The 60948-nt window shown below is 37.1% G+C and overlaps 2 protein-coding genes across 5 annotated transcripts; one reads left to right on the top strand and one right to left on the bottom strand.

Annotated features, from left to right (window-relative positions):
* The first annotated feature begins 9470 nt into the window (after window positions 1-9470).
* LIMD1_1 (LIM domains containing 1) lies at window positions 9471-17565 on the top strand. Its single transcript, XM_051216648.1, has 6 exons — window positions 9471-10073; window positions 10114-10469; window positions 12261-12425; window positions 13817-13904; window positions 15816-15930; window positions 17332-17565. The coding sequence occupies exons 1-6, from the start codon at window positions 9941-9943 to the stop codon at window positions 17528-17530; spliced, it is 1056 nt and encodes a 351-aa protein (XP_051065237.1). The 5' UTR covers window positions 9471-9940; the 3' UTR covers window positions 17531-17565.
* On the bottom strand, window positions 13694-28396 carry MS3_00008282 (uncharacterized protein). 4 transcript variants are annotated; one of them, XM_051216646.1, is made up of 6 exons: window positions 28312-28396; window positions 25908-26149; window positions 25709-25843; window positions 23483-24141; window positions 22471-22667; window positions 13694-13820 (listed from the first exon to the last, which is right to left on the bottom strand). In XM_051216646.1, the coding sequence occupies exons 3-6, from the start codon at window positions 25746-25748 to the stop codon at window positions 13811-13813; spliced, it is 906 nt and encodes a 301-aa protein (XP_051065234.1). In that variant the 5' UTR covers window positions 25749-25843; window positions 25908-26149; window positions 28312-28396; the 3' UTR covers window positions 13694-13810. The 4 variants fall into 4 exon arrangements, with proteins under 4 accessions (XP_051065234.1, XP_051065235.1, XP_051065236.1 ...); XM_051216647.1 differs by having other exon boundaries at window positions 25709-25859; window positions 28312-28393; XM_051216645.1 differs by lacking the exon at window positions 13694-13820 and adding an exon at window positions 18363-18977 and having other exon boundaries at window positions 25709-25859; window positions 28312-28389.
* Between the last annotated feature and the right edge of the window lie 32552 nt (window positions 28397-60948).

Below are 60948 nucleotides of genomic sequence, written 5' to 3'. Positions count from 1 at the left end.
CCCAGCAGAGGCACTGAAAGCAGACGTAGCAGCAACTGCAAGGATACTCCACATTCTCTTCAGCAAAATTTGGGATGAGGAACAAGTACCAACAGACTGGAAAGAAGGACTTCTGATCAAAATACCGAAGAAAGGCGACCTCAGCAAGTGTGATAACTACAGGGGCATCACTCTTCTCTCAATACCGGGAAAAGTCTTCAACAGGGTATTGTTAAACAGGATGAAGGACTGCGTAGACGTCCAACTTCGTGACCAACAGGCAGGATTCCGTAAGGATAGATCGTGTACAGACCAAATCGCAACTCTACGGATTATTGTGGAACAATCAACTGAATGGAATTCATCACTCTACATCAACTTCATTGACTACGAAAAGGCATTTGATAGCGTGGACAGAACAACACTATGGAAACTTCTTCGACACTACGGCGTGCCTCAGAAGATAGTCAATATCATACAGAATTCATATGGTGGATTACACTGCAAAATCGTCATCATTTGAAGGGAAGCGCGGGATACAGTGGACATCTAGGATGCAGTTAGACGATCCAGAATTCGCAGATGATCTGGCCCTCCTATCGCACTCACAATAACAAATGCAGGAGAAGACGACCAGTGTAGCAGCAGCCTCAGCAGCCGTAGGTCTCAGCATACACAAAGGGAAAAGCAAGATTCTCCGATACAACACAGAATGCACCAATCCAGCCACACTTGACGGAGAAGATTTGGGAGGTGTAAATCCTTTACGTATTTGGGCAGCGTAATTGATGAACATGAAGGATCTGATGCAGACGTGAAAGCACGGATCGGCAAAGCAAGAGCAGTATATTTACAAATGAAGAACATCTGGAGCTCAAAGCAACTCTCAACCAACATCAAGGTCAGAATTTTCAATACAAATGTCAAGACAGTTCTACTGTATGGGGCAGAAACCTGGAGAACTACAAAAGCCATCATCCAGAAAACACAGGTTTTATTAACAGTTGTCAACGCAAAATACTTCGTATCCGTTGATCGGACACTATTAGCAACAACCTACTGTTGGAGAGAACAAACCAGATCCCAGCGGAGGAAGAAATCAGGAAGAAGCGCTGGAAGTCGATAGGACACACATTGAGGAAAGCACCCAACTGCGTCACAAGACAAACCCTCACATGGAATCCTGAAGGCTAAAGGAAAAGAGGAAGACCAAAGAACACATTACGCCGGGAAATGGAGATAGACATGAGAAAAATGAACAAGAATTGGATGGAATTCGAAAAGAAGGCCCAGGACAGAGTGGGTTGGAGAATTCTGGTCGGCGGCCTATGCTCCATTGGGAGTAACAGGCGTAAGTAAGTAAGTAAGTAAGTAACTCGTCTTTACTCATAGTAACTAGATTATGTCCCTTAGAAATGAAAGGCATTTTTAGACCGATTATCTACACCTGTCATCAAGCCAAATTCTGATTGACCCACTGTTTCAGTTACAGTTACAAAATGGATGGTTTGGTTGTGTAACTGAACGACCATGGACCAGGCTCATATGTGCATCGGTCAATTCGCCACACCTCATCGGCACAAAAAGATGAACAACGAATTTTTAAAAGCAGTTACTTCAATGGTAGAAATATATAAAAGAAACACTGCATATATGAACATGATAATGGGAGAAAGAATTGATTCTTAGAAATGAACGTACAAAGTAATTTCAATCTCATGATTTAAGAGGAAACAAAGAGCGTATACACAGACGCCATTCTGATCAATTCGGAGTCATGTCACCCAGAGACTCCAACCATGAGTCTCTATAGCCACGCAGACCCCAATCAGGTAGTCTGAATCTACAAACACGGCTAGGGCCATACGCTAGTGACTTCAAGGGCTGATGCCACGCTTTGATTTGGCCGCCTCCAAATTTCAACCAACCGTCCCCAACACTTACTTGGATGGGCAAGCGCTATGAACCCATAGCGGAATGAGAGCGTAATTTTCTTATTGAGTTTTAACCATGTCAATGGTCGTCTGTGGTTTTACCCCAGCTTCCTGTTTTGCATATCAAGGCTGATTTTATTGTAGCATAACCTTTTGTCTTACCAATTCTTAATGTATTGTTATTGTTTTGTGGTGGTAAACGTTTGCTAGGGTCTTTCAAACTACTCACATGTAACCGAGGTCACGAAGAATTCAGGCAAGTGATATGATCCTGTTTTGTAAACACTTGCAGCACACTGTGTGGCAAACGCAAAGGTGGATTTCACAAATGCACAAATCTTACAGTAAATCCAATTATCAGACCACAGGTGGGTATTTTGCTTATGCCAACTGAACGCTGAGGATCTGCTGAGCAACATCGTCATTGTCTTGACAGGCCTGAGAAAAATGTTACTGCAAACTTGAAAAAAGCAGTATCTAAGCGGATAAACAAACAAAGACTGGCAGTGTAGTATTAGTATCGATAGAACATGCAACGACACCAGTGGGGATGAGCTGCAGCTCAGTAACATCATCAAATAGACGGTACTAAACTCTTCCAGCGAACTTATTTCCCCCAGCACAGGTCCTACGAAAATTCTATAGGCAACTTGGCCTCGATAATAAAGTTAAGGAAAACCGAGTGTCACCTCCAAAAACGTAGAAGAACACAGATCTTGTAGATAGATCAGTCAGTGAATTAGCTGTGCAATATACGCATTAAATTTGTCCAGCCAGTCAGAAAAGAGCACGGGGATTTGAAGCATATTTCAACTTTCGAATAAAAACTGCTCCAAACACAAAATACCCGAATACTAACGTTTTGCGATGATTCTCGAATAATCATGAAACTTGAAGATAGTTTTGACCTTCCTATCAGTCTGAAAGACAAATTTGGCCTGATCTACTGGAGACAGTTGAACAGGGAGCTGAAAATTCCCTACATTTTGCCATTAACAGTTGCACGGTTTACACATGAGAAGGATAAAAGGCACCAAAATCATCCAAGACTTCTTTGAGTGACAATCACTAACACTATTGATGTAGATGTTCTGCTGGCCAGTTATATGCTGAGATCAAAAAAGTATGTATGAATGCTGCTCGATATACCATATTCTGAGTTTGATCTCTCCGGAAACAACACTAAAGAATCTCGTAAGAATTTATTTCACGAAGAAGTAAGATTGTGCAAGGTGTCCCAGAGAGCACGGTCTCCGTCAGTGCAGCCTATGATATTCTACAGTGGAAATTCTAAAAAAAGTCCTTGAAATTCAAGGAAATATTGACCTAACAAGCGACATGAATGACCAAGAATGGTGGGTATCCCGCACACCGCGAACTTTGAAAGTGGTAACATTTTTTCACGTGGTTTAGGAATTCTTCGACTTGCTCTTTTGTAGGGTGTATTATACAGTGATTATCATTCTATCCTGTACACCGGGTACATCTTACCCCGAAAAATAAGGAAAAAACTTGTTTTTATTCGACGGATAATTACCAGTTCGTATTGTACCTATTGCGGACTTAAGTCGTAAATAGATCTGCAATTCATTATATACTCACAGTCTCTAATCCTAGTATTAACCAGGTTAATGCTTAATAACAACTAATACTCAGATATTACATTTAATTTAACGAGCACTGTGCTCACTTATTTTCATATCATGTCCAATAACTCCAGTAAAAGAGGAATTTCACCAACTTCTAAGCCAAATAAAAGGTCCAAATCTGTAACCCCTACAACTGACGACTTAGTGCTTGACAATGTCGAACCTTTAACTACTGAACTGCATGTGTATTGTACACAAATGTCTCTATCATCATCCAGTTCTCCATGTCGCAGCCCCTCTATCTCTACGTGCAATATGCCAACGGTAAGACTGGTTGACATACAAGACACTATACCTACGTGCATAGAAAAGCCAGCATAGTCTACTAGACAGTATGTGCTACCAAGGCCTAAATCTAAAATTTCAAAAACTAAAGAGTCCAATGGTCCATCTCATACACACCAAAATACTGATAGATATAGTAATGACATCCGACAGCCACAAAACTCTCTATCCGAAATTAACGGCAAACTTGAGCAATTGGCACCCCTCACAGACAGAAATCCTGAGCTACTCACTAAAGCTGAGTGTATTTTGGAGTTTGTGGCTGAAGAAGTGACGAAGAGAGTGATGTCCTCCTTCAATGCAGTTGTGCATAACCTCCATGACCGCACACACCCATCTAAGTTAAGGGATATTTGCCTTAGAGCATGCGGTATGCCGAACGTTAACTGCAAAGTCATCCGCCTTAGAAAAAAGTCGGACAGATCGACTTGCCCCCTTTTGTTTATATTTGGCTGTTGTAACGATGCTAAGCAGTTTATTAATTTGAGCAAAAATATTAGCTCACTAATTCCATACAAGAATATAAAAGTCACTCCAGACCTTACGCCCTGTCAACGTCGTGTAAGAAGACGCGAAGCGATAGAATTGAATGGGAGTGTTACAGTTAATAATCAGCCAGAGACAGTTTGCAACACAGCAAATAGTTTAAAACACACGAACAATAAGCATGACACCACTCCACATACGGCTGATCACTCTGTTGATCTAGATGAGTCTACAGATCAGAAACCTTTGGATAAGATACGGACCCCAACTGACACCAAAAACCATAACGAGATGACTAATCCCAGCTGTTCGTTCAGTAATGTACTAAAATGTGAGTCATGTAACAACACACATCCAACTAAACCTATACACTTGAAAATTTGTCCTCCTAAAGATATTCCACAAGTAGACTTGAATGAACGTAAGTTCATCTCACAGAGACAACGAAAGACTCCAGCTCTGAAAATAAAGGGTGGGAAGACAAAACTCATGATACTGAATAGGGAAACACGTAAGATTGAACCCAACTGCTCTATAGGTATCCCAAGAACAGTGAACAGGTTCTCCCCGCTGCTATCGTATAACTTGCCTTCAACACCTCCAAGTTGCAAAAAGGGTGGTGGGCTTCAACGCAGCAAGCCTTCTGTTGAAGCATATAGCCCAGGTTATTTCAAACCACATGCAAGTCATAAATTTGTTTCCTCCGTACAGTTTCCATCACAGAGTACTCCCACCCTTTCCTCCTGGGTAAACTCCCCAATCAACTTCATTAGTTCATTTGATACATCTCCCAATAAGTCTAGGTATCAAAATACCGAGCTAATGAAGAACGTCCAATCCCTCACATCAAACTCATCTCATACGCGCGAGGGTTACGACGATTTTATCCGAGATACCCTCACCCATTTTAACTTAGTAAGCCACCTGCTTAATATATGTCTTATCAACGCTCGATCGATCTGCGACAAAAAGACGGATTTAGCCCTGTTTGTATCCATATATCAACCATCAGTTATTATGATATCTGAAGCATGGACCAACAGTAATATTTCCGACCGAAGTATATCTCTTGATAACTATTCCCTATATAGAAGCGATAGATTGAATGGACGAGGCGGAGGATGCCTTATTTGAATGTAGAGTCCAAACATTCGAACCAGTACACGATTTAGAAATTAATTACACAGGAAGCCTGAACTTTGAAGAACATGCCTCCTCTATTATTTCTAAATCTAGACGGCTAATTGGTTTTATAATGAAAAACTTTTTCACAACAGAGGGTAAACTTACTCTCTACAAAATATGTGTACGACCCTCCCTTGAATACTGCTCTTTTGTCTTCTCTAATATGAATATCGCAGACAAGATAAGAGTAGATGTTCAAAGACGTTTCACACGTCAACTACTAGGATGTAACTCGAATCTCGATTACACAGAAAGATGTAAGCATCTATCTTTAGAACCGTTATGGCACCGTAGGCTAAAGAACAATTTAATATTTCTCTACAAAGCGATATATGGGCTCTCCTTTCTAACCTCCTGCCCGACTATCACCCACGACCCAGCCTATAGACTTAGAAACAACGCATATACACTACTTACCGTAAAACACCAAAAACAAATGCGTTGTAAGTTTTTTACAGTACGGTATAGTTTATTGTGGAACAGGATGCCAATGCCTATCCGTAACTGTGATACGTTTACCAGATTCAAAAAGCTAATAACCCTATTTCTAGACTCCAAAGAGCTTCAACATTTCCTTGAACTCCCGCCCACCAATGAGGCAATTTATTACGGACCGCCTAGTATCTAGAAAGAACAAGATTATAACAAGTTCGACTGTTACTAATATGAATATAACCGAATCACAGAATATATGGCTTATCCTTTCCTATTATTCATTGTTTATTAATCATGACTTCATGCTCCTAACCCTAGCTTTCAGTCCCCAAATCTCTACAGGTTAAATGTACATTATTCTTCCTAAAAGTCATGCTTTTTTTTCTACTACAAGTAGACAGATAGCTCAACCTTATGGATGCTGATCTACTAAGGCCGATCATACAAAAGTCAAAATTTGGCCACAAAGTCTTGTGAGTTTCTCAATGTTTTATTTGTCTTACCCTGAAATCTTTTTTTCTTTCTTTCTTTCATTCTTTCTACAATTTTATACCCTCTCATATCTTTTGATTTGCTATTAGTCCTTACTTCTTTAAACCATTAGTTATTTTCATAGCAGTGTGATATACTATATGGACATCTAACCCAAAAAAAGACTTTTCAACTATCTGATTTGCCTGTAACATGGACCTAGTAGAGACAGTGTATTCCAACTATGGGCTTTGATTAAAACAGTATTCATACTTACCACAAACGTAAGAGAGCCTAACATCACAAAAGGAGGGAGGGTGGCGTTACTGACCAGCAAACATGAAGGTGGGGAGATAACTTCAATCCACCCATGTCTGTAGGGCAGAACATTTTGTTTAATTACGGCTCCTTATGTTTTAGTGGGATGTCACGAACTTATGGTATTGATGCTGATTTATCACGCAAAATACCTCTTTAAATCGTGTTACGAACGTTGAATCGGTTTCACTTCCTACCCAGAAATCCTATTACAAGCAAACTAGACAATTCGCTAATATACGAAGCCTACTCAAGACCCTATAATACCTGGAAAAAAATAATAATACAAAAACAAACGAAAGGGGCTCTAATAGCTTCGATAATAAAAGGAAGACACCCACTTGTATATCACAATACTGTTTCTAGCACTATATTTTATTTTATAATCACACATAATCCCATACTCTCAGCTCCTTTCCGAGTCGCCTCCATTTGTCAGTTGTATGTCCACTCACACCTTGTTAACACTTATTATCTTTAACCTATTAAAATGCTCTTTCTTAACAAATACCTTAATAAAACAAAATTAGACTGAGTAATCATACCTTAAGCATTCCTTCAAGAATATTGGCTACTCTGCCTCTCGTGTTTTCTTTTACTTGCTCCCTCTTTCAGCCCCCTTGAGATATGGAACGGGTGACTTCATCCTGTACCATCCTTAAAGCCTTGGATATTCCAAAGGGACATAAGGTTGCGATTTCTAGAAGCTCATACCTTCAATGGACCTATCCCTGACCATCAGTCGCACATTCGCAACGCAACTTTCATGAAGCGCGCTAACTGTAGAACTGCTTAAAACCATCTACATTCATATCTCATAAATTATCAACCCAGCTATGTAATTTACTACAGTGGATATTGTATCATTTGTATGAATTTGATCCTGCCTGTAAACTGGCATGCCTCATGTAACAAACTGTTATTTGAGAATAAATTATTATTATTATTATTAAAGAACAAACTCCCAATCCCTCTCCCGGCTAGCGGCTGCCACATCAAGTATACACCTAAGAGTTTATCAATCCTTATGAATCTGTACGGTGTTCAGTACGATTGTCTACCACCACGAGTAGTCTAGTTGGAGTAATCCACAGAAAGCCCACTGTTGACATCGAGTACGAAAGTCGTATTCCGGAAGGCGTATCCTGTGTTATCTATCTCCAATGCACTCGTATTCTGATTTTAGGGGAATTAGAAATTCCTAAAGTCGACTTCGCTGAACTTACGTACATTGAATGTTAAATTCTAGTGTAGCTCAGCTCTTCTAATTCATCGGAGATCTGGGCTTATTCGAAGATATCAAATGGGAAAATAGTCACACGTCATCACGATTAAACTGCCTAATTACAAACGAAGAATTCCTAATTAAAAAACCCTCAATCTTGGCAGGCCTGAGTAAAATTGGTCATAGCCTCCCGTCAACAACAAGCGTTAGAATTTAAAACGGTTGGTTGTGTTGGCTTTACAGGACAACCCACAGCAGATGGGCTGGGAAGACCAATTTCGGCTTGATGAGAAAGTTCATCGGGATTTCTTGGTGCTACAAAGCAGTCTCTTTCGCACACGTTCCCGAAAAACAAGAAGCAACTTACAGTCATCGAGATTCGCAGTCTTCGTTTGATAGGTGACAAAAGGCATCATTAGGTAGAATACAAACGACGTGGTGATAACAGTGAGTAGAGACAATTCAAATAAGCAAACAGCCAATGCATAAAAACAATATGAGAATACACGCTTCAGTACTAGATAAGGCTAATCGATAAATTTGTCTTTAATCAGAAAAACGTATTTCGTCATAAGGCCTCTCTTCGACAAGCCGAAACCGGATTTTTTCAACTACTAGATCCTAATAGCCCGGCCGGCAACGACAATAACGCCACCGACCTTTCACCAGAACAGTACGTTCGAATATTTCAAACGGTAGCACCTAAACAAATACAATTCACGTGCCCATTTGTTGTTCATTCTCTCATACTAAGGCAAATAGCTCGAATATTGCCAAAACTACATAGCATGATGTTTTAACATTTACCAAGCTGATACATAAAACATCAATTTTCAAATCAAGTTGACTAGTGAACCTTCAAGCTACCGAGGGCTGGCATTTCGTTGCACACCCTCAAACGTTACGAAGTCCTTGAGACGTGACGGTTTACATGACTATTATTTCCCATAAACTTCTCTTCACCCTAACACCACGCTTTCAGAAGGAGTCACCTCTGACTGCGATGACTCGATGGACAACCATCCCGGGTCGCAAGGGAAAGGTTGACGTCACCAGGGTACACGCACCTTGGAGGTAACCTAACGGATTACGGTATTTCAAACAGTTCTGGATATCCCCCTTCATAGCTACTTAGGCTTCGTCTGAACACAAACCTTAGAGGTTACACCTGGAAACTGGAGACACAATACAGCAGAACGGAGGGCAGAAACATCTTTGACTTCTTATGAGTAGTCAAATCTTAAAATAAGCTGTCGACCAGGCTAGTCCAAGAGTTCTATCGGGAGTTTTTTGAGAGTAAAACATGACATGTTCTCAAAGACTAATTTCAGTACTTATCTATAATTTACTCATTCGTTTTCTTCTTTCATTAATATATCCATGTTCTTACTTGGAGGCATCGATTGTACACTGCTAACAGATATACAAACCCGCTGAGCAAAATCCTCCTCAATTCCTTTCACAACTACTTGAAACAACTAAAAAAGATTCTTGATCAGTCGCTTAAAATCGGGATGACTGAGATTTTTCACAATCCTGAAGTGGGGCGAATGAAGTGACAATTGAGTTCGAAGACCTACGGAACTATTTATTTCAATGATACATCAACTGCGACAACTTGAAATGTTCATCACCATCCAAACGTCATATCATATATTTTTGTTTCTCAAGTTCAGTACATGAACTATACTTATGAAGATTTTAGAAATCCACAACACTTCAGATGCAGATCTAAAAGAACGCTCACTTTATCGTTCCTGTTGAAAAATTTCTTTTGATTGTAGTGATATTCGATTACTGGTGTCACTTAAACTTCAGTGTTGGGTCTACTTATGAAATGTTTCAAACTTTGTGATGTCAATTAACTAAATTATGCAAATTTTGAAAGTGCTTGCTAACGAAGTGACGTACTTTTTTTCTAATTTGTTTTGGTCAATAACCAAGCAGTCGCTAACCACTCGCTCAAGAGCGCGATGACTGAAATTTTTCACTATCCAGAAGAAAAGGTTTTCAAGGCATTTGTATGGTCGAAGACATTTGTTTTCCATGTAATCACCGTGGTCTTTCTCTTCCTTGCACCAATTATAATCCTTTGTAACCTGAAATGTGAGAAGTTTGATAAATATTTCCAAACCTTGTTGTGTAGATATTTGGATAGATTTCAAATATATTCCTGTCAATATGGGTCCATGTTTCCCTGAAATAAGTCAGTCATTTGTTTGGCTTTATACTGCTGATGATCAAAATCAAATCAACTCCAATTTCTGGTCTGGAATGGATGTAACTTGGAGCACTTTTGGAAATGAATTTATTAGTATTGAAGACCACTTCCTATCTGGATCAATAGAGTACTTTAGCTATGAAGATCCTGTTCCATGGCCATCAAAAGATGTCGGGAAACTAGACTATAAGGCAACTGAGATTTCGATCGATATATTTAATGTTACCAGTCTCAAAATAATCGGGAAGCGTCTTTTTATCCCGATAACCTGTGGTTTACGAGTAAGTTATTCATATTATCAATTTTTCTCTTTTACTTGAGAACCAAGAGGGGCTTCATGTGTATCGGTGTTTTAGTAGTCGTTTAAAATATACTGGCAGAATCTTGTGAAATTCTGACGTTTTTGATTTTGAACCTGAAACCTATTATTTTCAAGCCAAGTGCTCTAACAACTTTGTCATCGATTCATATGTCGAATCAAAAATTGGTGGGCTAACGAAAAGTTGCTTTATGAACTGACCCGTCCTTCTTACATGAGACTCTACTTTTCACCTGGCAGTTTCACATCCAGATGGTGTTTGTATTATACTCGGTTACGAATAATTACACTTTGTATGTCCTACATTTTTACCACTCACGTTTCATAGCTGTAAAGTATAACATTGTGGATGGATTAGCGACAGATTTTTATTCGAATAAGCTTTCAGGTTCTCACCTTCAGAATAATTAATGAGTGTCTCCCATTTATACATGCTCCTTATGTTGGCTAAGGAACCTTGCGAGCCAAATGAAATGATAATCGGTATTACTTTAAGTTGGCGAAACGGCATCGACACGAAACGTACTGTGGTAGCTATGGGCGAAACCGAATGCATTTAATGTTAAGGAATAAGACAAATTGCGCAAAGCTTTAGTAAATTTATACAAACATTATACTAACACATCAGCAGACCCCATGTAACTTTTCAAATAGATGAATTGATCTCCACTTCGAGTAACTTCATTCATTATTGATTTGAAACACTATCCTAAAATTGGAAAATTCAAGCCAGCTGTTCACTTTCATATAATCGTTTCTGTACAGTTTATATGTTGTTAGTGTTTTCATTAGGTATTGAAGATGCCACAGGTATTGGGAGTTTGACAACGCTTTAACCGGTAACACCTTCTACTATGAATCGTACCCACCAAGTGAAATCGAAAGTCAGAAGCGAGGTACGAAGATAATATTTGATAAGCTATCAATATATCGAGGATAGACTGATCTAGACTGGCTAGCGATTGCACGGGATGTTGAACACCGTATTCTCACTCATGATCTGGGGTGGATGCATAACCGAGTGCCTTCAGCTAAGCGAGTACATTAAAACCAATGTGGCCAGCATCCAATTGTCGAAGACTTACGGAGTAATTTATTTTGGGGATTTATTTACCGCTACAATATGGATGCACCACACATGGACGGTCAATTAATTAGATTCCTGGTTTTATTAAAGTTATGAATGTCAACTCATACGGTTGGAAAACACAAATCGATAAAGTATCTAATGCTTGTTTAGTGCATTCAAGAACTATGTCGAATTTTTTGGAAGGATCACGTTTTTCCACCTGAGGATTAACTTACAAAAACACGTTTAGTCAGTGTTATATGCAATAACCAATTGATGTTAGCGTCTTTCGATCTAAATTATAAAGAGTTTCAAGTGGTTTTTCTTCACTAAAAACGCACTATATGTTACTCAGCCACCAGTCTTGATGTTGAACGTAATGAATAACCTAGAAAAATCAAACGGAAAGCTAGATCGAAATGTCGTTGTGTGCCAGTAAAAGATGATACATGCAAACCTGTCAAACAAAATAATATTTGACGCGTCACACTTTTTCTGTTATACTACTATTCATGTATCCTGTTGATGTCCTTCGGGAATTTGTGTATACAAGATTCGTAAAGAAGAAATGTTTAAAAGATTTTAGTATGAGGCTGAAAGCATTTCAACTATGACGTATTATTAGACCTTCCTCTGGAAAATTTTATCATTCTTTCGTTTTTTCAAAAACAAAACATTTATTAGCAAAACAATAATGAGTTCTCACTGAACGTGACTGGATTAATATGGAGTGAATTGATTTCCCAAACGTCAATGACTGATTTGTTTATTCAAAGTGAATTAACTATAAAGCAAACACAATCGATTAAATTGCACGGAATGGATCCAATAGAAAAGAAGTACTACATGGTAAGTGAATGACGCATAAAAACTAGAGTTAGAGATAAGTGACCAAGAGTAAACTGCAGATTGTCGATGCTTTGAATTTCGTTGTCTAGAAACACACTGAAAGCTGCATGACTAAATCATCTGACTCACAGAACACAAAATCCCTAACTGATAGCACAACGAAAACCACTGCGAGTCATCAACCAACTGATTGAAAATGTTAAGGGATTGAAACCCCATTTAGTTATGGAAAATAGTCAAAGTAGTATAGCTTATCAGAATAAGAAGAGACAGGAACACAAGATGATTACTTCATCTATATGTGTTACATCACATTAGATCTTAATACACCCACTCCTAACGTATGGCTTCCTGGTTTCTACAGCAAACGAAACTGTGAATGGAATATCAAACGTGATGGATTACCTTTTATTTTAGTTAAAGATAATATCGATAACTGTGAGAATTGTGTGGTCGGTTGTCACTTCCCGGTTGCCCACACAATGGAAGGACATTTCTTGAGAGACCTCAGAAGTAAATTGGGTTAGGGGTGGTTATGAAGACCTGGGAGCATGACTGAAGAACCTCAGAAACAACTGTTAATAAATCTGTAAGGAGCAACTGCCTAAAGCCGGTCACAACCATTTTGTGCGAAGCTTTTTATGTGTTAGCTGCGTACTTTAAAAGCTCTTACAGTTAGAGATGAAAATCTGTGAGGTTAAGGTACGGCATGATACTTTTCGAAGCGACCTTTACTAATCTCCCTCCTTCAGTTGTGGTAAGGTAGCGTCGCTACGAATCTTGGTTATTTTAGGAAAACACTTTACCGTTTACATGTCTCCTTGCTATTTTTCCCTCTGACCTTAAACTGGCTTTTAGTCTTACTGTCTTCTAGTTGAGCTTTCTGGGCTGGTAGGGCTCAAAATAACAAGTATTCCAGCCAATATAGCACGACAAAGTCGACCACCACATCAAGGTAGGAGTTATCATCGAATTTTTTTGAGTTAACTCTATGAGAAACATGATGAAACAGTAATCGATAATATATACAATTTTTAGTACATTAAGATAGTGAAATATATGTACCAACTTATACTCCATACGCCCGACCTTGAGAGAGCGAACGAGATTAGACACGTAACATGTTCATACCCACTCAGCCTATCAGTCAGAACTATGGATGGACTACTGGATTTTAATTCAGCTCAAAGGTGTTATTCTCATGTCGAGACCTAAAGGCTTTGGATACACATAGTAGTGGGAAGAGTTTTAAGACAAAACAACAACCGTGATTTTCAAGTGTTTTTTAGTTGTTGAACATTTTTGAATAAGGCTTGGAAGTATTACATAGTTTATATTTGTCATTTTATCACTAATGCACATATATAATGGATTTTCTTTTCAATTTATAGAGACCTGTAATGAATATGAATACTGTACGTTATAATTCAATAATTTCAAACATAAACAATGCAATTTATGATATGATAGATAGAAATTGTAAGTTTTTCTTCTACAAAATAAAGTATAAGACAGTTTATACATAAAACTTGTTATCAGTATAATACTGTTGAATTGAATCACATTTGACCTGATAAATATTGAGGAATGTTTATTGTAAGAGGCTTTGAATAGTTTTATTTCAATCTCAGTTTGACTTAGCAAAAGTTAGTTGATAAATAGGTTCTAGAAAACACACAAGTTATGCTATTTATAGTATGGCTTCATAGAGATGAGTAGGACTTCAGCTAAACCAATTACCGACATCACTACAAATGTGAAGAAATTTGTTAGTCACATTAAGCTAATGAATAGCAGTGATCGTTATTTCACCCATTAAATGAACTGGAACAGATCATAAATTAATGTTTCATTTGGATAATTCTACTTTACTGAGAAAGGATATATTCCATCTAAATATCATGGATTGGTTCAATGTGTTGTCACTTGTCTGAATGACTTGACAACAGGTGCACTATGTTTGCAAGCTAGATGATTGGCAGTAGTCGGCAGGAAATGGAGAGCTCAGTTTTCATGCTAGTCAACATTCCTCATCACGTTTTGCTGGTTATATCGGCAGAACTGACGTTTCCCGTATCTGCAATCGCAAAGAAACAGACGCTTTCTATGGGGAACGAGTGTCCGTCAATTTATGTCCAAGTTGAGAGCGCTATTATTGGAACATTTACACCGCGCCTGGGCACGACTGAGATGTCAACCAGTTATTTAGTCAGAGAAGAGTAATCAATAACACATGCCTGTTAGTCGAATGAGGTCGAACAAGTTACGACGTGGACCCTGATTTAAATCACCAAATAGCGTGCAGTTTTGATACACCTAGCTGACAAGTCCCAACTAATATAAAGCCTTAGTTCATCAATCCCTGTTGACTACTTCCAGTTACAGGGCACTCATCAAAATGTCTCGTGATGCCAATCCAATTAAACTAGAGACCGCGCATTAAAACTCGATCGATGGAATCTTTTGAGTGCTAAGGATTAGAGCGACATAAGACTAGGATTTATTACTCGGTGACATCAGCAAAATGTACTCCAAGTGAAAAACTTCAGTTTAACGAACTCTATTAGGCATATGCTTACATTCACAATAAATATGCCACATCTGAGTACAGCTGTGCAACGGTTGTACATGAAACGTTTTCACATGAACAACGCAAAATTAAGAGATCGAGTAAAATCAAGAAAATTTTCATGTGAAAATCAATACATAGTTGAAAGAAAAAACCATACACTACTTCAAATGATAACATGGGCTGATGTCCTATGTGGGTTAAGTCATTCATACGTCTTGTCTCCAGCACAGGTCTAGGTAGATAGTAAATTTGGCTTACATACCCCATCTTTAACTCGAATGTAGGCTTAACTACATAAGAGAACAGATTGCGAATGCTAGTGATGCCACTCGGTTACCCAGGATGAAGTAGGGTTTTAAATCTGGATTTATTGAAAGAAAGCTGAACGGACTCCTTAATTATCAAGACACTAGAGTGGCATACAGACCGAAATCTTTCCAGTCTACCATCGAGTCAACAAAACTTTCACATATTTCAACTTTCAGTTACCATATGCTGAACAAAATCAGCATTGACATTCAGTATTATCCATGCTAAAGTTTTGTGAACAACCCGAGCAGAACAATCAAACTAAAAGCATCAACTAAGTATCACTGTACATAGGATGTTGATTAAATAATGTACCCCTTCATCATATACTTCGATATGAGCTGTACTCTAAGTGTCAAGGCTAATGATATCAATCGGTTACTCAGGTTGAAGTAGGGTTACAACTCGGGATTTAGTGAAAGAACGCCGAACGAACACCTCAACTATTAAGACACTACTCCACATAATTCAGCATACCTAGTTTATTTCCTTCTCATGCTTATTTGTAGTGACCCTTCATCTCGGAAAAACACAATATTATATGTCAACTAGCGAAACAGACGCCCAACCATCAGAATCATTTCATATTACATTGGTAATAAATCTTCCAGAGCAAGAACTATTGTATCCTTTTAATGTTTTAATCATATATATATATATATATATATATTCATTTATTATTATCATCATGTAGAAGGTATTCAAAACAAGTGATGGAATGAGTTCACAAAACAATCTTAACTAATGATCATAACTGTATAACGAGATGAAGAATTCATAGTTAGCCAGCCATAATTTGTAACTGAAGACCCTAGATGACAGTTCAATATGATGCAGATGTATGGTTTCCGAGTAAGTGATGCTGACGTGAGACGCAGGATACCAGGCAGGAATAATAAGTAGAGTGATAAGATTGTGAAATTTCGTCCAATGAGGTGACTGCAACATATGGTACACATCCTCAATAACCCCTCAACGTAGAATATTGGTCGTCGTAAGAGTGAGTTGGAGAGAAACTAGTGGCAGATGAACTAAAAAGAGACATCAATTTCCTAAACCAATAACTGGTGGTCTGAGCTATATAAGTAGATCCAGGCAATCTGACTAGTGTCCAACCGATTGTAGTGATCAATAGCTGAAGTTGTTAGGTGACACGCAACAGAACGAGTCCAGACGAACTACCTCCTTTCTTCCTGTAGCTTTAAGAAATATGTCATTTTAAAGTCATTAATTATTACTTGAAACCATATATACAGATTCCTTTGTTAGGCATCTCGATGCAATACTTACAAATGGAGGTTGAAAACATTGAATGAAATATAACAAATTGTTAGTGTTCAGTATTGTCTGACTACAAATAAAGCTCGACTACCAAGAGATTCAAACTCAAGATCTTGTTTCCGACTTTTTATAAATGTACAGCGGTGCATCAAATATCAGATTGGACCTGTGTGTGTGCGCACTGCAACGACTATCAATTTATTTAATTCACACAGAATCTAACACGAACGGGCACCGAAACCAGGCATGTGCCACACAAATAATAATGGTCTGTGCTAAGATACTGGCCGAGTACCCGAACCGGTGGTTTTCTTAAAAGATAACTGTCAAAGCCCTTGAACAGAAGTCCCTATCCACAACGCAGTGAGGCAAAGTCAGGGGATGGCGTCTCATAGTAGTCAGTGTCCAAAGTAGGTTGGATCCTTGAGCCCTACCTGGATAAACATTGTTTTCCGGATTCGCCAACTACCCTAGGTGAACTCTCCGCCTCCACCAACTTGGTTATTGTTGGAAGTTCACGCTTTGTCTTCTTATTTCCGCAAACGAGACCTCGGAAGCGGAAAAGTAGTGAGGAGGACTTCTTTAGTATGGGCAATAACGCAACGCCGAACGAGAGTGGACTTTCCTCATTCTCGACCGAACCACAGTATTTGGCATGGCGCATCACAAATACATGTTTTAAATAACAGTCTATCAGTATGTTTCCTTAATTATGTCTTTCCTCCAAAACCTATGCGAAATCAGGTTTGAAACACCATTTATTCATAGATTGAAATGGGCATATATCTTTTACATTGGTATATGGATTATATTTTATTGGCCAATTCAATGGTTACAACGTTGGGTATTTGAAAAACGTCGATTGATGATCTGTGATAATTTAGTTGAATTTAAACAACCGTCAGAGAATGTTTACTTAAGTCAATTGAAGAATGAATGGTGATGATGAATCGACAACTTTTTATGATACAAGTTCCCAATTTCGATAGATGTGAAACCTGTGTTCTATCCATCTCGAACTCATCGAAATACATTAATCATATACAATAGAATATACAATATCTGAAGAATATGACCACATTGTTCTATGTATGTGTACATAAATATTTATTAATCTATAGCTTTTTTATAAAGAAAACTATTTGACCAATTGACTTTGTTTTATATATTCACGGTAACCTGTCACTCAAGTGCGAATTGGAACCTGACACATATGTGCACCAATCCAAGTTGTCATATCACACCGGTACATCAGTACAACAATACATACTCACTTATTACATAATGAAATAATGTATGCATTCGATGGAGTTTTGTTCTCTGAGCTGGATGGTTTGATCGTGGAGCTCTCATCGTTCTTCTAAACGACATCATCAGCACGAACTTCGGATAGAAGGGAAGTGTTCGAATTTCTCCATATGCGTTTCATAGCTTGTTCTGTACACCTCGACGTTGACTGTTTCGAACACTTCACTTCTATCTGAAGTTTGTGCTGATGATGTCGTTCAGAAGAACGATGAAAGCTCCACGATCAAACCATCCAGCTCAGAGAACAAAACCCCATCAAAATCATCCACCTGAGCTACAAATCTTCTACACCATCTCAGTGTATGACTTCTTTGCAGATTAGTGGGTGTGCATTGCTGTGCAGCCTCATACTAAGAAAGAAACGGCCACCTAGTGCTTCCAAATTTCCAATGATTGTCTAACTCTGATCGGTTCGCGAATTTAATGAAATTCAACAATCTCCACAACCCTATAGTGACAGTAAACGATTTCAGTGACATATCTTACTTTATTTACAGTATTACTCTTATTGTTGAATTATACACAGTCACTAAATACACTCAGTTATAACAAGATACTAAACATTGTCAGTTTACTGAGTTCATAGAAAGGTTCATTCAGCGTAAATCTGTTCATTTATTGTATCTGTTCTATTCATTATTGTGATGATGATGATAATAATAATAAGAAGAATAAGAATAATAAAGTTATCAGTTACTGTGTTTTTACATATCCTCTTTCAATCTTTTCAGCTTTTTTATCTAGTTCGTTTTAAGTATTATTTGTATGGCTATTAACTTTTCTTTGTTTGATTGTACAATACGCTTTTATTAGACATTCTGTATTGTTTAGATGTTGAAGATCGTTGTGTAATACAAGTTGGTCGTTTCTGCTTCCTGTTCGTTGTTGTTGTTGTTGTTGCTTTTGTAGTCGTCTTTGTGGTAGAGGTCTTTTTTTCTGTATGATTCAATAAATGTGATAGACCAGCTGAACGTATCCCCTGTAATAATTGTTCACGTGCAAATTTTAACTCGGCTGATAAATGTTCTATTTCAGGTGCATTTAATAAAGCTGGAATCAGTGTAGATCGAAGCCAACGTGGACTGTTGTCCCCCATCCCCAACAACAAAGCAATAAATCAATAAAATAGTTAACTTCTGTATTAAGTGGTCACTTTATAATGTTATGGTTGTTTAGTCTTTAGTTTGGATAAAACTCTACTGATTTAGTTGAAATATGGTCAACAGACTAGTTATTGAACAATGCCGAATATCTAACATGATGGTTGACAGTTGGAGGTATTCGATGAGAAGCACTGGTTATTCAAATACAACGAGTCTTTCAAAACCTCAGGATATTACTACTTTTTTGAGGGGTTTGGACCGCATCATTTATAGACGTTACAGTTTCACCGTTTGACCCGCGAGTAAACCGCACGACCACAGCTGGTCACTGTGACACTGTAACTAACTTCGAGTCATGTTACCTAAAGTTTATAACCAACAATTATGGAAATCTCAAGCACTCAAACTGGAAAGTCTGTATCTCGTAAAACGACTATGACCAAAATTTAACAATTTGATAAATTTATAGGATTTCTTGAATTAGCTACCCCTTATTTTTGTTTAAGCAATCTATTACATTCGAACGAAGGATGAGTGAATGGAAACTGCTATGGATTATTTATGGACTATTATTACATATATTCTTACTGGACAATTATTAAGTAAATAGATTATATGTACATTCATATTCCTTTTGTTATAAGCCTTCATTTGACCTATTAGCTACTGTCATCCGATCTACCATTCTTAATTTATTCCCAATTTATTAGTTATCATCTCCCGTACTCACATCCAGTTTTGGCTTGATCTTGTGTAATTACTTCTTCATTTCATCAGTATAGGGTTGTGGAGGGTGTTAAGCTTTGATTGAGACCATGAACCGATCAATGTTAGACCACCATTGACAACCTGGAAGCACTGGACAGACGTTTCGTCGTAGTATAAGACTTCTCGGAATAACGCATCCACGGTCTCGCAAGCAAGATTCCAACCCATGACTTCGGACTCAGTTTATGGTCTGATGCGGACTCGTTTTCTTGCTTATTTATTTTAAAACATAGATATTGGTACAAGGAGGCACCAAATACATATACGCCACACAGATTTCATTTGATATGTGTGAGGGCTGTGATACTGCCCGGATGCCCAAACCGAAGCAGGTGGTTTCCTTAGGGCGCCCCACACCCGGAGCCTTCGATCTGAAAGTCTGATCCACAAAGCAATGGAGCAACGTAACGAGATGCAGTCCCATGGTAGCCGGTGACCAACGATTGGTTCATACGCCATTTGTTCCTTCAGGACACGGGAACTCATGTGCAACATTGGTTTGGAATCAGGGTTTTCCAACTCCCCTAGGTGGACTCTCTATGTCCACCAACCCGGTTAAAGCCAGTGCTGGACATTTGCTTTTCGTCCTCTTAATTTCGTAAACAACACTCGTTGTGCGAGAATGCAGTGAGTAGGACTTCCCTGGTAGAGGCTATATACGCGTGGTCATGTGAGAGCATTTCGAGAGAGAGAGCGGACTCTCCCCACTCTCGGCTGTACCAGGGCATTTGGAGGCATGTATAAAACTAAGTATGTCTGAAATATACGATTCATACAGTGAAGGCTGATATATGTGTTCCGGATTGAACAGGATGGGCCAGGCAAGGACTTACTATATTATGGACCAATAAGGATTCATAGTTGAATCACGGTCATAGAAATCGATATTCTGTCTGGCGATTTTGTCATATGATAATTGACAGAGACGAAAGCCGTAACACAGTCTTTGTACAAAAAGTGTAGATCCAAATCGATAAAGTAAACCAGAACATTGCAAGTGTACGTCGTATTCTTGTGTAGCGCGATTATTGGTGCCATTATACTAAGCCTCTTATGTGTGTTACAACTAAATGGTTCTACACTCAATATAGCATGTACAGGTAGGTGATAGCAATTCATATAGCCTCTGCAACCAACAATAGAATACCTATCTAATGTGAGTAGTAGATGCCTAATTGGAAAATATAATGACTGTTAGGAGAGCTCCTAGAATGCGCGACAAAGCCTCCAGAGGCTCTATGGGGGCCGAGGAGATTCCATTCAATCACAGTCCAATGGGGTCTCCTGGAATATCGACGTGGGTTGCTGTGATGGAAAAATTGCATAAACTTCCGGCTTGCAGATTAGCTAGATTACAATGATGCTACAACCCATACCAAAAATATATATACACCTATTTTTCTGCACGTTTTGACGCTTACTTCAGTAAACTCTTCTGTTTTTTTCTGCCTTTTGACTCGGAGATTGAGAGTTTAACACGTTCAAGTACTGAAGTCGTATGTCGTATTAGTCGTACTCAAGTAATAAACTTAACAATAACTTATAAGTATTTCCCATTAAATTTCTACTTCTTAAAAGAGAAACACTATGCAAAGGTTGAAACAGATAACCAGTTTTCTAAAAGAATCACTGATGAGACAATAACTGGTATATGCTTGGTGAAAAAACGAAGTATTATGAAACTAAATGAACTCATATCCTTGTATGAAATGTTTTTTTACTATCATTATAGTAACTGCTTCTATGAATTGGGTGTTCACCTTGTTGTGCTAATGAGGTATGGCAACTTGAACCGATGAATATATATGCCTGGTCCTACGTCGTAGCTGACTGAGTGAACTAGGTAAACAAGTACATATCTGTTTAACTTTGTCACGCTTTCATAATGCAAGAGCTACAGACACCAACTACAACGAGCTTAAACGAAATAGAGAGGTACTGTTAGAAGTGCAAGGGGACAGCTGACACTTCTCGGCTGCTCATACAGTGGAAAAGTACTTCTGCTTGAGTTATCTGACTTAGCTACCTGGGGTTGTGACCGCAGTGCTTGAGAGCAAACGCTTAAAATGGTTTATACAGTGCTTTTTATGAGTAGTTCTTGATGTGTTAGCTCTTACGATCGAATACAAAGATCCATGGGGCAAGGTGAGGTGTGATATTTCGAGGGTTGATTTCCTCTAAACCTCTCCTCCAGTTGTAAGAAGACAGCGTCACTGTAGATACTGTTCGTCTGAGAAAACTGTTTTATTGCCATCACACCCCAGTATAATTAGCAGTACGACTTTACCTTCGAACTTCAAGCAGCTTTTTCTAGTATTATCACATTCCAATCGACCAGACTGGAATAGTAGGATACAAAGGAACAAGTATTCTAGCCAATATAGTTCAGTCAAATCTCAACAATAGTTAAACCAGACCAAGACTTCAATGTGGCAGCTACAATCGAACTAAACTCAAGTAGATAAGGTGTGGTTAAAGTCTGTAACCTTACAAGTGAAAGTCGAGTTTTGATTTGAGTAGAATGAGATTCTCTACACATGCTTGGAAACAAGAAAGTTCTTTACAAAAGGTAAAAAGGTTCTCTGTTTTGATTGATCAATATGAAAAGTCGTACTACCCAATTAATCAAAATACCCAGTCGGCGAAACCATCGAAATATTTTAGTATAAAGGATAAAACATAGAATTCGGTTGCAAGAACTTACCGAAACAGATTTACTTCATTCCATTCGGACGGTAATCGACATTTAGAAATATCACCAGTACAATAATCAACAGTACGTTGTGTCGCGATTTCATTTAGCCAATTTAGAACATCACTCCATCCTGGAGTAGTATAAGCATCTGGACAATCAGAGATTTTTTTATCCGTTGTGACCATTTTTGTTGCACAACAGTGTTCCTGGAAGAAATTTCAAAGTCTTATTTATTGATTTAAGTTACCGCAATGCAGCAATATATAGATACACATCAAAAATTACTGATAATGATTGAGGGCAGTCGGTAGGAAACCCTGAACATATGCTTCGTGTTAGTCGGTACTAATTATGAAGGGGTAAGTGGGATGTTGAAGGAAATGATCCACCCGGTGGAATTCAAATCTGCGCCACTAAGCCTCATCGAAACTTAAGGAGTAAAAAAATACACATGTGGAGCTTGTAGGCTTGAGCATTATCTGATACTTAACATGGTCGATCATTTGTAACTTTAACGAAGAACATACTCTGTATAAACATCTTTGATCATTAAGCTTTTATCAGAACTAAAAAATAAACAATTTAATCTTGAATAACAAATGATGTGTAATCTGTGCAACGATTGTTTACTACAGGTCTGATCATCCTTAATGGGTTGCTGTCTGAAGAAATCTCAGCACAGATTCAAAAAGCTCGTTTGGCTTTTGCCAACATACGTCACCTATGGCGAAGGCAAGATATCCGTCTATCAATTAAAGGACAAGTATACTGCGCGGTATAGCAACATGGACCAATGCATATATGTGCCTGGTCCCACGTTGTAGCTGACTGACTGACAAGCATTTGATAAGGATTGAAATAAAGACAAACAAATAACCAATCGAAACTGTCATTGAAATCCCGAGGTTTAGTTTAGTAAAACATAATATAGGATAGGTCTAGAACATTTGGAAGGATAAGTGCTAACGTGATTAACATACATAATCATTGTATCATCTAACCAAGAAGTATTCGATCTTACCCTTAATTCAGCTAACCGTCCTTGTGCAATTTCACAATAATCATTCCATCGATTTATACAAGATTCTATGTAGGTATTATGATTATGATTATTACTATCAGTTATCATATTTGTACATTCCAAATCAATCGGGATTATTAACTCATCTTCATTGAATGACACAATTACTTCAGTCGGTTTTACACGAATTTTATCAGGATGAATTTTGATTCGATTATTATTATTCATTGATCTTTTTACAAGATTAAACCAATTAGGTCGAGTGTTGACTTGAATTTGTAGAAATTTTGGATCGGTTTCCCAAGGTAATAGTTCAATGAGTAAATCACAAAAATAAACTACAGCACAACGTGATGAAAGTACATTCTGTGTATTATTATTATTATGTGTTGATAGTAATGGATTACAAAATGTTTCCATCCACCATTGTTTATAATTTATCCCAGTTAATCGATTATCTTCTGAGCATAATTGACGTGCAATTAATAAAACTCCTATCAATAATTGTTTATCATGTTTATTTGATTTTAAAACATCCAATTGACTTTTATGAATAAATACATCATCTAATAAATGTAAACAATCTAAATCAACATTATCATTGTTGATATAATTCATATTTGAATTGAATAATGACAATAGAAGTTGATGAATTATAACTGGAAAAGAATAATAATAATGAGAATGAGAAACATTGAAGATCAAGACTATGGTTGGAAAATTGCAAAATCTTATAGTAAATATGGAGGGATACTAAAATTCGAGATCTAGAGTAAAACACAGTAAGTGCATCTGTACCGTTGTGATCGAGTCTGAGCTATGTGACTCAACGTCTCTAACCATTGATTGAGGTTATCGGACTGAAGATAACCAGGTAGTGTCTTAATCACTTCAGTTGATCAAGATTTGCAACCTTGTCAACCAATTTGTCGGCTTTTCCAGGTTCCTTATCTTTGCCTAAACATTGCTCCTTCAGCTTTCTAACCATACACAAGCAATACTTTGAATATGCATATGTTCGTAAACCTGTAGCTTCTAATATTTTCACATTTACAACACCATGTTTCACAGCCATACAGTAACACGAAAAGAAATCCTGAGAAGTATGCTAGTTCTTCGATTGGAAGATGGAAATCTTACCTACGTCACAAGTGACTCAAGTTTACAAAGGCTAATAAAGTTTTGGGATCTGCCCTAAGATATCATTGGACACAATTATTGATGACGGAGCACCTTAGCGAATGCGTAAGTATAACTGTCTCCTTCTACGACAAATTTTTCGGTAAACTTATCTATATCTCTATTCCTTTAGTTCATCATGAACACAGGCTTTGTGTTAGTCGGCACTCATCATCAAGGCGCAAGTGAGATATTGAAGGAAATGATCCACCCAGTAGAATTCAAATCCGCGCCGCCAAGCCTTACTATAGCTTGTAGAATGAAAAAATATACATGTGGAGCTTGTAGGTTTGAGCATTGTCTGATACATAACGTGATCAATCATTTGTAACTTTAACGAAAACTATACTCTGTATAAACATTTTTGATCACTTAACTGCTAGGATCACCGGACAAGTGATAGTGAGGTTAGATGTAAGGCATTAGGAAATGATGGTAAATCAGTTGATGAGGTTGTGAATCTTCATCGACTGAGATGGTTGGGCCACGTATTACGTACGCCTGAACACCGATTACCACGATGCGTAATACTTTAGTTCGTGATTCTCATCCTTTTAATAAAAATGATATTCACTATGTTTGACCCTTTGTGTCATTGATACTATTATTACTACGAGTTTAACTCCTTCACTATTTATATTATTCAGTCCATCCCCATTATTCTAAAGTAGTATGACAAGACTTAGACCAATGTAATTCTATTCTGAGATCCTATAAAATTCACTTTACTTTTTATCAGAAATCACTTTCCCCTTATACTGTTGTAAACTAAAATAATTTAGATAATTGTGACTTCATAACTAATTACAAACTTATATATAAGCATTTGTATCATATTTTGTGTGTATACAAGCATTCAGTTGTTTAGACCGAAGAAAAAAGTGAGAGAGAAAGAGAGAAGTATATGAACCTGGTAATGATTGTTGAAAACAGGATATTTCAATAACTCAGACATAAAACATCATAGTTTATTTGTGATTTATTAAGTCACCATTCTGCATATACAAATATATAAATATATACATGGATTACATGAAACAAACTTACATTTAACAGTGGATACACCTCCTTTAATACATGTGATCATAATAGATATCAATTGAAGAATATGAGACCAATTTACATGATCCAGATCATTATTGGACAAAATGACTAAAAGACGTTCAGAAATGTAATTTAGATCTAATAAAAGAATAAACTATTATGTTTTAAAACAATCGAAAACTATCTCTATTTAATAACATACTTGTATAATGCAATATCGTCTATATGGATGTAATTCCATAAAAGTAAAATACTCCCTTTGGAAGAATCCATAAACTTATTGTTATCATTAAAATGATATATATATTTATAGATGTATACTTGAATTATCAGATTTCGAAAGTAAAAACTTGTTGAATAGATTTTCAATGGAATGCTTAATCTCTTCAGTTGAATGAACACCACATAATAAATTGTGAATACAGTTATGCGTTGTTTCCCAATCTGAAAATATGCATAATGAAGGAAATTCTTTTTGAAGATTACAATTGTGTATCAGATAAATAAAATTATTTTATTTATTTTAACACAGATATTGGTACAAGGAGGCACCAAATACATATGCGCCACAAAGATCTCATTTGATATGTGTGAAGGCTGTGATACTGTCCGGGTGCCCAAACCGAAGCAGGTGGTTTTCTTAGGGGACCACACCCGGAGCCTTCGACCTGAAGGTCTGATCCACAAGGCAGTGGAGCAACGTAACGAGATGCAGTCCCATGGTAGCCGGTGACCAACGACTTGTTCAGGATACTGGAGCCCATGTACACCATGGGTTTGGAACCAGGGTTTTCCAACCCCCTAGGTGGACTCTCTATGTCCACCAACCCGGTTAAAGCCAGTGCTGGACATTTGCTTTTCGTCCTCTCAATTTCGTAAACAACACTCGTTGTGCAAGAAGGCAGTGATTAGGACTTCCCTGTAAGAGGCTATATACGCGTGGCCATGTGAGAGCATTTCGAGATGGAGAGCGAACTCTACCCACTCTCGGCCGTACCAGGGCATTTTGGGGGCGATAAATAAAATTAGATGTAGTTTAACAACAAAGTAAATATTTATGTACTCATCTTCAAGCCGGTTTCATGAATCAGATATGATGACAATAGTCAGTTGCTTAAACTAGCGCAAAATTTGACTATGCGAAGTTGAATGAAAAACACATATGCCGAATCAAGTTTCATTGCTTTGATTATGATCTTCCTGAAAAGATCTTGAACGTTGGACAGTTTAGTATTTTGAGACCATGTCTGACACTAATTCACTTAGAACTCCAATTCACTGATTATGTATACTTCTTAAAAAATCATTCCTCCATACTATGAAAATTAGAGAAGTCATGAATAAATCAGTAACTATTTGCTGTGCTGACTCTGATTCACTACACAGCTATGACAAATTTGTGGAATACCGATAGGTGCAGATTACCTTGTTGGGGTACATGCGATTACCGTAAACAAAGTGTTTGGTGACGTGGCTCAAAATCGGTTGCAATGGTGAAGTTGCATTTATATTTTTCTCCCATTTAATTCCTGAGTTTTAAAATTATCTTATAGTACATAAGCTACTTTTTTTCCTTGGATCACATTTTAGTTGCTAATTTGTTTGACTACTACTGATAATGTTACTTCTTTTACTACTCTCGACAATTTCATCTCACTGTGCTGGTGAGATGTGGCAACTCGATTAGATATATGTTTCAGATTTAACACTGGATATGACTAACCACTCAGTATAAGAAACCTGACAAACAAACACTTCAGCTTACTCAGAAGCAGGAGACAAAAGGAAGCTTGGAGACAGATCATCTTTCATTGGTCAATATTCCAGTTCGTGATGATTAGGAGCTTATCAAGGATAACCACGACAAAACAGGTGTACTGGTTATGCCCGATATCAAATTTTTAATGGAAGCATAATAATGAACGACCCCTAGAGGCGCAATGTCAAGGAACGAATAGATCACAACAACCTATCTAATGTCTACAAACAGACATTTGCACATACATATGCCAGTGATTACGTTGTATCGAAGTTTTTGAACAACGTGAGACATTTTCCTCAGTTAAGTTTTTAGACACATGACCTGGAGACAAAGCTAGCTGATGTATGAATCTACGGCGTGATTTCCCGGATCTTTCACAAATCCCCGTCGTTTCGATCATAATACTGAAGCCCACACCAGGTCTTTGTTTTCTGGACACAAAATTCGTAAAGACTGGGGAATTTAAAGTGAATTACTTGGATCAGAATTGCCCTAAGGAGATTTACGTGCTGTGCACGTTTTAAGTTAGATGCATGAACAAGACTAAAATCATCCAGTTCACTTTTCCCACTCAAATATGTTATGAATATCAACAATGACATTTTGAGCCTGAACAGCGGGGAACTCAAGTTCCACTCTGAACGAACATGCACAATCTTCCTATTTTGGGTTTTTTCAAAGTTTCCTATAGCTGTTTCCCCAAAACTGGACATTTCCCCCGAAATTGGGAGATTGTGTGCTTACTTGAAATTGCAGCATCGTTTTCGGTCTAGCTAAAATCCGACATATAATGTAAAAAACAATTACTGACGAGTGCTTATTTTGATGACAGATGTAACCATACCTACTTCATCCTGAGTTTCTTTCGCAGTCATGAACTTCCGGAATGACCTTGTGTTTCTAACGTTACCGCCGCAAAACGTTTCAGTGTCTTATCGTAGTAGTGCTTTCAATTGATTAAGGCGAGAATAGTAGAGTCACTTGCTTAGTTATTTCACTTATTCAACAGAAGAGGATCCCCAAATACTCCAGGTATTTAACTATGTATATTTAAAAACAAAACAAGCATCAAGTGGCTGTGGACGAAACAGAAGAAGCTTTCGCTTAACGGGCTTCCATGTCTACTAGAAGAGGATCAACAATACCTCCAGGCAGGAACCTAGATATGTTAACGATAATAGAGGGAAAAAAGGAAATTGGTAACTCATGGTAAGATATTATCTTTTGTGCTTAAGAATAGGTCACGTCGCCTCTTAAAGAACTCCTGTGAAGTCGCTTGGGCTAGCGAATTCTAGCATTTGACAACTCTTAAAGAGAAGAAGTTGTGTCTATAGTTCGTTCTGCCATATTGTGTCTTCAGTTTCTGAGTGTTGCCCCTTAAATTTGTGTTGAAGCTCAACTCAATAGGTGTTTGAGGGGATGTCCAGAACTGTTAAAGATACAGTAAGCGATTAGCAGGTCACCTCTAAGACGCCTATACTCTAATGGATAAACGTTTGGTGATTAGCGGTGCTATTCATACCGCTTGGATTTGAGTTCCCAAACTGATTTCATGTCTGTCCGTTGGTTTCGCTCCAGAGTGTCCTTATCCCTTAGGAGTGAGGGAGGAAATACTATGTTTCCATACTCTAAATGGGGACGAATAAAACTGTTGAAGATTATGTGGAACGTTCTTCCGTCAAATTGGCCGAAAATGCACTTCGATGTTGCCAGTGCAAGGTTTGCTCGAAAGGCATTTTTGTCACAGTTAGCGTCAGTCTTCAAATCGTGCGGTAACAGCACTCTTAAATCTTTTTCGACTTGGGATACTTCTGGAAAGGAGTTTCCTAAGTCGTAACTGTAGTCTGCATTATGTTGCAGGTGGACTACTTTACACTTTGAAGTGTTAAACATAAGTCCGTTATCGTCTGACCAACTTTGAAGTCGAGTCAGATCCTCCTGAAATGCCAGTACATCCTCCCGGTTGCATATCTCTCTCCGAGATTTCACATCATCAGCAAAAAGTAATAAGTCTGACGACAGCTGTTCTGGAATATCATTTATATAAATCAGGAAAAGAATAGGTTCTGGTAATGAGCCCTGGAGGACCCCACTATGGCATTCCATAGCCCGTAAGAAAGTGAAGTTAGCCCTGACTTCGAAAATTCGATTTCTTAGGTACGGAGTGTTCCAATCAATTAGTGGTGATTTGATGCTCAATCGTTTGAGTTTATTGATAAGACATATATGACTGAACCTATCAAAAGCTTTTGGGAAGTCAAGGTGAACGGCGTCCAGCTTTCTGTTGAGATTCAGGATGGTCGTGCATCTGTCTACCGCAATCAGGAGGTTGCTTATACAAGCATGGTTCCTTCCTTTGAAAATTAGTGTGATGTCACTCAAAGGCCACGTCCAAGATGCTCATGCTCTAATGAATAAAATTTCATTGCTCCTTACGAGGATTGAATTTGAATCCTCGTAGTGATTTCGTGGCTCGCTCATACATACATTTCACAGTATCTTTATCCATGTGATTTGATGGGAAGCACGTTGTTACTATTCTCCCTTCTTCCGGTAATTACTTGTTTGACGTAATTTACATTGAGTTTAGCTCTCACCCTAAGAAACGGTTTAGATAACAATTGATGTACAGAATTACAGCTTATATCGATCAGTGTCTCTGAACCAACTCAACAACAATCTGGAGGAAATCCCGATAGTAAACTGACGCATTCAGAATTACATCGTATGAAGAACTATACCTCCGTTGAACTGAATAAAACCCATATCATCATGCTGAAAGATGTGGCTTTAGTTCTGCTCAAATAGTTAGTATGCAGTTCTGGCGATAAAATCACCAAGGTGTAGGCCTAGGTAGACGTACGTCTTCGGAACATTCCAGTCTAAATAACTACTTCAATCCACCTCGTTGTGGCTTGAAGACTTTAAAACGAAAATTTCCGTACCAGGAGAACTGCTGCCAGAATAGTACTCCATATTCTGATTGTAGACTTCACTAACTCGCTATCGGAAAGTAAATGAACGTTAGGAAGAATTATAGTCTTATCCCGTACATCTCTCTGGTGTGTGAAGTGCCGTTATCCTACTATATTTGTTAGTGCAGGTAAAAACCGATTATTCACGACTGACTGAGCGAAAAGGCAGACGGAGACACATCACTTACCAGATGTGATCAGAGTATAGGCAATTATTCCTCAACCATATGTCACTGACAAAAATCTGAACATTCGGCTAGTCAAGTGACAGGGCGATCGAATACTGCTACATATGAAAATGCTTATAACTGCCTTGAACGAAATACGTAATGACGCAGTAGGACTACATTCAGCGGTGATATGGGCATCGTCCAATTGCAAATTAATAGACGTGATTTGAGTTCTAGGTGTGTTGTCACGTTGAACACCACAGTGTTTCTCAATAAGATACCGAAAACAGGCAACAGTCGTCTATACAGACGGTTTTGCAAACCATCGATAACAGGCACCGATGTTTATCAAAAACCTGCCGCTTTAATGGTAAGGTGGGAATCACACACATCAGTAAATGCAGATAAACAGAACTGAATCATTCTGTCTCATAGTTAATTTAGAATTTGACGATATGAAACAGACAGATAAAATCAAAAAGAGTATAATATTTTAAGATTCGGGCATTAAATTACGAAGCATGACAATTTTCCATTTTTCCAGAACTACAAATATCACACTGTTAAGGAGCATAGACAGTAGTGTTTTATGACAAAATAATCAGAATCAAAAATAGAAATAGGGAGACAGTCGGCTAGTCAAATTTCCTGTTACAATCATTGAAAACGTCGAAGCACTGGACGACTGTCTTTTCTAAGTATTGGTCTCCTCGAAAATGCGCATCCGTGTCGAGTATGAATAAGTTATCCACGCCAAACAATTGTCGAAGGGTTGAACAAGATCATAGATTGAAAGAAGTTAGACGTAAACAGCGTTGAATGCCAGCCCGGTTATCTAGAATCTAGTCGTTCGTGAGTGGAGCTGAGTGCGAGATCATGGGCGCCCAATGCTGGTGTAGCGGTAAATAATTCCCCAAAATAAATAGCCCTGTAAGTTTTCGACATTGGATGCTGACCAAATGTTTTGATGGACTCACCCAGCTGAAGGCGCTCGGTCATGCATCCACATCAGATCACGTGTGGGAACGCCGTGCTCAACTGCTACCGCAATCGCTAGCCAGGTTAGATCAGATAAATCCGATATATTGGGAATCGTCAAATACAACTTCTGATCTCCTCGATTCTGCCTTTTGATTTCTTGTGGTAGTTACGAGTTATGTCAGGCGTTACTGTTAAAGGTGTTGTAAAACACTGAATACCTGTGCCATCTTCACTGAGGAGTCTCGTACTAGGAGAAGAAAGTCATCCACTGGTTAAAGGATTGATTGACGGTCTAGTTTATACCGACTAGTGAATTCACACTGTGAAGAATCTAGTTTATTTCACTCAATTTATCCCACTTATTAACTGGAATAAGGGAGGTAAAATATCGTAGAAGAATAACATTATTTCCTTGATTTCATGGATTCTTCTTGGTTGCTCACATAAAATTCCAATTTTTCCATTTAATGATCTCGTAATATTATTACATTCCCACACTGTAAATCAAATCAATCCAAACATTTCTGATACAAAGTTTATATACTTGCTTCGTAATAATAATAAATACTACTACTGACTTGAACTCGTAAGCAGCTAAAGAGAACTCGCACCATCAATGAATTCGATGTTATTCTGCTATGATATTTGTTCTTTCTATGTGCAAATTCTGACTTACACTATACTACCGTCATTATAAGTTCTGACTTGACAACTTAGCTGTTTACATTTCATTCACCCATGTCCATAAATATACAGTTCAATTAATCAATAACATTATTGTAACTAAACAAAAGTCTCATGAGAATTCATGTGAGACAAAGAGAGAAAAGGTGTGAATATAACACAGAGATGAAAATTTTATGATTCAATAAAAACCCAAACTGTTCTCTCAAACACCCTAGTTCTTGTTTATATTTAATTACCCTGATCAATTTTCAAATATGAATTATGACTGTTCACTAAAACCGAATCAGTTACCGAGTTGTAAGAACATTTTGATGAGCTATCGGTTCATATTTTCTGCACATCATCTCATGAATATTAGCCTATTAATTATATTACAACAATAAGCGGTAGTTTCAGTTCATCGTCCTATTTGGTTATCAGGACTCAGTAGCTAAGTGGACAACGCGATGGAGTTTGAGGTGTACGGTACTGGATCCGAGTCCCTGAGTGAACATCAAATATTGGATCCAGTTACATCCAGCTTACAAGTATCAAATAGAACAAAACTCGTATCCTGGATTCCGGTGCCAGGAAATATCCTTCTTTGCTTAAAAAGTTTATGATTTCAGACAATATCGGAGGAGTTCCACAATGGGACGAAGCGGCCGTCCAGTGATTCCAGGGTTACAATGGTGGTCTAACATCAAACGGTTCATGACCTCAACCGATAATTTATTGATCTCCAGAACCTTATGCTGATAATTTATGAGAATTGTTGAATAAACGTATTTAGACAATGATTAAAAATCAGAAATCATCGAATAATCATGATAGATTTGAATGAATTCTGCAAACAGCCTGAAAGTCAATATGTTTATTCGTAAATTAAGTATAGTACTTTCGTAGTTGAACTCATGGGTCAACTTAAACTGGACCACCATGGAAAACCTGGAACCGCTGGCCGACCGTTTTGGCCCATTGTGGGACATCTCAGCAGTGCGCATCCACGATCCGCTTCGCGAGATTCGACTGATAGGTCTGAGTGCAAGACGTTAGTGGTGACTCTCCATCCAGTAGTTCGTATAACAGGCTAACTTTAGTTCAACAGTCATTGAAGAAGAATGAAACAAACAATAGAGAATGAATTTCAACTTCTGAAAATTGTCTAACGATCCATAGGTTATGTGATGATTAAAAGTAGTTGAATTATTATGCGAATTGAGAATCACCGAAATAACGAAATTTAGACCGAACACAACTAGGTAAGCACAGACTTATTTATTGCATTCGGAATTCAAAATCAGGTGGTCATTAAGCACAATGGAATCATTTATTCCTACAAACAGCACAGGCCTTTAAATCATTTGCAGTTAGGAATGCGATCTGTAGAATTAGGAATTCTGTCCGGTTCACTTAACAAGCATACTACTGTTGACCTCAGATGTTCACAGACATCACTGATTATACTTTGTTGTCATCTATCATCACACTCTATCTCATTATTCTAATGATATGTTATTCTCTTTTCTCTATTTTGTACAGTGGGCGTAATATGAATCTTAGTTAAAATAAAAAATATCTTTTTCCAATAATCTGTGTACATGACTGACAGTAAACCACACACACATTCACATAGAACGGAGATGAGCGAAATTCTTTGGCTGTCTTTTGGCTGCCAATCCATAGACAGTTTTACTCTAGGTATGAATAAACACAGTGACCATTTACCATTTAGTTTAAAATGAGCCCAGTGGTCGTTTATTCATAGAATCATCTAGGTTTCACGACCTCAGTTTATCAATCTATGGATGGTCCATTGATCACTCCGATTCCCTGAGATACTTCTAGTTATTACGTGCTGTGCATATTGGTATATGGGACTGTGGTGAATCATCTTGATAATGCAATCCACATCGCGTTCTGTGTATCGTTTTATACAAATCACTGAGACGGATAAATGCATCTCTACCCGATGTTCCGGATATACACATTTGCCTGTTGACCTCATGTATGTTTTCATTGAATATTAAATAATACTAGCACAAAAATCGTCCTTCACTGCTTTCAGGTTCTCGATGGTAGTCTTGTCATCGAATGACTCTTTCAAAAAGTTTTGCTTTTACGAATCAGTGTATTGCCTTATGCAGGTTTAAATATAATTTTACCATTTACAAACCTCCGATTCTCAGCAACTGAAAATCATATAATTACATAGGTGATAATTTCAATAACACGTTCATGTGTATCCCACCTTTCACGTTTCTTCAGTCAAAGGTGTGTCATACAAATTGAAGGCCATGCCTAATGAGCAGATGAGTAGATGAGATTCTCATCTGACATGGTTTCTGACAACCTTGAATGTAATAATGGCAGATGGGACAACGCTGGAATGTTAGGCAGTGTCACCACGAAAATTCATAAGCACACTAACCATTACATTCAATTAGGCAAACAAATATGGACCAGAAGTGTGTGAACGGTTTCTTGTACCATACCTATTGCGAATAGAACGTGGTCTATAATGACACAGTTTATTATTTTATAACGCATTTTCGTGAACTACAGATTATTTACTTAACGAGTTGTATTTTTTAAATGACTTCATTTTTATGACCAGAATAAATCATATTTACGATTTTTGTTCTGTCACACCTCAGATAGATTTACATACACTAGATTAGTTGCATTGTATGTGTCTGAAGATGTGAGGCGAAATTACTTCAGTGAATACATCAATGTTTGATCCCATGAGTTGATCTAAGCTAGGCAACCATTGAAAACTTGGAAGCACTGGACAGCCGTTTGGTCTTAGTATGAGACTCATGAATTCAACTGTTAAGATCACTGAACTAAGCAAATCCTCACTCCGATATATTAATGCTCTGTTAAAGTTTATTAGGGAAAGGAAAGCTGCAGATATATCTCATCATTCAATACCATTAATAACCTGATTGCTGATAGACGGCTTTTGAATCAACAAATTGACTGATACTTCTTTTTCATCAACACAAAATCTCATGGAGGTATTGTTTCACTCATAACAATAAAAAAAGTTGCGCAAAAGTACTGTCCTTAGAAATCAACGTTTTATAAAATGAATAGTTAAAAGCCAAACTGGTCACTTCAAAAATGTCTCTTTAAACTCGGTGGATAAGAGTCATGATACTTTACAAAACTAGTCATTTCACACTATTAGTGATAGTGTGAGTGTTTAATATGGAGGCAGATGTAAACCCGTAGCCCTACGACACAGCCAATGCACACAACAATGGAAGTGAAAATCACTGGTATTACAATATACGAGCAACTGCGGGACTTTTCACGTTGTTTATCTTCAGTGACTTGTGTATTCATATTCTGATAAAAGTGAAATAGTACAATAATTACAAAATACCAAATATTTACCAAATGAGTTTCAGTGTTTTGAGTAGTTGACTCCAATTCGCTTCTTATGTCAGCTTCGGTACTCCGTGAAGTCGTTTTTTCTTGTTTGATGAGTGGTGGTTCAGTTGACACGTTAATGTTCGAGCTATTCTGTAGAATGGAACAGTGGCAATATTACTAACTACCACATATTAATCAAATAATTCATCGTTCAATATACATTATTGTCAGTTGTGATAACAGAACAGAATTTAACAAACAGTTGAATAATTTACATTGTCACAATGTGATCAGTAAACAATAATTTACAATATCTGCTACCGATTCGTCACTACACATTCTATGAGCTGAAAAATTAACATGTTTCCAGGCCTCAGTGTTAAACAACGCTTCTATCTATCTTTGGATGTTCACATGTAAACGAAGCGTTGTACTCATACCTGACTAAATTTTGCCAATGTATACAATGCTTTGATTTATCCACTGTGTGAAGTATACAAAGCATCACTTATTCGTTGCAATAAAACATTCCTCCGAGTAAACAGATTCACGATTTAGTATATGGTAATATTGAAAACAACCAGTGAAGTCCACCAATTACTTACTTTATTCTGACAACCATTTACTTTGAATTCATGGCTATCCATATCATTGTTTGTAATGCACTTGTTTGCTCTTTCACACCAAATACACGTTGTATTTGGTGTTTTTGCGTCTTTACATGCTTCAGTTGAATTGTGTTTTGGACAATCTACAGTGAAAAGAATATGGTGACTGCATGTCAAATGATCAAACAAACGATAAGTGATTTACAAAACATGTGACTATAACTCAATGATATTATGTTGATTTCGGAGTTGAGTGACTGTTTCATTCATTGAGAATGTATCATCACATTGCACCATGAGAAATCAAATACATTTTCAATGTGATTCACATTTCACTGTACAAATTCAGCAGAAAGGAAACACTTTCAAACCATGAAAATCGTCAGTATTTGTGACACTGTACAAGTATCTACTGCTTATGATAAAGTGAAATATGAACAATTAGCTTGCCAATACTTTCGATTTATCGGATGAGTAGGATAATGTAGAGGTATTGGAAATTCAGCTTCTGTCCTCAAAGTTATTACCATTTCATGGAGTGTATCTACGTTTTAAATACCACACACATATTCAGAATTCCGTATACCTGGTATAAATACAAGTGACACTTTCAAGTCCATGCACAATCAATAAACTGACTTTTATCATCTCATTCATCGATCCTTGACATTTTGTTTAAGTAAGGTTCATCAAAGTGATGATATCTATAGTAGTTCAGAACCCATCCTTCATCATTTTGAATATTCAACAGCGAATTGATTTGTAGTGTAACGTCAGTTGAGACTCATGTCTGGTTATCATTTAATGACTGGCTGAATTTACACAATAAATTTCCAATTTAATGAAACACAATTGATGTGTTCAAGTGTGAAACTGATAAAATTCGATAAAATAAGGATTAACATACCCCCGGAAACTTCATACTCCACCAACGTTCTACTTTTGATCCACTCACCAGGAACCAATCTATAAATCCCTTTCCCATCTTATGCGATAAAGTATACAGAAGAAGACACTTGAAATTCCGATTTCCATTTTAAATTTAACAAGTTTTTTGCTCGTTTAAGGAGCGATCAAAGTGAAAAAACTGTTTTATTGCTGATAGCCGATACAATGGTAGTAAAACAACATCCTCGGAAAATATGCTTTACGTCACTTTTCGTTCCGAAGAAGGTCAACGTTCTACCAGTAGGTGTACAAAACCGATAACAATAAACTTTTGATTTATTTTACAGGGGTGTCAATGAAACGCCTTTAAAAATTACGTTTACCTCGTTATAAATTGCTTTACAAATAGTCAAAGTTGAGAATCCGCAATACGTTTCAACCAGTCATCACGTACCTCTTGACGAAATATTGAATGAATTTTCCCATATTCACCTATAAAACACTGCATCCGAACTAATCGCTTACACTGAAATCTTTTCCTGGAACCCAACTCCATCTTTCAACATCATATAATCGTGTCAGTGTAGCATGACGTTTGAGCGTTGAATAAAACAACAATCGGTTCTGTATGATAAAAAACACTTCGTTTTGCATTTGTAGTGATATAAGTATAGACGGAAAAATTGACCAGTCGATTAGCTGGTGAGTGAATAAATGAGTATATATATATATCGTGTCAGATACCATCGTTCATATATTTTTGTCTGGATGAGTCAATCGTTAAACATGTACGGAATACTTCTCCAAATATACATCCGCTCTTTTGCGATGAAGATATTCACACATCTTCGTTATAATACTCAGTATATCATGTTAAGCAAGCGCTAGCAGACGTGGATCGTGAAATTCATTCAAATCTGCTACATGATTCTAACAAGGATGAAGCTTGTTGAACTGATGACACAGATACTTTGATTTCAACTTGGAAAATTTCATCTGTCTACTGTTCCGAAGACTTCATCACAAACACTAGATATTTCCAGGATGAGGTTCGACTGTGACTTTTGATCACATCTGATACTACAGTCTTGCATCAAGATGTCTAAACATTTATCTTTCGCTGAATTTCCAAATAACAGGAACGCGAGTTAACGAAATCCATCTTGATTTAATTTCGCATAATTTTCCTTAACACTTCAATGACATATCGATCAATTTATTTTACGTACGTAACAAGCGATTATTGTAGACTGTAATAAAGGTGTATTACATGACTATGATAGATTATAGCAAATATCTGTGTTGGGAGAATGACGATAGGGTACAAATAGATAGTAACATAAGGCAAACAGATTATAGTTCATGTAGGTCAGTTAGAATTAGAATATAAGTAATATTTCTTACCTTTTTCTCCACACTGAATTTTACCGTAAAACGTCGATGATGAATGTACATTATTAGTTTGCTTGGGAATCTGAAAAGTAGTAATGTAAGTCTATGTAAAGACCTGTCAACACAGTACTCGAAAGACAACAACTTTTACATTTAAATGTGCAACTTACTTTCTCATAATAGAAAGATATCTTCCCGTTCGAACGTATCACAGTGGTTACCTTGGCTGTAACATCTGAAAACAGGGGACGATCGATATTTAAATTTTGAGTGATTAATGTTGAGCATGTTATTGTTACATGTGACACTGCATGTGATTACTCACAAAGTGATCAGATTTCAGCAGATATTTACTGTTTTATTTCGAATGATTTCTTCATCTGATTACTTAACAAATATAATCTAATGAACATCGTCTAATGAAACAAAAATAAAACCTTAAAAATAAATGCTGATTGATTAGCTTCCGAGGCTTTAATACACCGACATTTTCATATTGGAACAATCATTTATCAGGCTTCTAATCCGATTTGTTGGTTCCCCTTAAATATCTATGGAACAATCGATCCTAAGTACAGATGACATGAGCTGTCAAGTGTTTACATATAAATATCACTTGGTATTTGAATTGTTTATGCAACAAATATATATATATATATATATATATATATATATATCGCTGTTCGTTAAGGATGAAAAAATGGATTGCTTTAGACTAATCATCATTCAAACAAGTTCCGTTGAGGTCTGTTGATGAAAATGTATCTCCGCACTCGTTTATCCACAATTGAAATGAGATTATTACTTATTATTATTATTATTATTATAATTAGCTTTATTCAATATTATGTTGTTGGTACAATATAAAATTCTCAGCGTAATGTATTTCAACAAGTTTCCGTTCCATTCTTCTTGATCGGTCCTGGCCATAAATATTGGGTGATCTCCAGTTAGATGTTAGCAGTCCAGTAAATGAACATCTGAATAATGTACATTCTTTTCGTTGTATATTGCCGGCAACCACATTCTCTCTTATTGAGCTTTTTGTAACTTTGACAACGAAATGTTGTACACTTTTCAGAAATGCAGCAGAATAGGTTATGTGATTAATAGACATAATGATATATTAAAACAAACAAAAATAGATAACTTGTTGAAATATCTAGATGGCAGGAACAGGTAGCCCAGATGCTCAAGCAGGCCGCCGTATATTTATTTATTAATTTAATCATACTGATCTATTTGTTACTCATCAAATCTAGTATGTTTCTGATTGTGTCAACTATCTTTTAGGTCTCAATCGATGTGTTCAAACGTACAATGGATTTGCTTATATAGTTTTATCCTAATTTTCCAGAGTGGCTACACTTTATTACTTCTGTCAGCTTTTGTAATGAATCCAACTAAAGTGTAAGTGAATACAATGAATGATGTAAGTGCAAATATTTCACATATGATCAAACAGTCATTTTATGAATACATACGTTTACCTTGAACCATGAGATTATAAAAACTTCTGACAGCAAAATATCCCTCTGAAATAATGAAAGCAAAGAAATTCGTGTTTGTATATCAGCGTTAGGAATGCACATTTCTTTCAATAAACAGATAGTTCAACACAGAATGACTTTGATTTCAATTAAATGAGAATTTGAAGGATCGTTATTATTATTTCAACGATGTTATGAATGTTTCAATCCAACCAACTGTGAAGAATATTTTACTTCCGAAACGTTGATTATAGAAGCTTTCGGTTAACTAAGAAACCGTTAATATCTACCAGACTATACACATACAAAAGCATTTTCTGAAACTGTGTCATTCCAATGGAACAGTGTTTTCTCAACTCGAAACTAATCATTACGCATAAATGCTACTCAAATGTCGGTAATTTCGATAACTGAACAATAAACTATCTCTATAATTGCTGCTCGGGCTTTTGAATAACCTCAAGTAAACCAATAATTCTACCAGGGGATTTAGCCTGGGTTAAATACTTATTTACCGGAATATTATTTATTGGAGTTGGATGTAGAGAGAACTAGCCTCTACAAGATATCAGCTTTATGGTAGTTTGAACAGACTGAAGAGTGGAAGATTTCCACTTCAGCTATTACATCATTCGACATATTATTTCTACTCAATCAATCTCTGTTCATTTTGATATGGGTCGCTGTTTTATTTAAGATTATCACTTGACAGTGATGAAAACGTGTTGTGAGCACATTTTAGGGTATCAAATCGCCAAAACAAAATAATCACTGTGTACTTGTCAGCTCTCATGAAATAATCAAGTTAAATACTGAATTATCTATGCAAAATAAACGTGAGAAATAAAACACAAAACAAAATATCACTGAATAATTGAAGAACTCACGGTCAACCAAAAACTGAGATTCAGTTGGGTTTTCATGATATACAACACTGTTAATAGTACCTATATTCGTTTGTCCGAATAAAACAATTGTACCTGTGTTTATTTGATGAAAACATGAAATTGGATTGATAATTTACAGTGAATGAATGAATGAAATACCATGAAATTAACTGGACATTAAAATGAATTGCATGAACAGCAACCAGTTTACTGTAAGACGTCAAACTGTTCAGTGCTCAAAGATGGAAAGACATCAGTGGAAGTTTTAAATTTTCGAAAAGCATAAAATGGATTTACTAAAGAAAATAAAAGAACTTTGATTCACAAAATGACATGTGAATAAACAAAACTCAGTAACAATTTTATTTCATAGAAGATGATTCTCTTACCATGAGTGCGTATAATGAATTTGGTCACCTCAACACCGTACATTCGAAACGAGAATTTTTTAACAATTTCCTGAACATATGCAAACATATAGATTGATACTTCTAATGCAAAATGTAGTGAACTCACCTTGTCAGTAATCAATTTCTCAAACTTGCCATCATCAACTAGAAGAAACTGATTGGGGCGAATAATTTGGGAATAGTGATAAAAATGTGACTAAATATGTGTGTTGGAACACGACTGACGACTTACATATTTATATGCATTACTTTGAAGGATTACTTCTTCATTTTTCTCTACTGCGGGATCTTTACAAATGTCCTTACAGTCACAAATTGTCGAAAGTAAAACGATGATTGAATAGAGTGGTATCAACTGGTCAGATGAAAATGTATATCTGAAATGGTTCAGATGATTAAGACATTAATATCTCATTGGACGAAATTGAAATTCATGTCAAAAGCTCATTTCCCTTGACTACACATTCAATACTCACCTCATCTTCTTGTTTAAAAAGTTAGTTAGTTTCGCTACAAGATGTTGAGTTTATATGGATTTTGCAAGTGTTTGTTTTATTTCTTTCTGTATGGATGATTTGAACTGACCATTGAGACGGTTGAATATCATAGAATAATATGATTATTTTTAATTAATCATCGTGGCAGATGAACTCATTGGTATAAAATACTCTTTTAGCTATTGGTGTGAATATGCTGATGTTTATACACCGTTAATTGAAATCTCTCACCTCTAATAATGAAAAATCTTTTACTTTCAGTGTCTGAAATGTATGTGTTTAGTTAAAAAAACATATTTCTGTTGAAATCGGCTTTCTGTAGAAATATCGGGCATTATACTTTGTTGTCGTCTATTATCTCATTCCATCGTAATAACCAATTATTATGGTATTCTCTATTCTGTATTCTGTATAATGATTGTAATATGAATCTTATTTAGAATAAGAAAACATCGCTTTCTAATAATAAGTTGTTAATGTTAGTCACACACACACACCCACAAAACAGAGATGAAAGAAATTCTCATTTCACAAATGATCAATAATTTTCTTAGAAAAAAGTGTAAACAAATTTTTTGGCTTTCAGTTCATTGAAGGTATTACTCCAGCCAAGAATAAACACTGTGACCATTTACCATCTAATTTAAAATGAGTTTTGTGGTCTTTTTCTCATAGAATCTTCTGAAATTCACCTTTTCAGTTTATCAATTTATGGATGGTCCATTACATATATTCCGATTCCTTGAGATTCGACTAGTAAATACGTTTTGCGTATATCTGTCTGTGGGACTGTGATGAATCTGTAGTGTGGTGTCGAGTCCCAGTTGACTATGAACACCACTACAAAGAAACTCGTACCAAATAAATCAGAAGGCGAAGATTGAGTGTAACCAGATTTATTCGTTGGCGATCTCGTGGTATCGAACGAATACCAAGATCGTGCCAAGAAATGGTACAAGCGAAAGCAGGAGAGTGGAGTACCTGCGAACAGTGCCAAAAACCGCGAAACAATGATGGACGGTGATGGAAGCATAAAATGGCTGTGATTAGTACAGTTAAACAAAAGCACATTAAAACAAGTACTAGTACAGTTGGTTATAATTGTAATTGTTTTCATTAAACCAGTCGTGTCCTCGTGATAAATGTGAGTCACTACAATCCACCCATGTCTGTAGGGCAGAACATTTTGTTTAATTACGGCTCCTTATGTTTTAGTGGGATGTCACGAACTTATGGTATTGATGCTGATTTATCACGCAAAATACCTCTTTAAATCGTGTTACGAACGTTGAATCGGTTTCACTTCCTACCCAGAAATCCTATTACAAGCAAACTAGACAATTCGCTAATATACGAAGCCTACTCAAGACCCTATAATACCTGGAAAAAAATAATAATACAAAAACAAACGAAAGGGGCTCTAATAGCTTCGATAATAAAAGGAAGACACCCACTTGTATATCACAATACTGTTTCTAGCACTATATTTTATTTTATAATCACACATAATCCCATACTCTCAGCTCCTTTCCGAGTCGCCTCCATTTGTCAGTTGTATGTCCACTCACACCTTGTTAACACTTATTATCTTTAACCTATTAAAATGCTCTTTCTTAACAAATACCTTAATAAAACAAAATTAGACTGAGTAATCATACCTTAAGCATTCCTTCAAGAATATTGGCTACTCTGCCTCTCGTGTTTTCTTTTACTTGCTCCCTCTTTCAGCCCCCTTGAGATATGGAACGGGTGACTTCATCCTGTACCATCCTTAAAGCCTTGGATATTCCAAAGGGACATAAGGTTGCGATTTCTAGAAGCTCATACCTTCAATGGACCTATCCCTGACCATCAGTCGCACATTCGCAACGCAACTTTCATGAAGCGCGCTAACTGTAGAACTGCTTAAAACCATCTACATTCATATCTCATAAATTACCAACCCAGCTATGTAATTTACTACAGTGGATATTGTATCATTTGTATCAATTTGATCTTGCCTGTAAACTGGCATGCCTCATGTAACAAACTGTTATTTGAGAATAAATTATTATTATTATTATTATTATTATTAAATCATGCTGCAGCTATAATCCACATCATGTTCTGTGTATTGTTTTGTAGTTATCACTGAGACGGATCAACTCATCCACACCCGATATTTTGGATAAACACATTCGCCTGTTGACCAAATATATGATTTCATTGAATATTGATTAAGGTTAGAGATCATCGTTTAGTGCATGCAATCAAGTTTTACGTGAGTTTGAATACACTTCGTCATGTCATTTCCTATTGACATTATTCGTTATTTGTCTACAGAATTGAAGTGCATTTGAACGCAATAATGGGTTCCTAATCCAAATAGCGTTAGTTCACTCGAAACTGTGTTGACTAGATAATTCACATGGATTTTCATTATATCGTTTTTGTAGTTGTCCTAGGATTATTGCTGATCCCTATCCCAGTTAAATGAGGAGGGTTCAGAATGAAATCATCATTTTCATTTTGTCGGAAACAATCTCGTCAAAAATGTTGACCACAATAAACAAGTTGTACCACTCAAAATCTGACCTGGAAGTTGGAGGATGTTCCTTAAGGAGAATAATAATGCTTCATTTCAAAAGTCGAGATTCTTCGGAAGTCACGAGACCGATCTTTCTTCTAACAACCAAAGCAACAACTAATTGATGTAGGATATATTTTAAAGCCTTATACTACAACATACTACAATGCCAATCTGTGTTGTTTACAGACGAAGTGTATTAGATTCATCAATCATTTAACATTCATTAGTTCCAATCAGCTTTGCCACAGGTTTATAAATGTCTTTTGCCCATCTACATTAACTTCGTCATAAACGTTTATGATGTAAATCGTCATATTCTTGAATGTTATTTTTCAATTGTCATACACAACATTACCCTACTCGCTAACCAAGTTTATAAATGCACTGTATTATATCATCTATGCCATTTAAATTTAACAATCATTTGAATCACCTTCATGTATTTGTGTTTATGAATTGTTCAATCGTAATAGTTGCCTAAAAAGAACGAACATAGTTTAGATAAGAAAGTCATCAAAGTGGGGTACTATCATACAGCACTAGTACAATAACTAATGTATCAAGGAGTTGCTGGCCAAACAAACATTTGTAACCAAAACTCCGGAGCGGACTGCTGAAATAAACAGTATGCAGACGAATATTTTTAAATTGAGAGTGATAATGTAGTCAGGCAGCTTGGATTCGTTAGCGCTACAAACTTCTGCTGTATCAGGGTCACCTAAAACAATAATATCTGTTCCCCACTGGCTAATGCTCAATCAGTACTATAACTAGTTAGGCATAATGATTTCAGGATTTCGAAACAAAGCATTGTCATGAATTGACAATCACGTAATATGATTGGTGAAATCGATGAAATTACTAACAAAATCGGTCAACAAATTCACTCATAATTATCATTAAATGGTGCTGTGTTTTCGTCATCTTCATCCACTACAGATGATTTCAGTATGTTTCTCTATCAGTTGCTTATTTAGTGAATATCTCAAAACCTTGTTAGTCTAATTGGAGGTTTAGCGACACAATAATGCATGCAAATAATCAATATAAGCAGTCGAGCAAATCTCCTGCAAACTGAAAACATCAATGTCGAATTTACCCCAACACTGACTAAGGTTCAAGCCACTATCATAGACATGAGCTGGGAGTATACTCCCCTTGGTTACAACTTGTGTTCTTCCTGATAATCACATGAGCATCACTCACTGTTAATCATCTTGTAAAAGCTTATTTAGCCGAATACATCCTGCAGCACCACATCACCTAGTAATATGACACATAGGCCTAACTGATTTCAATAACTTATAACCACTATATCTCAATCAAATCGTATTCCGCCTTATGATAAACTGCATACTTGCAACTAACTTGTATGCATCATCAGCCGGCAAGTATAAATATAAATAAATAGTCCGCCGCAGATCAGGACATTGAGTCTAGAGCATGTCTCTTACGAATACACTCAGGTTTAACGATTTGTTCCTAGCTATCTGTCCAAAATTCATATAATTATCACTCATGTATTTAAATTTTATTTTGATAACCATTCATGTGTATTAGTAGTATTACTAAATTCTATCACAGTCAAGTAAAAATGAGGTTGAGGACATCTCCCCGTAACTAAAAAAACCGTATCAAACTAACTAGAACACTAGTTGGAATTCTTCTCCACGGTAATACTTCTGTTCTTTCAGATAGCCTACTAATACAGATGCAATTGGAAATCACATATGGACAGGTGACCTGCATAATTGTAAATTGGTTTCATAATTTAAACCAAAACTAATATCAATATTAACATTTCTACAATATTGACTGCTTTTAATATTTCTAAACAAAATACATACTACCTATGAGTTAAGTTATTAACCAATGGATATTAACACGCATCGTTTTATTGTTGTTATTGTAATCCCATTTTTTATAGCTCAAATCTTCACCCAAATTTTCATTTCAAGTATGTTAAGCATGAAGGCAGATATTTTAAAATTATTACATGTATTTCCCGACCAGATGCTGCCGCCTTCTTTTTGATTTATCTTTCAGCTTATCAATATCCGAAGGATTCTACCTATTCTTGGTAACCTCCGGCGCCCGGCAATCCCATCTAACTTGGTATCGAACCAACACCACGTTGATTCTGGTGGGACAGTAGTGTAGTGGCATTGGACAATAACCACACAATCTTCAAAGCTGGATACGAGATTGCTCAGAAAATAGATATTCACTATTTAACGCGGAGAAATACCTAGCGATGGAGAAGGCGCGAACAAGGAATTGAATGGACTGGGTTTGATCGGATGGCATGACTCGGCCATGCAGGCGTGGTCCATCTGAATGTTACCTTATATCTTCTATTCATATTAAATATATTGTTCCTTCTCTAGCCTAACGTTGTTCCACATGATGTATTGGTAATTGATACGATACAGTGAGTTGGCGTAGTCGATGGTGTGACTTCCACGTAAGATCTTATAGATTAGGCAGTTATATCATGACAAATCTACAAATTTAGGATTAAGTCTATTATAAGAGCAGCACTAATATCATAGTAGACCATAATTCTACATACTCTCCTTATTTAAAACTTATGTTCTCCCTGATAATCACATGAGCATCACTCACTACTAATCATCTTGTAAAAACGTATTAAGCAGAAGACATCTTGCAGCACCATATCACCTATAATTGTGTCACATACGCATAGTTGATTTCAACAACTTAAATCACCATATCTCAGCTGTATCGTTTTCCGCCTCATGCTAAACTGCATAATTGCAACTAACTTGTAGGCACCATCAGCTGGTAGGCATAAATATAAATAAATATTCTGTGGCAGATCAGAACATTGAGTCTAGAGAATGTCTCATACGAATACACTCATGTTTAACGAATCGCTCTTAGTTATCTGTCCGAAATTCACATAGTTATCACTGTTCATGCACTAGAAATCTTCTGATAAACATTCGTATGCATTAGTAGTATTACTAAATTCTATCACGGTCAAGTAAAAATGAATGAGAGAAAATATCTTCGTAACTAAATAAACCGTGTTAAACTAACTGGAACACTAGTTGGAATTGTTCTCCACGGTTACACTTTTGTTCTTTCAGTTAGCCTACTAATACAGATGCAATTGAAATCAACTCATATGGACAGCTTACTGTCATAAACTTTATTTGACCTAACAATTTGTACCAAAGGTAATACCAATGTTAACATTCCTACAATATTGATTGTTTTTAATCTTCCTAAACACAAAATGTTTGAACTACCCATAAGTTAGGCTATTAGACAATGGCTATTACTACGCATCGTACGGTGATTTGTTGAAATACATCTACACGAAATCATTCTTGATTATTATAGTCCCAGTTTGTTCAACTCCTATATAACATTCACGTAGGATTCTATTTTTTGCATGTGAGTAATAAAACCAGACATTTTAGAGTTACCACATGTATTTCTCCATCAGTTGCTGCCGCCTTCCTTTTGGTTTATCTCTCAGCTCATCAATGGCCGGAGAATTCTTATTATTCTTATGGTAACCTCCGATGCACGACAATCACACTCAACTCGGTGTCAGACGAACGTCATGTTAACTCTGGTGAGTGAGTAGTGTAGTAACATTTGGCCCTTAACAAAAAATTGATATTCAACATTTAGCTCGGTGAAAGACCCAACTAGGTATATCATGGGAAAATTAAATCAACTCACTTGGATGGTATGGCTCAGACTTGCTGACGTGGTCATTCTTGTTTGCTGTCTTATCACTTTTATGATTATTAAATATATTGTTGTAGTTGCAGTTTAAACCTGTTCCCCATCATATATTGAAAATAATAAAGATAGTACTAGTGAATGTGGACAATGAAGTGAATTCCATCCAAACTTTTATAGGTTGGGCAGTTATGTCATGACAAACCTACAATCTTAGGATTAGGTCTATCAATAGAGTGGTACTAATAACGAAATAGACCATAATTCTGCATAATCACTCTACGAGGAAAGCACATTCATGACCAAATATTTTTCGACCATGATCTTTGAAGCAGCATATGCCTGCTTATGAGATGGCTATTTGCCAATTAAGCTACAGGACAAGTTCCCTTACACGAAAATAGTTACAAACACTGAAGACTACTTACATGAGGAGACGTAAAATACTGAAGTATGAAGAAAAAAGCGAGCCGATTTTTGAGGAACGTCCGCTCTCGTTTGGCGATGTGTTCATAGCCCATACCCATGCAAGTAAGTGTTAGAGGCGGCCAAACCAAAACGTGCCATCAGTGCTTGAAGTCGCTCACTTCTGGTCTGATTCGTCTTTGTAAAGGCGGATCACTTGGTTGAGGTCTGCATGACTGTCGTATCCAATAGTTGGAGAATGGGTTGCATGGCTCAGAATCAATCACAGTGACACATGTGTATCCACTATTTGTCTTCCCTTAAACCGTGAGATTAGAATGACTTTATATTTCGCTTTCTTCGAACCAAGTATTTCTTCCTGCATTATATCGTTATACACTATCATTCTTTCGTATATTACTACTGTTGACGTAAATACTATGAAGTTGGTGTTAATCTTGTTGTAATAATAAGGTTTGACAACTTGGACCGATACATATATGTTCCCGATCTTACGTTGCAGCTGACTGACCGAAACAGGAGAAATAATTTTAGTTAGGCATGCCAAAACAATAAAACTAGGCGCTGGCAACGCAGTGAATCGAGTGGAGATGTTTCATCTCATTGTAGCTGACTGACTGATTTATCGCTCTTACCAAAGTAGTCCTACTCACTAGCTTTACGATTTCAGGGTATCATTTACTGAAATAAAAAAGACAAAACGAGAACATCGGGCATTAATCAAGTTGATGGAGACGGAGAGTCCACCTAGGGTGGTTGGCAAATCCTTATTCTAAACCGAGTGACACACCAACCTAATTTGGTCAATGACAACTATGACAACTATGCCTCACTGCATTGTGTATAAAAACATCTATTCAAGGGCTGCGGTAGTGATCCTCTATGAAACCCACCGGTTTGGTTGCTTGACCAGTGTTAAAGTTGGACTGAAGACATTTGGCTTACTGAAACGCATATTGAATATTAATAATTTCACTGAGTTTTCTGGATGTGTTTGTTTTCCTCGTCTTCTGAACTCGTGTACATCATTATTTTCGGACATTTCTGTTTCTATTTGTTTTTAGTCTGTTATTTCGAAATTTTTCTCCAAAAACCTACAAATATAAAGGTTTGTTTTTCAGTTGTTGTGATAATTGCTAGAACGATATTTGGGTCGACCATTAGTACAAAGCGAACAAACGTTTTCAACTATATTGGAGCTTGGTTCTATTGTTAATTTGGGTTCGTAAATTGTAAACAGTTCAATATACGGAAGCGAGCAAAAACTTGGACGTAACAGCCAGTATCCCAGCACAAGCCACTGTTATTTGTGTGTCGCATATCTACTTTAGCTGTGCAATCATGCTAGATTCTATTCGGACTAAATAAATTGATAGTAGTTGAAGTGCGCAATCGTGCAGCGACGCGTTTATAGTCCTAAGCAAAGGAGTCTTACCCACCACATTCCAGCTTCCGAGGCGTTATGTTGTGAATTTGATCAAGTTTGCATAAATCATGATCGAAGATCTGGTCTCGCTGTATCAATGCGTGGCTTGATGTACCCAATGTTAATCTGGTGAGGATACGTGAACAAACACGCGTAGCTATGACATGTACAGTGAAGTGATAACGAAGTGATAATGAAGGTAAAAGACGCTACAGAATTATTTATTACAATGATCCATCAACCGCAGCAACTTGAAGTGTTTATCGTCAGCCACACGTGATATTATTATTAATGGCCTTATTCAATATTATGTTTTGGTACAGTATAGATTTCTCAGCACAAGGTATTTTAACAAGTTTCTTTTCCAAAAATTGCAACAAGGAAAAGGAAGAAAGGAAGGCGAAAAAATCTGAAACTGTACAGTTTTCCAAATTAGAAGCATGTTTAAGAATCCAGGCTATTGACTAGGTCAACTCCAACAAACTGATCGTCACAGAGTGTATTTGCTAAGTAGGGTATTATGGAACTTTGATACCTTTGCTTGAGTACATGGATTTCAGTGTACTGACAGCAAGTTCTACCAGAAGATATATAAGGCAAAAGATACGAGTCAAGGGGGTGGTTAGTGTCTGATAAGATATCACCTGCCATGAGTTTGCATGACTTTAGATGTCTATCTTTAACCATCATATCTATGACCTCGAAAGATTCACCACACAATTCACTAACTGCCTCAGCACTCTCTACAATACAGCAAAGTATTTTCTGAAAAGCTCGGGAAAGAACAATGGAGAACAATAAAGAACAACAGATAATATGCAGAAGTTGACAAATTGTAAGAGTAAATGACGAGTAGTTCCAAAAGCATGCAGTCTCTTTATGTAGTAAGTCAGACAAAAGACTTTGATAACAGTAAAATGTCCGAAGACCAATAGAGGTCTGAGGAGAAGGTAATACCAAGATAATTGATTTTCGACACTGTGTTTATCAAAAAGCCTCCAATGGCACTAGCATTATAAGATCCCAAAGTGGTTTTTGGTTGCCGTTCATGTCTTGTGCTAAAGTTGGAAGCTTGAAATTTAGATGGATTGAGTAAGAGACCATCAACAACAGGCTAACAATTGATACGAGACAAAAACTCATTCATTTCTACAGGATGTTAATAGATAGGAATCCGCATAAATCAGTGAGATCATCTGCATATCTCACAAAAGTGTTTTCTATGGAAGATGGCAGATCATGCAGAAAAAAGAGGAAATAAAAGGTGAGAGAACGACTTCTTGTGGTACACCCTCATGAGACGGCAGAGACTTTGAACACTTTCCTCTAAACACAGTGTACTGTTCCCTTCCAGAGAGATAGGAACATAGATAATTTGCTATCCAGCTCTCAGTGTTGACGCTGATTAACTTGGCAAGTAAACGTCGTCTTGGTATAGAATCGAAGTCAGAAGTATAGTCCAGAAAAGCGCATTGAACATACTTCTTACCTTTTCCCAAGATGAACACTATATTGTGATGCAGAACAACAACAAAAATGGTTACAGTGAAACTACAAATATCAAAACAGAATTTAATTTAACAAGTGATTACATCAGTAGTGTTTTCCGGTGAGTTATCTGTAAATAATTCCCAGTTAATCGTTCAAAATATGTTTTTCAGATTTCGGATATTTTTTCTGAGTGATTCCTATATTTGACTTTCTCGGTTTGGTGCAAGAGTGTAACTTTTCCATGGTTTCCACAAACTTTAGGTAGAACACGAATTATACAGTGATCCGAGCTAGACAATGGAGCACATTTAAGAGTCACATATTTTCCCACATCATTAATGAAAACGAATTCTAAATGAGCATCCAAGCGACTAGAAAAATCTACTACATTTTGGTGACCTAGTGATGTAGGGAAGCTACAGTCACATGAGTTGAAATCACCACATACAACTGAAAGTGAATCACTGACTGCAGTAACAGCTAATCCAGTGAATTCATCAGCGAAAATAGATAGCGCAGATGATGTGCAGTCTGGAATCACATAGATGTCGGTAACATAATCATGTTTGTATTTATTTAGATGTTTTGGACGGCATCTCAAACTTAGACAGTGGATAAAGCCAGTTGAAACCTTGAAATACTCAACAGCAGATCAACACAAGTTCACGTTTACAAACGTAGCTACACCATCACACCTCTTTTTATTGTTTGATCGATCCTGATGATAAATTTTCAAATCACGCAATTATACTAAACAATCGTCCTGTAAATGTTTTGAGGAAAATTTCTGAATTCTGATGACAACACAATAACGTTACATATTTTGGCTTAGTAGGAATTGTAGATAGTCCACCTTGTTAAAAATGTGATCGGCAACTAAAAGCTCATAAATCGACATACGATTAATATTCATTCTCTTCAACGCATATTGCCAAATACTGCGATGTCTTTTATTGTACTTTTTGTAACGTAAGCACCGAAAGGTTGAAGACTTTTCATAAACGCACCTGTATAGCTTTTGAGAATAACAGATACAATAGACGTTAACACAAAATGAAGATCAGATAACTTGTTGAAATAATTGGATGGCAGAAACAGGTAGCTCAAATAATAAAGCAGGCTACCGATATTCTTGTTTGTCAAGTTCAAGATTTATATTGCTGATGATCAAATGAACTCCGATTTGTGGATGTAAATTGGACCGAATTTAAAAGTGGATTTTTTGATCTTGAAGACAAACACTTCCTATCTGGATCGTTTAACTGTCTCATCATTGAACTATGCTATCCCACAGCCAGCAAAGAGCGTCGGGAAACTAAATTATAAGGTAATTGCAATTTCGATCGATATATATTGCTGCCAGTCTCAAGATAACGGAGAAGCGTCCCGTTAATTTGTGCTTTTCGAGTAAGTTACACATGATATCCATTTTTCTCTTTTAGTTGAGAATCAAGAGGTTTTTATGCGTATCGTTGACTTAGCAAACGTTTAAAATATACAAAATCAATGACAAAATATTGTAAAATCCTGATGTGTTTGACTTCGAACCTGATCTATTGTGCGACAGTGCAAGGCGTCACATGAAAAATAAGCATGATTGAGAAAAACAAATTTGTCAACACTGGCCAACTATTTCAACATACTTTAAGTCCATCTATATGTAAGATGGTCAAAATCGTATCGTGGAGAAAAGTCAGTTGCTTCAATTCATATCAAAGTCTGCCCTTGTAACGTGTAACCACAGAATTATAAACCAGTGTATTTCGATCCCACCTACTTCCGTTTGAATAGGTTGATAATATAGTAAAACCTGTCGCACAAACTAATATTTGACGCGTCACACTTTTTCTATTATACTACTATTCATGTATCTTGATGATGTTCTTCGAGAATTTGGGCAAACAAGATTGGTAAAGAAGAAATGGTCAACAGATTTTAGTGTGAGGCTGAAAACATTTCAACTATAATGTATTATTAGACCTTCCATTGGAAGATTTTTATCATTTTTTCCTTTTTTTCAAAAACATAACAATAATTACTAGCAAAACAATAATGGGTTCTCACTGAACGTGACTGGATTAATATGGAGTGAATTCATTTCGCAAACCTCAATAACTGATTTATTTACTCAAAGTGAATTGACTATAAAGCAAACAAAATCGATTGAATTGCACGGAATGGATCCAATAAGAAGGAAATACTACATTATAAGTGACTGACACAAAATCTGGAGTTACAGCTATGTGACCAAGAGTTAACTGTAGATTGTCAATTTGAATTTCGTTGTCCAGAAATAAAATAAAGCCTCATGACTAAACCATTTGACTCAAAGAGCACATAATCCCTAACTGAAAGCACAATAACGAAAACTACTGCCAGTCATCAACCATCCGATTGAAAATGTTAGGGGATTAAATCTCTATTTGCTTATGGAAAACAGTCAATGTAGTATAGCTCATCACCTTCAGTTGTGGTAGGGTAGCGTCGCTACTAACCATGGTTATCATGGGGAAACACGTTACTGCCAACGTATCCCCTTGCGATTTTTTCATCTGACCTTAAGTTGGATTTTAGTCCTACTGATTTCCAGTCAAGCTTTCTGTGTTGGTAAGGTTCAAGATAACAAGTGTTTCAGCCAATATAGCTGGGCCGACCTATCGCAGTAGTCAAACTCAACCACCACAACAAGGTAAGGATTATCAACAAATTCTCTTCAGTTAACCCAGTGAGAAACATGATAAAACAGTAAGAGATTATATATACACTTTTCATTGCATGAAGATGGTGAAATATATGTACCAACTTGTGCTTGTATTGCTTTTGGATCAAAACTAAATACCATTCCCATGAAGTTTGCATCTGTTCTATGATTGAGTATCAACAATATTGATCAGCCAAATGTTCTTGAAGTGTGATCATAAATTCAATCTTTTAAATATCACCATATGACTAAAAGGAATTATACAAACTGATATGTTTGTTCAGAGTATACTGCACTTGGTTAGTAAGTATAGACAGATCCTACGTATCAAACTTATTACAAACTATTTTATACCATAAACTGTTTACTTGGTTTTTCCGACTAAATATCTTTGTCGATACTCGTTGTCACGATTGATACCTGGTTCCTGATAAAACAGAATTCAAGTGTCTGAATTTCCGTGAATCAGTCAACGCTAATGTGATTACACAAATCACATAGGTAAGTAAAAGAAATTTACTCACCGATGGCGATTTTCGCCGTGTCGTATTCCGGTTGACTAACGTTAGTTTGGCGTCCTTTCGCCTGATTCAGTTACGTCATGGATTTCCCACGATATACCAAAACCATTATGCAAATAAAAAGACCAAAATTATTAGGGTGGTTCAATTGCGAAACCAAGTTATGAAGTATATTAACGACAGATATACATGATTGTTCTATCAAACCAGACAATGATATGTATGCAGAGAGGAACCCTAGAGCGTATGATGGACATCTCACCAAACAGTAATCCGCTTGACCTTGAGATAGCAAGCGACCCTAGACACGTGACACGTTTATACTCGCTCAGCCTATCAGTTGGAACTATGCATGGGCCACTGGATTTCAATTCAATTCAAGGGTGATATTCTCACGCCGACACCTAAGTCTTTGGATATGCATTGTGGTGAGAAGAGTTAAAAAACAAAAAAACCGTGATTCTTGAATGTATTTTAGTTGTTGGCCATTTGATAAGTAGGATTTGACGTGTTACATATTTTGCATTGGTCATTTTATCACTAATGCATGTATATTATGGAGTTTGTTTAATTTATAGAAACCTGTAATGAATATAAACATTATAAGTTGTAATTCAATAACTTGTAACTCAAACAGTGCAGTTTATGAGTAAGCCTTCAGCCTAACAATTGCCGAACTCACTACACGTGTGATGAAATTCGTTCGTTACATTAGCCTATTGAACAGAGGAGATTGCTATTTCACTTGGCAATGCAAGGTTACCTGCCGACTACCGTCAACCACGAAAACAACCCTAAAATGTATAAATAAGACCGGAGACTCGAAAGGGTTTTGTTCAAGTACTTAAGGACACTTGACAATTTAATTATATTAGTGTTGCCATAATGTGGCAGAGGAAAAGTAATGAGAGGAAACGAGAAAATCTACACTTTCAAGCAGATGAATGTAACTAGAAAAATGAAAGAGTCCTAACGTTCTTTCTCAAATTGTCAGGCATCACTTTTTCCTACTGCCATAGGCCACTTTCGATATGTCTACAAAAAGTCGAACGTAGAAAGCTAGCGAGAGAGGAAGTAAGACTGATGAGAAACACAATTACAGCTAAAATATTTTCTGCTACAAATTTGATCAGTAATAGAAAATTTGTTAAATGGATATTTATTGAGCTCTATTCATTACATATAAATCTCAGTTGGGATACTATTGTAAACCAAGAAGTGCTAGAAAGCTATTTCGTTCTGATATGGTTTTTTCACCCATAAGTGCTAATAACCACACCAGGGATTGAACTTATGAACTTGAGGTATCGTGTCGAACGCTTGAACCGTTGAAGTCACTGCAGTAATACACCTGCCGAAGTCCGAGATGTGATCAAATACGTATTCAGCATCTGAAATCAATAATCATGACCTAGATTTCGTGATGGTTGGTATTTTTGGCGGGGAGTATCTGCAATCGCAAAGAAACGAATGTACGAATGTACGTCAATCTATGTCCAAGTTAAAAACGCCACAAATGGGACAGTTACATCGTGCCTGGTGTGTGGGTACGACTGAGATGTCAACAAGGTATGTCATCAGAGAAGAGACTTCAAGAACAAATGCTTGTATGGATCTAAGTGATAATCGAATGCAGTCGAACAAGTGACAACGTGCGTCCTGATCTGAATCGCTAGATAGCGTGACATAAATTCTTCTCTTGTTAATAACAGTTCTGTAACACTGGAAAGGAATACAGACCGAAATAGTTGCAGTCTACCATTGGATTAAAAATGCTGTCACGTATTTCAGCTTTCAGTTGGTATACACTGAACAAAATCAAAATTGACATCCAGTATTATGTACTTTGAAGTTTTGTGAAAAGCACCAACTAAGTATCACTGTAGATAGGATGCTGATTAAATAATGTACACTTGACCAAAAACTAACTGCAAGGAAACGGAAGTTTTCTATGAGGACCGATTGTGCTTGAATCTATGTCCAAGATAGCGTGCTCTGTTTTCACACACCTAGCTAACAAGTCCTAACTAGTATAAAGGCTACGTTCATTAATTCCTGTTGACCACTTCCAATTACATGGCACTCATCAAAATGTCTCGTGATGCCAATCCAATTAAACTAGAAACCGCGCATTAAAACTCCATCGATGGAATCATTTGAGTGCTAAGGATTAGAGAGACATAAGATTAGGATTTATTACTCGGTGACATCAGCAAAGTGTACTCCAAGTGAAAAACTATTTGTCACTTCAGTTTAACGAACTCTATTAGGCATATGCTAGCATTCAGAATTAATATGCCGAATCTGAGTACAGCTGTGCAACGGTTGTACATGAAACGTTTTCACATGAACAACACAAAATTAAGGGATTGAGTAAATGAAGAAAATTTTCATGTGCATAAAAATACATGGTTGAAAGGAAAAACCATACACTACTTCAGATGATAATCATGGACTGATATCCTATTTGGATTAAATCATTCATAAGCTTTATCTCCAGCACAAGTTTACATAGATAGCGAAATGGCTTACCTACCCCATCTTTATCTTGAATGTAGGCTCTACTACATAAGAGCACAGACTGCGAATGCTAGTGATACTACTCGTTTACCCAGGATGAAGTATGGTTCCAAATCTGGAGTTAGTGAAAGAAAGCTGAACAGACTCCTTAATTATCAAGATCCTGCTCCACATAAATCAGTATACCCAGTTTATTTCCTTCTCATGCTTATTCATAGTGACCATTCATCTCGGAAAAACACATTATTATATCTCAATTAGCAAGACAGATGCCCAACTATCAGAAACATTTCACATTACATTGGTAATAAATCTTCGAGAGTAAGAACTATTGTATCTTTTAATGTTTCCATCACGCATATATGTATTAATTTATTATTATTATCATCACATAGAAGGTATCTCGATAGAACAATGAAAGGACGGAGTTGATCTGAAAAATGTGATGTATTTGCGCCATACATTTTGAACAATCTGGTCCCATATAAACTTGTCAAAGCATTTTATATGAAAATAAATGAAAGTCAATTAAATGAAAGTTCAATTGTAGAAGTAACAAAGAGTAGAGAAACAATTTTACATCATATAGAGAGAATAAGAAATTGTCGCGTTATCGTAGGCCATAGAATCACTTAAGTATTACCAAAGTAAATTCAAGGTTACGACAAATTGTTTTTGTACACATAAGGGGGGTTTAAATTTACGAATAGCCAAGGCTTCAATAAACTTGAGAATTCGTTCTTGACAGTTTCTATACAACGTTTTAAAAAGTGTGTTTATGTCACTTTTGTGACATGTTTAATAGTTTTCATATAAAATGCCCTGACAATTATATGTGTGACCAGATTTTTCAAAATGTTTAGCGCAAATACATCGCACTTTTCAAATGAACATCCTCTTGTCATTGTTCTCTCGAGATTTATAAACGAGACAAATTGCTTTAAATTAATAAAAAGAAGATATAGGAGGTAGTCCAAACAAGTGATGGAATGAGTTCACAAAACCATCTTAACTAATGATCATAACTGTATCAAGAGATAAAGACTTCATAGTTACTTACTTACTTACTTACTTACGCCTGTTACTCCCAATGGAGCATAGGCCACTGACCAGCATTCTCCAACCCACTCTGTCCTGGGCCTTCTTTTCTAATTCCATCCAATTCTTGTTCATTTTTCTCATGTATATCTCCATTTCTCGGCGTAATGTGTTCTTTGGTCTTCCTCTTTTCCTTTGACCTTCAGGATTCCATGTGAGGGCTTGTCTTGTGATGCAGTTGGGTGCTTTCCTCAATGTGTGTCCTATCCACTTCCAGCGCATCTTCCTGATTTCTTCCTCCGCTGGGATCTGATTTGTTCTCTCCCACAGTACGTTGTTGCTAATAGTGTCCGATCAACGGATACGAAGTATTTTGCGTTGACAACTGTTAATAAAACCTGTGTTTTCTGGATGATGGCTTTTGTAGTTCTCCAGGTTTCTGCCCCATACAGTAGAACTGTCTTGACATTTGTATTGAAAATCCTGACCTTGGTGTTGGTTGACAGTTGCTTTGAGTTCCAGGTGTTCCTCAGTTGTAAATATGCTGCTCTTGCTTTGCCGATCCGCGCCTTCACATCTGCATCAGATCCACCCTGTTCATCAATGATGCTGCCCAAATACGTAAAGGTTTTTACATCTTCCAAATCTTCTCCGTCAATTGTGATTGGATTGGTGCATTCTGTGTTGTATCGGAGAATCCTGCTTTTCCCTTTGTGTATGCTGAGACCTACGGCTGCTGAGGCTGCTGCTACACTGGTCGTCTTCTCCTGCATTTGTTATTGTGAGTGCGATAGGAGGGCCAGATCATCTGCGAATTCTGGATCGTCTAACTGCATCCTAGATGTCCACTGTATCCCGCGCTTCCCTTCAAATGATGACGATTTTGCAGTGTAATCCACCATATGAATTCTGTATGATATTGACTATCTTCTGAGGCACGCCGTAGTGTCGAAGAAGTTTCCATAGTGTTGTTCTGTCCACGCTATCAAATGCCTTTTCGTAGTCAATGAAGTTGATGTAGAGTGATGAATTCCATTCAGTTGATTGTTCCACAATAATCCGTAGAGTTGCGATTTGGTCTGTACACGATCTATCCTTACGGAATCCTGCCTGTTGGTCACGAAGTTGGACGTCTACGCAGTCCTTCATCCTGTTTAACAATACCCTGTTGAAGACTTTTCCCGGTATTGAGAGAAGAGTGATGCCCCTGTAGTTATCACACTTGCTGAGATCGCCTTTCTTCGGTATTTTGATCAGAAGTCCTTCTTTCCAGTCTGTTGGTACTTGTTCCTCATCCCAAATTTTGCTGAAGAGAATGTGGAGTATCCTTGCAGTTGCCGCTACGTCTGCTTTCAGTGCCTCTGCTGGGATGTTGTCCGGTCCTGCTGCTTTGCCACTCTTGATTTGTCTGATGGCCATGCTGATTTCTTCAATTGTTAGTGGGCCAACATTGATTGGGAGGTCCGTGGGTGCTGCTTCGTTGTTGGGTGGGTTCAGTGGAGCTGGTCGATTCAACAGTTCTTTGAAGTGTTCTACCCACCTGTTTTGTTGCTCTTCAATGTTGATGATTACCTCGCCTTCCTTGCTTTTCACTGGTCGTTCTGCTTTGCGGCGATTTCCAGAGAGTTTCTTTGTCGTGTCATACAATTGTCTCATGTTTCCTTCTCTTGCAGCCTTTTCCGCCGTCGTTGCTAAATCTTCCACATATTTACGTTTGTCGGTTCTGATGCTCCTCTTCACTTGTTTGTTTATTTCCGTGTATTCAGCTTGTGCCTTGGCTTTTTCTGCTCTTGTTTGGCTGGTATTGATCGCTGCCTTCTTGTTCCTTCTTTCTTGAATCTTATCCAGTGTATCAACAGTGATGGTGCTTCTTGTGACCCAGGACCTCATGACATGTTGAGGTGATTGTCTCTTTGATCCCCTTCCAGTTGCTCTCCACAGTAGTTCCTTCTTCATTGAGTAGATCATGAAAGGCCTGGAACTTGTTGCTGAGGACTATCTTGAATTTGTTGAGTTTGTTAGTATCCTGGAGAAAGGCCGTATTGAACTTTTGTGATATTGTCCGCCCCGTTGTCCAGTGCTTCTTGAGTTTCAATTTCATCTTGGCGACCAGCAAGTGATGATCTGATGCTATATCAGCTCCTCTCTTGGTTCTCACGTCCTCTATAGTCCTCCTGAACGTTTTGTTGATGCAAATATGGTCGATTTGGTTTTGTGTAGAGTGATCCGGTGAAGTCCATGTGATTTTGTGTATGCGTTTATGTGGGAATATGGTGCCGCCTATGACCAGCTTATTGAAGGCACATAGATTCGCAAATCTCTCACCATTTTCGTTTCTTTCTCCCAGTCCGTGTCGTCCCATGATCTCTTCATATCCAGTGTTGTCCGTTCCAACCTTGACGTTGAAATCTCCCATCAGAATAGTCAGGTCCTTTGTTGGGCACTTTTCGACGTTTGACCGCAGCCTTTTGTAGAATTGATCTTTAGCGTTTTCATTGTAGTCGTTGGTAGGCGCATAGCATTGGATGATGTTCATTGAAATGCCCTCTTTCTTTGTTTTAAACGAGGCTTTGATGATCCTTGGTCCATGAGATTCCCATCCTATAAGTGCATTTTGCGCTTGTTTGGACAGCATCAATGCAACTCCTTGTGTATGTGGTGCATTTTCTTCTTCATGGCCGGAGTATAACAGGAGCTCTCCTGTAGTTAGTCGTTGTTGTC

Source organism: Schistosoma haematobium, chromosome 6 (genome assembly GCF_000699445.3).
Source record: "Schistosoma haematobium chromosome 6, whole genome shotgun sequence".
In the NCBI taxonomy this organism is placed as follows: Eukaryota; Metazoa; Platyhelminthes; class Trematoda; order Strigeidida; family Schistosomatidae; genus Schistosoma; species Schistosoma haematobium.
The sequence above is the reverse complement of the archived record's forward strand: the minus strand, read 5'-3'. Positions and strand labels throughout refer to the sequence as shown.

What these genes read in the sequence shown, in the direction of transcription:
- LIMD1_1 (XM_051216648.1), top strand. Translation starts at nt 9,941, where the DNA reads ATGACTGAAATTTTTCACTATCCAGAAGAAAAGGTTTTCAAGGCATTT. An exon ending in AATCCTTTGTAACCTGAAAT is followed by an intron (nt 10,074 to 10,113) that starts GTGAGAAGTTTG and finishes CTTGTTGTGTAG; the next exon opens with ATATTTGGATAGATTTCAAA. An exon ending in CTTCCAGAGCAAGAACTATT is followed by an intron (nt 15,931 to 17,331) that starts GTATCCTTTTAA and finishes ATGCGAAATCAG; the next exon opens with GTTTGAAACACCATTTATTC.
- MS3_00008282 (XM_051216645.1), bottom strand. Translation starts at nt 25,946, where the DNA reads ATGGAATTACATCCATATAGACGATATTGCATTATACAA. An exon ending in GACGATATTGCATTATACAA is followed by an intron (nt 25,860 to 25,907) that starts GTATGTTATTAA and finishes AAAACATAATAG; the next exon opens with TTTATTCTTTTATTAGATCT. An exon ending in AGGTGTATCCACTGTTAAAT is followed by an intron (nt 24,142 to 25,708) that starts GTAAGTTTGTTT and finishes ATTCTTTTCCAG; the next exon opens with TTATAATTCATCAACTTCTA.